This window comes from Heteronotia binoei, chromosome 2 (assembly GCF_032191835.1).
Source record: "Heteronotia binoei isolate CCM8104 ecotype False Entrance Well chromosome 2, APGP_CSIRO_Hbin_v1, whole genome shotgun sequence".
In the NCBI taxonomy this organism is placed as follows: Eukaryota; Metazoa; Chordata; class Lepidosauria; order Squamata; family Gekkonidae; genus Heteronotia; species Heteronotia binoei.
Window position 1 is genome coordinate 88,785,812 of NC_083224.1, and position 67,328 is coordinate 88,853,139.

At 42.4% G+C, this 67,328-nt stretch overlaps 2 protein-coding genes across 2 annotated transcripts; one reads left to right on the forward strand and one right to left on the reverse strand.

Annotated features, from left to right (window-relative positions):
• The first annotated feature begins 212 nt into the window (after positions 1-212).
• On the forward strand, positions 213-8,103 carry CLPS (colipase). The gene is made up of 3 exons (XM_060233289.1): positions 213-350; positions 7,170-7,292; positions 7,852-8,103. Exons 1-3 carry the CDS (start codon positions 267-269, stop codon positions 7,999-8,001), a joined length of 357 nt encoding a protein of 118 aa, XP_060089272.1. The 5' UTR covers positions 213-266; the 3' UTR covers positions 8,002-8,103.
• A 4,935-nt stretch (positions 8,104-13,038) lies between these two features.
• Positions 13,039-38,102, reverse strand: LOC132566471 (armadillo repeat-containing protein 12-like). Its single transcript, XM_060231541.1, has 6 exons — positions 37,932-38,102; positions 23,279-23,436; positions 21,528-21,662; positions 19,350-19,523; positions 16,725-16,796; positions 13,039-14,078 (listed from the first exon to the last, which is right to left on the reverse strand). The coding sequence occupies exons 1-6, from the start codon at positions 38,068-38,070 to the stop codon at positions 13,083-13,085; spliced, it is 1,674 nt and encodes a 557-aa protein (XP_060087524.1). The 5' UTR covers positions 38,071-38,102; the 3' UTR covers positions 13,039-13,082.
• Positions 38,103-67,328: the final 29,226 nt, after the last annotated feature.

A 67,328-nucleotide genomic window follows, 5' to 3' on the forward strand; every position in this document is an offset into this window, starting at 1 on the left:
GAAATGCAAGCACTGTTAGGCCTTTGTAAATCCATTGCACTGGGCTGAGAAGTCTTATCTTTGCTCTTTCCTTTTAAACTCTTGATGGCCATGAGAGAGTTGTTTTGACCCTGAATTTTGAAATCACCGGAATATGTGTTCACAGACTATTGGAAGGTGGAGTTCATGTGATTTTGATGACATACTTTATAAGTCTCCAGCATACCAATAATTCTGGAATCTTCTCATAAGAGCATCATATCCACTGCTTCCACATCTGAGAAAGAATGGAAAGAGTTTTGATTTTATTGCTGCTTCCACTTGTCTTGGCAGAGTCCAGTTATAGTCAAACGGAATTCATCATCAATTTGGTAAGAGAGAACTATTGCAATGCAATCTTTAGAACGTTTTGCTCGGAGTAAGTCCCACGGAACAGATCCAAGTAGGTTTCTGAGTAGTCTGTTATAGTTTGTTTTAATTAATGTTCTACTGGTTTTTAAGGTTAAGTTAATGCTTAATTTAATGTTCTTAATGTAATGGTTTTAATTAATGCACCATTGGTTACTATGTTGTTTATTAATGTTTTATTTATTAATGTACCATTGGTCACTGTGTTGTTAGCCGCCCTGAGCCTGCTTCGGCGGGGGAGGGCGGGGTACAAATAAAATTTATTATTATTATTATTATTATTATTATTATTATTATTATTATTATTATTATTATTATTATTATTATTATTATTATTATTATTATTATTATTATTATATAGAACTGCTTAGGTCTGCTCTCTTAGTGTGCACTTCTCAAGAACAACCTCATGAGGCGGATGCACCCTGCGGCTCATGGTCTTCTCTCTTTAGTGCAGGGATTGTTGCCCAGAGGAAAGGCATGTATAAGTATTTTTTGCATGCCAGTACATAAGCCAATACAGTACCTATTTCAGAGATATTTTGGCACTCCAGCTCACTGCAGGAATAGGAGACTCAAACAAACAGAAGTAGGATTTTGCTTGGAACTCCACAGTGCCCAAGGGTATCACAACAGGGTGCACAAGGTTCAATTCTAGCTATATGGAGGAACAAAATATCTGTAAAGCTGAATTATGTAGATAAATCAATGTATCAAAGTAAATTGGAACTGCAATTACTGCCCTATTCACAAATGTATCCATAAAATCAAGTTCATGATCTTTCAACATTTAGGCAAGAGTTTTAATAAGAGAGACCTTGCAAAGGAAGGGGGTACTTCTAAGCAGCTGAATATGAGACCTATAAGAGTCAGAGTGATCTACTACCTGTTTAGTAGGTAATGTTGGGCCTGGACCCATGATATCCACATTCAGGTTCCAGCTTAGTCATGGATCTATTGCTTGGCTTTGTCTCCTGCTATATGATGGGTTTCCAGATCCCCTTGTCCATTCATGTGTCAATAGGCCAGAAATTCAACTCCAGTTATCTCAGGATGTAAAGGGAACACCTTTTGTTTCTGGTGCTTTTCAGTCCTTTTGCATCTCTACTAAAAGTTTTAAACAGTAGAGCCAGACTCTACTCTTTTCTCATTTTGGAAGGTTTGAGTGGGAGCATGGGATTTTGGGTGTCCCTTTTCTGCCTTGCATTTCTATTTTCAAATTATATTTCAGACCCTAGTACCTCCACACACATCCCATTGTCTTAAAAGTTGGGTATCTTGAGTGGGTGGAGTTCTGGCTGAGGGCTAAAGCACCTGCTTGGCATGCAGAAGGTCTCAGGTTCACTCCTTGGCAAAACCTCTCCTTGAGATCCTAGCATGCTGATCTTGATGGACTGGTGCTTTCAGTGTAAGCTTCACATACTTAGGTAAACTGGTTTGTTAAGGGTTCACATGATATTGGGTGGATTTTCCTTCTACCCATGGAGCATCAAAAGTATTGGAGTTAGTTAAGAGGGGCTGTTCTACCTGAATAAATGAGGTTTATATTGGGGTTTATATTGAGAAGGTTTTTGTCAGCGTTCTAATGCAATTAAGTGGATTTTGGCTCACTACTGGATTTCAGAATGCTCTGCAGTGTCAATCTTACCCCTATTTGCACAGTAAACAATCCATTGGGTTCCAAAATAGTTCTGTTTATTAAAGCATCAGGAAAGATAGTGACTCAACATGTGCCTTGAGTGAAGACTGAAGTCAATGGCTCAAGCATACACTTTATACTTTGCAAAAGCCCGCAAATGTGAATACTCCTTTGCACATACACCCTCCCCCCAGTTCCCACTGCCCTGATTCCCCCAGTCCATAGCATTCTGGTTCTCACAGTGCAGGTTGGTACAAAGACACTGATAACACAAAGCAAAGCACTCCAGTTCCCAAGGTACCTCTCTTACTACTGTTTACCGCATTCCCACAAGCATGCAAGCAAGAAACAATAGACTAGGGCTTTTTTTTGTAGCTGGAATGCCTTTGTATATTAGGCCACACACTCCTGATGTAGCCAGTCCTCTAAGAGCTTACAGGGCTCTTAGTACAGGGCCTACTGTAAGCTCCAAGAGGATTGGCTACATCAGGGGGTATGGCCTAATATGCAAAGCAGTTCCTGCTACAAAAAAAGCCCTGCAATAGATTAAACAACAGGTTGTGAATACTGTCAACACAGTGCATGAATTTACTTTCTGACTTTACAATACTTTTAACCTATGATTGGCAAGGCACTTGACAAGCTGCCCCCTTCAAGGCCCCCTTAGGGACCTGGTTTTGTGAATTTTACAATGGAATTTATTGATTAATCAGGGAGCAGCCACATGTTCTGCTTGTACCCACTCATGCTCCCTAGTGAGTCATTAGATGAACTGATAGAAGACTGGAATTCCCGTCTTTCTGAAGCCATTGATGTAACACCGCCCCCCAAATCCTTTCCACTCCTGCTTGCGATTGTCCCCCTGGTACACTTCAGATCTCTGGGGGATGAAATGGGAACTGAGATCACTAGAACAAGTTTGGTAGTGATCTTGTGATGAAGCTGCAAGATCATCTTATAGGGCCTTTATGAAAACCTATGAGATGGTGGTCAAGGCTGCTAAGAAAGAATTCTATGTGGCCTCCATCACATCTGCTAGCTCTCACCTGGCTCAGTTGTTTAGGGTAATCTGGTCTTTGACATCACTCTCAGAGAGAATCCAAAAATCTAGTAATTCAGCCACTAGTTGTGAGGCTTTTTTAAATTTGTTTTGTGGAAAAAGTCTTGTCTCTCTGCCAGCCAACTTTGATACAGTAAGTGAACTGGAGATCCCTTGGCCACCTTTGGATTCAGTTTTTGATTCCTTCAGCCGACTCTCTCTGGCTTATGCTGATAGTTCAGCCAAGTTTTGAACTTACCATTTTTGGTAAGGTAATTGAGAGAGTGGTTGCTGAACGTCTCCAGAGTTTCCTAGATGACACATTGGCGCTGGATCAATTCCAGTCCAGCTTCTGTTCCAGTCACAGGATGGAAATGGCTTTGGTCGCGCTCACAGACAAACTTAACAGACAACTGGATTGAGGCAGGTGAGTGCTGTTGTTGTTGTCTGACCTCACAGTGGCATTCGTCATGGTCGATCATAATCTCTTGTTCCTCATCAATGTAGAAGTTTTTGAAATTGTCTTGAAATGGCTCTCCTCATTTCTCCAATGTTGGGAACAGAGGATGGCACTGAGGGAGAAAGTGTCCCCTAGGCACCCCCTGATATGTAGTGTGCCTCAGGGAGCCATCCTCTCCCCAATGATCTACATGTGCTTCCTTGCCCACCTGGTATGAAGCTTCAGGCTGGATTACCATCAATATGCTGATGACATCCAGCTTTATTTGTTGTTGGGTGGCCAGCCAGATACCATCCAAGCCAACTTGGCTGAGGGATTGGAGGCTGTGGTAGGATGGCTAAAGCAGAGCCAGCTGAGACTGAACCCTTCTAAGATGGAGGTTCTGTGCCTGGGTCGGGGGGGATGCTGGTGCAGAGCCCCAACTTCCAGCTCTGGACAGTGTGTCATTGAGACTGGCACCTATCATCCAGAATCTGACAACGGAGGACCAAGTTTCCAACTTTGCCAGGTTGGCATTTTATCAACTACACCAAGTCTTCTCACAATACAAGAACTCGTGGGCATTCAATGAAATTGCTGAGCAGTCAGGTTAAAACAGATAAAAGGAAGTACTTCTTCACCCAAAGGGTGATTAACATGTGGAATTCACTGCCACAGGAGGTGGTGGCAGCTACAAGCATAGCCTGCTTCGAGGGGATTGGATAAAAATATGGAGCAGAGGTCTATCAGTGGCTATTAGCCACAGTGTGTGTGTGTGTATTTTGGCCACTGTGTGATTCAGAGTGTTGGACTGGATGGGCCATTGGCCTGATCCAACATGGCTTCTCTTATGTTCTTAAGTCAGGCAGCCGGCTGCTTTCCTGTCTCACCCCAACCGAGCCACTGTAATCCATGTGATGGTCACCTCTAGGATGGATTACTGTAACTCGCTCTATGTGGGCCTACCCTTGAGGCTGACTGGGATACTCCAGCTGGTACAGATTGCAGTGACCTGGGCCCTCGTGGGGACCCTACTCACAGCTCACATCTCTCCCATGCTGTGGGAGCTGCATTTGCTCCCAGTGGAGTACTGGATCAGGTTCAAGGTGTTGGTGTTAACCTTTAAGACCCTTAATGGCAAGGGACCCACATACCTTTGGGACTGCTTCTTCTGGTAAACCCCCAAGAGAGCCTTGCACTCTGGCAACTAACATCTGCTGGTGGTCTCTGGCCCAAGGGGCATCCAGCAGTCCTTGACCATGGCCAGGGCCTTTTGTGCCCTGACCCCAATCTAGTGCAATTCTCTGTCAAATTTCATCTAGGCCCTACAGAATCTACTACCATTCCACAGGGCCTGTAAGGCAAAGATGTTCCACCTGATATTTGACTGAGGATAGCTACAGTTCCATCTTGGCACTCCCACTTCCACTTTCACTCCCCACCCCCTAGTGAGATAGCAGCACCACCAAGATTCTGATGCCATCTTTTCTGGGGACTGTAAAATCTTATGGTTTTAATTATTCTAACGTTATTTCTCACAATTATAATTTTGTTGTTAACCACCTTGAGCCCAGCTATTGGGAAGGACAGTAAAAAATCCAAGTAAATAAAAAGACAAAACACACACACTAGTGGTTCAATTTAGGAATCAAATTAGTTTATTAAGCACAACGGTACACTAGTCTAACAACAGCATAAAAACACATTATGTTACCTTACTCAGGACATCACTAAGTACCAACCAAGTGAGAGTTACACTTCATTGAAAGAGAGCACCACTGAAGATTAGTTCTTCCTAAGTATGGCACAGTTTCTTGGACTGGTGTGCCCATGAGTTTCTTCTTATCTTAGAAGACGTCTTAGCAATACAAATGAAAGTGATTGCTAGAGGCACCTTGGCTGTCAGACCAGACTCTGGTCTGGAGAGCTTTGGGTTCTATGACTGGGGGTTATCCAAAGTTTATTTGGGGAAGCAGCACCCACATTTTTCATTTCTGCTGGGAGCACCCCAATCTGAAGCAGTTAGAGCAAAAACCAGGCTTTGGACTATGGAACAACATAACTATCCTTGTAGGAGAGTGCCCCCTGAGGGTGCATGATTTATGGCGGTCTAAACCAAGCTTGTCAAGCTTTTAAGTATAGTTTGATTAGTCAGGGATACCCCCAAGCCAGGATCCCTTGGAAGTAGGCAAGTCAAGCTAGACAAAACCAAAAAGGCTAAAGTGTGAGTCCTGACACACCAAGGTAGCACCACACAAGCCGCTTTCTATTAGCCAGAGAACCAGAGACCAGGACAAAGTCTCAGGCCCTCCTAGAACTAAAAATCAAGAAAGTAAACTCTTGTAAGGTAAGATGCTTACAAGGCAAGTTTCACAAAACAATTAATCTGGTAGCTGTAGCCAATGAGGGCTAAAGCTACTATATTCAGAGTGAAGCATCCTGAATTCAAGATATAAGTATAGTGATTTGTTTTAAAATTGTGCAGAAATAGTCAACAAAAGAACAGTAGAAAAGAACAAGAGTCCAGGAGTACCTTAAAGACTAATAACATTTGTACCAGGATATGAGCTTTTATGAGTCACTGCTCATGTCTTCAACAGTGAACAATGAGGATAAAAATAAAAAAGCTGAAAAATCTAACTAAGCACATTCACAGGCATTGGTTCAAGATCCAGATGTTGCAAAAAGAAGACTGAGTCCAATAAGGTCCCAAAATCCAAGTCAAGGGTTCTGATCAGTAAAAGGTAAAAGTAATCTCCTGTGCAAGCACCAGTCATTTCCACATCACATTTTCATGACAGACTTTTAATGGGGTGGTTTGCCATTGCCTTCCCCAGTCATCTACACTACCCCCAGCAAGCTGGGTACTCATTTTACCGACCTTGGGAGGATGGAAAGCTGAGTCAGTCTTGAGCTGGCTATCTGAACCCAGCTTCCACTGGGATCAAACTGAGGTCGTGAGCAGAGCTTGGACTTCAGGACTGCAGCTTTACCACTCTGTGCCATGGGGCTTTTTCTGTGACCAGTAAGACCCACCCAAAACAAGAAATGTTCCAAAGTCAGATGTAATCCAGACACAGGGCAAAACTAGAATGAACAGTCCTTCCTTTATGCCCAATGACCTGCATTGGCCTGGTTCTAGTTAGCCAATCAAACATATAGCAAATGATAGCACTTCACAATTATGTTTGTTGCAAACCAGCTTCAGCCTTGTGATTTCCAAGGGTAAGAAGGAGCTCACAATAGCCAGAAGAATAGTTGCTTATATTATATTTCAGAACAATTAGGGTCTGCTTCCTGATGTCCTAAGAAGGGTGAGTGGAAGCTGGTTTGGGGAACAATGAGAGCCACCTGGTTCTAAGGTGCTAAAGGATTATATAACTGGTAGTTTTCCTTTATACAAAATAGCAGTAATAGTAACTGAATTATGACAAGGAATTCACTAACTTCCAAATGCCAACTGTTAAAACCAGAATATCAACAGTTGATGTAATGGTATGCTGCTGGGAAATTGGCCACTACATCTAAAAAATAAAACAGCTTATGGCAGTTTTACTAACTGAAAACAGTCACATAAATCTGGAGGATGAAAGAAGCAAGGTGTACGCACACACACACACACTATCCTATGGTCTGTATCTAATTTGACTGTTTTTTCATTATAGGAGAATGGAGAATTATGTCTTCAGAGTGCCCAGTGCAAAAACGGATGCTGCCACAGGGATAGAGGGATGAGTCTGGCTCGTTGTACAAATAAAGCAGCTGAGAACCAGGAGTGTTCCCGCAAGGTAGGTGGGATTCCCTGTGGTGTAGTGCTTGTTGACTGATGGTTTTGCTGGCCTTTATTTTCAGCAGTGAAGAAAGTTGGTAGAAGGATTTAAGAAGAGCTAGAAAATAAAGTAGGGTTACCAATCGCAAGGTAGAGCCTGGAATTTTCCTGGAACTACAACTGATCTTCAGATCTCCAGGATTTTCCCAAGCCAGAATTGACAAACTTAGAAATGTATAATTAGATCTGGGAAGAATCAGCAGTGAATGCTAGCCAAGAAGCAGAACTGAAGATCTTAGGTTCAATCTCCAATTAAAGCATCTCAGTAAGTGGGCAAGGTCTTTGCCAAAGATCTTGGAGAACCACAGCCAGCTGGAACTAACAGTACCAGCCAAGATGGACCAGTAATCTGCCTCATTCAAAAGCAAATTAATATATATTGGGGAGGGAATAATAAAGTTAATAGGCTGAGAGGGTGCTGTGTGGTGTCTGAGGTTGCAGGATGGAGGAGATGCAGATTTGGTTTTTTACACTGGAAAAGGAGTATATTCTAATCTATATCTTTGTCTCCCCTGCAGCATCTCTACGGGGTTTACTACAGGTGTCCCTGTGAGAATGGCTTATCTTGCAATGCTGACAGAACTATTGTGGGGAGCATCATCAACACAGACTTTGGCATTTGCCAGGACCCAGCTAAACAATACAAAGTCAATGATGAAAGCCATTAAAGATACACAGATGCTCTTTTGTGCCTCCCTATAGTGATGCAGCTATCACCTCTTTCAGGACAAAAATCACTCCTGTCTTTGTGCATATCTTACAAGGTCCCCAACAACTGTTACATCGCTATTGTCTTTTCTATATATGCATTTGTCTTTTTTTGCTTAAATAACCTATTGTCAGAATATATAATTAGCTACATGCCCTAACCTGCTAGATATCTTTCTCTATGAGCACATTTTCAGCATATTGTTGTGCAGCAGCACACCATAGCTATATTTTCAGATTTTGACATCCATTTCCATGATTCAGTTACACTGTATGCGTTATATAGCTTAATAGGCCTTTATTTTGCATCTTTATGTCTAAAATGTTGTTATCTGGCTTTCCTAGAAAATGAGCTCACAAACACAACAGAACCATTGAGTCTGCCTGCTTATGTTTGCTTCCACTTCATTCTGTATGTAATAGATGTTGCACCCCTGGCTTGCACAAGGCACTGAAAAGCACTATATTCATGCCCATTCCCTCTTGGCTTTGGCTCAGATTCCATTCTCTCGCTATGTGATAATCTTGATTTGTCTATCCCTGCTACTTTTGTTGGGCTGGACTATAAATGAATATGTCCTTTCTTGGTCAAGCATGAGTTTTATTTGTCTGTTTGTTTGCTCTAGCCTTTCTCCCCTGCTTTTCTCCCAAGTGGGGACTCAAGACAGTTTTAAAAAGAAATGAACAAACAAACGAGAGAGAGAGCATACAAAACTCCTAGGCGGGTTCTAAAACCACTGGCTCAGCTGACTGAAGGACATAGGCTTCTTGCCAAGGTCTAAGAACCAAGGGCCATACTGTATTTTGGCCAGACTAAAGGCTTGTGCCTCTCTGGTCAAGGCCAGACTTACATTCAGACCAGATCTCACTCAGCTAGCAGAGTGTTGGGGGAGTCCAGGAGCTTTTCCTAGGAATCCCGTCCCCACCCAGCTTGACAAGGGAAGGGGGTAAAACTGGCAGGAACCCCATAGTTTGAGAGAGGGGGATGGAAATACACCCTATTCTGATCTATGATATATTGAAAAAAAACCATGCTGCACAAATTTTCAAGCAAGAAGCAATTTCAGTATTCATTTTACAGAAGGGAAAAGACAAGCCAGTTTTTATAAATGAATAGTGTACTTATTACTCATTTAGGAATTATTATCTATTTAGAAATGCATCCCAGCTGTTCCAGCAAGATTTAACCATGGTGTCAGCAGGGGGTCCTTAGCATCTCAAACTCTTCTGTTAAATACCTTTAGAATCCAGATTAGCTGTCAATCAAGACATTGGATGGTCCTGATGAAACCCAGACTCTTCCCTTTTCTTCCCAGAAGACTCTGATTGGAGTCATTGCATCATTAGGTTATAAACACCTTCCGTGTCAGGGAAGGGGCTTGGAGCTACAGGTCCTCATATCTAGATTTTTTATTTTGAGACTGGAACTCAGAAAAATAAACAGTTCTTGAGCAATGCCTTATGGGCGAGAGCCAGAGAGGCCTAAACCAGTTCAGGCTGCTGTACAGAACTGTCCCGTCTTGCCTATCATTCCACCACACAGAGGGGTTCTCAAACTTCTCAAAGGGATTGTTACGTAGCTGCACCTACTATTCAATGGACAAGGTAGGTGGGGAGGAAGAGGGGAAACCCTAAGAAAGGTTCAGGAGCTGCACTCCTGTGAGTTCCTGCTGAAAATGAGGCCTAAAGACAGCACAACCGAAGTTATAGTGACCGAATAAGAATGTATTGAAACAAAATCATACAAATATGTTCAATAGAAGACTAAATAGCAATAACAATTCCCTAAAAGTTTCACAGTTCCATCAAAGGAGTCCCAATGAATGGGAGGTTGACTTGATTATTCCTGCTTCAAATCCTCTCCTAGCATAGGGTGCTCCAACCACAAATCTCAACCAAAGGCAAAAGCTCAGAAAAAATATCAAAGTGTTTCTGATGCATCAATAAATTGCAGAAAGCTGCAAAACCCACAAGATTATTTTTCAGTGCGTCCAAAGACTGCACATAGAATTCCCAATGGACAAATGGGACAGAAAGTCTTCAGTAAGATTTCAAAATAGCACTAAACTCCAAAAGGCTCAAGGTCTGGCTGGAAATATTATGGTGTGTGATATCACTGCCTCTTGAAATAGTAGGCCAAGACCTGTTAACTAAAATAAGACAGGACCAAAGACGGAAAGGAAGGCAATTGTGAGAGGCAGATGCAACTTCAGATTGGTTCACAAAAGCCACTTGCTTTGGGGAGCAGTCAGGGAATTCCTTTTCTTAGGTGAATGTCAAGAGTTGTGCACAGGCCATCTTAACTGGGGAGATTACTTCCTACTAGAGCAGGGATGGCCAAGGTTGCTTAACATAAGAGCCACATAGAAAAAACATCAGATGTCTGAGAGCCACAAGACATGAACAAATATCACACACATATTTATTAAAACTTAATATTTTATTTGCACAAAAAGATAAAATACATATGTATGCACTTTACAACATGACCATGCTAGAAGGAGACTTTAAAAAAAAAAGCTGGGAATAACAGCTCCCATAAAACCAGCATAGGGAAAAGTTCGGGAATTATTTTTTGGCACCAGTGGAAGAAGGAAACACACATACACCATATAAATCAAACCATCGTTTGCATCATTATGCATTTGTCTTTGCCTTGATACCAAGGTTAGTAAACACAGTTCCTACTAGAGTTACAAAACTAGGGGAACCCTGCACTACCCTCTTTAATTCTGTCCCTCCTTCCAGTAGCTTCCTTGGGTCTGGTGCTCTCTTTCCCTGCTCTAGGTTTCCAGGTGACCTGAGGTGGAGAAGAGCTTGCAAGCCTGCCTATTTCCCCTTCCTTCCCTGTTTCACACATGACCGAAATAGTTGCCTACCTATGGGTCAGCACTCAAAGGTTGACTGAGATACCAATACTAAGCATGCTTTCTTGAGAGTAAGCCTGCATTAAGTTCCTCCTTGACCTCCAGGAGCTGCACAATAGGTGTGAAAGAGCAGCATGTGGCTCCCGAGCTACAGTTTGGCCACCCCTGTACTAAAGCAATGGCGGAGCATTATTAAACTGTGAAGACAGATCCAGCCACCTGCCTTCTATTGTTAAGGGCAACTGAAATACATAATTCCTACTGATTATAGCTAAGGGTGATTTCAAAGAGAAGAGTTTGTGAGGCACACAGAAAGAGTGCAGCTGACAACTACAATCCTCTGAGAAAGGGACTCTGGCAATTAGCACAAATAGCACAATCGTTAGGCTGCAAAACAATTCAAAGCCATGCCAAACCACTAGAGAAGCCAGTACTTTTAATTTAATTCTGGTTCCTATATTGGTACTACCACAACAGAGAAAGCTTAAATACAGGCCGCTGTTTTTACCCTTTTGCAGGATGGCACCTCCAGGAGGCTTTGCTCAGATGTGTGATGCTGACTCAGAGGAACATATTGAGAGAGGCAGTTTGGTAGATACTGTTGCCAGCCTCCAGGTGAAGCCTGGAACTCTCCTGGAATTATGACTGATCTCCAAACTATAGAGATCAGTTCCTCTGGAGAAAATGACTGCTGGACTCTATGGTATTTCACTTAGGGTTGCCAAGTCCCCTCTGAGTCCCTACCATAGAGCTTTCCCTCCCAAATGGCTAGAGCATCTGAGAAAACCATAGAGGTTTCCAGGAAACGCCTAGAGTGGCAACCACACATCGGCAGCGGCACGATGATATCACTTCCGGGTGATGTCATCACATTGACAATGTCAGGGGAGGTTCCCCCTGCCGGCCCAATGTGAGCTGGAGGGTTGGGAAATTCCCGGGTGGGGGAACCCCCACCCAGACCAAGGGCTTGGCAGCCTTAATTACACTCCACTGAAGTTCCTTCCCTCCCCCAAAGCTTGCTGACCTCAGGCTCTACCCCCAGATCTTCAGGAATTATCCACACCAGAGATGGCAATCCTACCCATAAATAAGTGGTTCCTAGGCCACGAAGGGGTTTGTAGGTAGCCCCTTAAACTGAACTTGGGAAACTGATCACTAATTAACCAATGGAGTGGCTGCAGAATATGTGTAACGCAATACTGTCCTGCTTCCATTGCATTCCTCTCTTACACCAAGGATAAATTAGTTCTATCTAATTTGGCACATTACAAATTTGGCCATAGCACCCACTACCAAGATTCTTTTAAATCAGGAGAGTCCAAGCTGCCCTGAGCATCTTATTTTTGCTGGGTCTGAGCAAAGTGAAGAATCTTGGTTCATGGCCAGTTCATCATTTCTTGTTTGGTTCCAGAGCCTATTGGCCTCTGGTGTGCAACCTCTCTCTACAGTTCAAAGGACTAGAAATTTGCAAATAAAAACAAAACGGAAACCATGTTTCTTAGACAAATGTCATAAAGAGAATCATGAATACTAGCAGCTGTCATATAAATCAGGTCTGTGGAGTTCTCATTCCTTCTGCATGTGCTATTGAGGACTAAGATATCTGTAAAAGTCATTGAACTGATGGACTTTGAACCTGTAGATGACTAAATTACATTTGTGTGCAGCTTTGACAGGTCAGATGAGCTATTTTGGATCACACAATCTCCAAATAAGGCACATGTGGAATATGGACTATGTGGTTCAAAAACATTGTGATATCTAAACTGTCTTTTTTGGAACAACACTAGATCTTCCTTTTCAAACAGCTTCTCATGTCTTTCTGTTTTAGTGCTAATGTGTTTAACCTGGTACTGACAAAATCCAGCCTTCAGAGATTATGGTATGTGCAGGTCCACAGACATTCAGGGTGACCTTATTTTCTGAGCGCTCTGAAATGGAGCAGTTAAGCTAAGCTATGAATCGTTTTAAGGAACAAACAAAGAATACACCCCAAGCACTGAGAGATGTTGGGACACTTGCCTCTAAACCCATCAACCAAGGGTTCTCCCTTCTTATGAAGAAGCTAGAATGATGCAGTTAGATTCAAACACATAAAGGTAGTTGCTTGACAAAAAGTCATACAAGTGATTTTGTTGTCTCTTCTCCAATTCATTTATTAGTCTCCTTTTCTTCTATGTATTGTCACTGTCTTCATCTGAGTAAGCAGTTGCAATGGGTTGGAAGGCATCCGTGGGCTCAGCAAGGACAGGGCTACTGTTAATAGTGTTGTCAACAGTGTGGCTGCTGACACTGCTGCTATTAACGGCCTGGACATTGTCTCCAGTGCTCTGAAGGGGCTGGAAAGTTTGGCTAGTGTCATTAGTGACTTGAAGGGGTTGAAAGTTTTGGCTAGCATCATCAGGTGGGAGACCACCACTGGGGGCATCAACAATGACATTGCTAGCGGCAGGAGAGGGTTGAACGTTTTGGCCAGCATCATCAGGTGGGTGGCCACCACTGGGGGCATCAACAATGACATTGCTAGTGGCAGGAGAGGGTTGAACATTTTGGCCAGCATCATCAGGTGGGTGGCCACCACTGGGGGCATCAACAATGGCATTGCTAGTGGCAGGAGAGGGTTGAATGTTTTGGCCAGCATCATCAGGTGGGTGGCCACCACTGGGGGCATCAACAATGACATTGCTAGTGGCAGGAGAGGGTTGAACATTTTGGCCAGCATCATCAGACAGGTGGCCACCACTGGGGACATCAACAATGGGGACATCAAAGATGACATTGTTAATGGTGGGAGAGGAAGTGATGATTGGACTAAATGGTGGGTTGCAGAGTGCAGAGTCAATGGGGTGGATACTGATGTCAGCACCAAGGGAGATGCTGCCGATGACCTTGCTCTCCTCCTTGTTGAGATGGAGGCTGAAAACAACTTTGCAGGCCTGCACCTGCACCTCTTCCTCTGGGTGGATGATGAGAGCAATCAGGCGGTCAGAAAGACGGGAATTCTCACCAAAGATGATGTTGTGAAGGGAGAGATTGTTATACTGCCAGTGAATTGACTGGTACTCTGGGGCCAGACGCCTCTCATTTAGCTGCTCCACAAAGACTAACATCTCATAAAGCAGGTTCTCAGGCAAAGAAGGCTGGAAGAGGCTCAAAAATTCAGGCTTTGCCTTAAATAGAGACATCAAATACTAGTTTTAGTTCAATACCCCTTCTTTCTTCCCCATGCCCCTCTCAATCCTTATGCAAATGGCTAAATGTATCATAACACTGGGGAGCTACTGTGGTATAGTGGGTAAAATATTGGACTAGAAATGGGAAGACCTGGGTTCAAATCCTGACTGCCACATGAAACTCAGTGGGTAACTCTGGGCTGGTCACACTCTCCCAGCTTAACTTACTTCATAGAGATGTTGGGAGGATAAAACTGGTGTAGGTAGAAACATAAACTCCATAAGGACATAAGAAGAGCCCTCCTGGATCAGACCTTTGGTCCATCTAGTTCAGCATCCTGTCTCACACAGTGGCCAACCAGTTCCTTTGGACAGCCAAGAGCAGGACATAAAGGTCAAGAGGCATGATAGATCTCTGCTGCTGCCTCCTGGCTCCAGGTTGCAGAGGTTTAGTGCCTCTGGATATGGAGGTTCCCCTCAGTCACTCTGGCTATTAGCCATTAATAGATTTATCATCCATGAACCTCTTAAATCCCCATTTAAAGCTGTTTATTCCTGTGGCCATCATGACTTCCTCTGGCAATGAATTCCACATTTTAATCACTCTCTGTGTAAAGTAGTACTTCCTCTTGTCCATTCTGAACCTTCTGCCCATCAGTTTCATTGGCTGTCCTCATGTTGTAGTACTTGGGGAGAGGGAGAAATATTTCTTTTTGTCAACTCTCTCCATTCCATGCTTTGGCAGGGAGGGTGGGGGTATAAATTAAATAAATAAATAATTTTATAAACTTCTATCATGTCTTCCCTCAGTCATTTCTTTTCTAAACTGAAAAGTCCCAGACTCTTCAGCTTTTCCTCTCAGGGAAGGTGCTCCAATTCCCTAACCACCTTGGTTGCCCTCTGTACTTTTTCCAGCTCTGCAATGTCCTTTTTTGAGATACAGGGATCAGAACTGTACATAGGATTCAAGATCTATACAGGGGCATTACAATATCTGCCATTTTATTTTCAACCCTTTCTTAATAAGCCCTAACACAGAGTTTGCTTTTTTCACTGCTGCAGCACACTGGGTTGACACTTTCATTAAGTTATCTATTATGACCCCAAGATCTTTTCCCCTCTCAATCTCAACAAGTCCAGACTCCATCAGCCTATTACTTGAAGTCAGGATTTATTTTTGTTCCAATGTATATCATTTTACACATACCAACACTGGATTTCATTGCCACATTGTTCCTCGGAGAAAGTGTGGGATTAATATGCGTTAGAGCTACACAGTTATAACCCTAACCCTTGTCAAAGATGCTACAGGACAACTAGTATGATGAAGGGAACCAAGGGTAGTGCTTGTTGATCAACATGAGGCTCTGTCATTCTAGCCTTGACCAGCCTGCACCAGGTGGTAGAATGGTGGGACTGGGGAGGAGTTGTGGCTCACTGAGTATCTGCTTGCAGAAGGTCCTAGGTCCAATCCCTGGCATCCAGGCCTGGCATGTCCAGTAGGCCAGGTAGGGCATCACCTACCCACAGGGGTGGGCACACGTACCCCCTCCCCTCGAGTGCACACTCCTAGAAGCCTGCTTTCCCTTGCAAGGGAATGCAGGCTCCAAAGAGCACAAGTGCTACCCTGCCAGCCTCGCCTTCCCAGGTCTGCTGGGGGTGTTGGCAGGGCCTAGGGCACCAAAACCCCTGGTGCTGATCCTACTGACATCTACAGTTAAAAAGGATCAGGCAGTAGGTGATATGAAAGACCTCTTTCAGCCTGGGACCCTGGAAAGCTGCTGCCGGTCTGAGTAGACAATACTGACTTTGATGGACCAAAGGCCTGATTCAGTAGAAGGCAACTTCATATGTTCATGTGATGGCACTGAAGGAACAGCTCCCTATCACTGGAGTAGACTTGCAGTAGAAATAGTTCCAACAGTGGTCAGTTGGGCAGATAAACTGCCAGTCCCTAGGGCTGGACTTTGGCTGGGGTTCACTCTTCTCTCGCTTTCTGCTTCACCTCCAGACCCTGTGTAGAACTCAGCTCATTGTGCTGGATTCCTCGTCTGATGAAGTGTGCTTAAGAGCACACGAAAGCTTACATTCTAAATAAAAATTGGTTGTCTTAAAGGTGCAACTTGACTCCTGCTGTGTAGAATTCTGACCTTCATGTTCTTTAGTTAATTTGTCTTTATATTGATCACACAAGAGATTTTTCATGGAATTGCACTTGTAAAGGGGTCTCGTTCTGGGGCTAGGGGCTTATCGAAAGCCTGGTGGCTGAAGAGGAAATCAAAAGTCAATAACTTTGCAATGAAGAAACTGGATACTGGAACGTTATCATAGCTAAGAACTAAAGGGAAAAATGAAGAGCCAAAGTATGGCCTGCCAGAGAAACCAAAATTGCCAATAACTGTGGATGAACAGAAGACAGCAGCTCGGGAGGGTCAGATTTCTATCCACGTTCTGTTTACTCTCAAATGATGAGATTCTGGTTGCTCTGAAGTCAACTGGAATCAGCCAGTGTACCATATAACTGCAGATCCCAGGCAACAGAAAGGAAATATCTGTTTTAGTCAGTTCTCATAGCAACCACACATTCCCTGTTTCTGATTCAAGCACAAAACTTTCTAACAGAGGCACAAGGGCAGCTCTTACCTGGCTGTTCAGGATGTCATACAGCAGATCTTCCTTTTGGGCCATTGTGCTAAGAAGCTTGAGAACCTGCACCTAGAGACACAAATGAGAACACTTCAGACAGAGTTGGAGGAAGGCATTAGATCATTTTACAGGGCAAACAAACCCCAGACTCTTCTAGTAGCAAGTTGCTGCCTCACCCTCCACAACCCTTAGTAAATGAAAGGTGATAGTGCTGGAGGGACAAATTCTTTAATAGCTTGGATGTTCATTACAAGATGAAAAAGTGAGGGCGCAGAGCCTTGATCTTGTCAGATCTTGGAAGCTAAGCAAGGTGGCTCTGTCTAGTATTTGGATGGGGGACCTCCAAGGAATTTCAGGGTTATGACATGGAAGCAGGCAATATAATCAACAAAAAGGGATCACAGTTCATATGGCTAACATTTAATAGAACCATTTAAGGAAAACCTTTTTAGAATCACGTAATCTTTTTATGCTGAACTAGAAATTTTAAAGATATTGTTAATCTTAGTGTTCCAGTCTTTTGCACAGAGCATAGAGCATTTGCCAGCAGATTCTAAAAGGTTTTTGCATTTAGTTATATAAGAGGTACAGGACTGGCCTTTTAAAAATTATACACTTGTGGCATTGAGCATCTTGCTTTCACTTAGGAATGGCTTGTTTGAAATAACAAATAAATAAATAATTGTAGAGGGCAGAAGAGCATTTTGCCATCGAAAGGAATGGCTTGCTTAAAATATTGTAGAAAGTTATTGGCCAGCAAACTCCAGAAGGCTTTTGCATCTGATTAAAAGAAGTTTGGACTGGCTTAAGCTCCTAATATAAACATATACTTAAGTGTCACTGAGTGGTAAGTTTTTAACAATGATAAACAATATCTTAAAAATTAAGAATTATCTATTAAGTCTTAAATTAAAAAAAATAATAATTATCTATTTCCATTCAGCTTTGTGGTATGTCTTGTTATTACCTTGGTTTATTCCAGGATGAGAGAACCTGAAGTAAGAAAAACTCCACAGGGTTGCCATAAGGCAGCTGTAACTTGATGGCATTTCTCACCACAGATTCTAACCTGATGGGGATCTTCTCTCAACTCTAGGGCTGCCAATTCTTAAACTGATCCTTCTTAGCCATCCCTTTAAAATCAGTTTTATCTGCAGCAACTTTTAGGTGCTGTTATTTAACTCTATGCCATGGATATCTTCAACAGCAGACTTCTGCATATTAAAGTTATTAAAAGGACAGGACATTATTTTTCTTGGTCAGCTGACACCCTCTAATTATGGAGAGGCTGGTATTGGTGGAAGGTTTAGGTTACTCAAAACCAAAAGAGTGTATTGAGGCAGAGATCTTTCTCTCATTATTACCTGCCATTCATTCTACCTAGGAGAAGTGCTTGCAGACTTATGACCATTGAGCTATGGACCAACCTGAAGAGGGATTTAAGCCTTTTTAGGTTACCCTTCCTGGATCATTTCATACTACAGGTGAACAGTATATCATTCAAAACTTGCTCCTGATATTTTAAAATAAACAGTTGCTTTATGTTTTTAGTTCTTTTGTTTTTTCAAGTGTTTTCAGGTTTTAATGTGGTCTACCAGAGCAGCCCTTACTTGTCAGCACTTGGAAGCTAAGTAGGATCAACCATGAATAGTACTTGCATGGGAGACCTCCAAAGAAGACCTGGGTTGCTTCTTAGAGCCAGGCAATGGCAAGCCACCTCTGTATGTCTCTTGCCTTGAAAACCCTATGGGATCTCCATAAGACAGCTGTTACTTGATGACCAACCCCCCCTCCCCAAAAGTAACCCATTAAGGAGCCAGACTCATAATTATGCCATTCCTAATTTCACCCAGTAGATGGTGCACCCAGTAGCTAGTAGAAATATGATGATATTGGATTTGGATTGAATGAAAAAAATGCTATACTGAAATCCTGTTGCTGAAAAGTATGTGTTGTTATTTTAGGATGTAAATGCCATCTTTGCATAGAGTGCATACAATCTGTCATTACTGCTAAATATTTTATTCAGCACAGCTTTTAAATAGTTAAAGTATATGCTCCAGTTTGAACATTATGTGCTTACAAAATGTGTTTGGGGCCACCTTGGCAAGAATACACTGGTTGTTATTTATCACTATTTTCCCATTGGGTATAACTGAGGAACTCTATTAAAATTTCTATTGTTAAAAAAATATAGCAGATCAGATGACACCAGCTGGAAAAGGCACTTCACTCAGCATCTGAACACATGTTTTGCATGCAGGTAGTTTCAGGTGCAGTCCTTGGCATTTCTAGTTAACAGAATCTCAGGAACCTCAGAAGGACCTTCCCAAGAGCCAGTGCCCACTGAAAAAGACATTGTGTACTGGGTTTGACAAACCACTGGGCTGACTTAATAAAAACCAATGTCACAAGTTCATACAGAGAGCTGAAGGTAATATTCCAATCTGTGACTAAAGTAGCAGCTCTCCCTTTGCAGGATTAGTTTAGGGGAGAAATCTGTTCATTTTTATCAGTATCTTTTGGAGAGAATGGTGTCAGGAACCTGCATCTCTGCCCAACTCAGGTTTTGTCTGTATCTAAGGTGGTGGTAGAGGAAAAGGAGCCCAGTCATATTTGTACCTTAGCTGAAGTGTCTGCCATTAGCAGGATATCCATGAAGTCTGGTAGCAGCCTCTTCAGGATTATGTAAGCGCGATTTGATATGTCCAATCCATTCATCAGCCGCAGTCCAGCAGCCTGCAGGTTGCCATCCCTGTTCCTGACTACTAGCTCAGTGATCTTGGGGATATATTCCTATATTAAAAAACAGAGCAACTTATTGTGATTATGAAAGTAGCAGTGGGGCATACACAAAACCAGATCTCAGCTGCAAAATCTGTTCTCAAGGCCAGCACTGTCATATAAATCCTATGAAGCAATCAGAGAGTACATCAGAGCATATGTAGGAAGCAGAATTAATTTTCCTTCAGCTCTGAGTAAACACAGTCTGTCCTTTACATTTAAATTTAGGGGGCAGGAATCCCAGATCAGGGGTGTGGCTGAGCCCAGAACCTCTCCTGTAAAATGAGATATTTCCTAGTAATAATCTTGATGCATATTTCATTTATATATGGAAGCTGCAGAACCAGTTTCTGGCAATGAGAACTTCAGCAAGTTTGCAGCCTTTATACTTTCAGAAAGCTGTTGTATGCAGTTAAAGGGAGAGTTGACACCCATGTTTTTTGTTTCTTCCCATATTAGTCAGTGCCAATGTCCTACTAGTATTAACCTCCCAGCCACCTATAACCCTCTTCCTTCCTCACTTTCTGCTACCTTTGCCTTTGGCAACATTTTCCAAACTCTTCCAGAAACCATACATTGTATTCACAACAAATTATGCAAAACACACCAAAACAGTCATACTTTCCTTCCAAATACTCTTAGCAAGGTCTTCAGATCTCCTTAGCACCATCTATATAACAGTTTGGTGTGGCGGTTAAGTGAGCAGACTCTTATCTGGGAGAACCAGGTTTGATTCCCCACTCCTTCATCTGCACCTGCTGGTATGACCTTGGGTCAGCCATAGCTCTTGTAGGAGTTGTCCTTGAAAGGGCAGCTGCTATAAGAGCTCTTTCAGCCCCACCTACCTCACAGGGTGTCCGTTGTGGGGGTGGAAGGTAAGGGAGATTGTGAGCCACTCTGAGATTCAGAGTGAAGGGTGAGGTTCTAAATATCCGATATCATCTTCTTCTAACTCTCAGAGCTGTTCCTCTCAAGAGCAGCCTTGGAGAGCTCTCTCATCCCCACCTATCTCACAGGGTGTTTGTTGTGGGGAGGGGAAGGAAAAGGAGATTGTAAGCCACCCTGAAACTCCAAGTGAAGCGTAGGGTATAAAGCCAATCTTCTCTTTCTCTCCTCCTCCTCCTTCACTGTCAAGTTTCTTCCCATTATCTGTATTTCTTTGATGTAGGCTGTGGAATGTGTGAAGTAGAATGCTTCGTCTGCTGCATAATCGAAACTTAACCTGCTTGCCTCCTAGGAGCTGGGAAACCACTTAGTACCAAGGTCGTTTCTCCCTCTCTGGGATGTTTTGTAGAAAGCTTTGTAGTGAATGTGTGTCTGTGACCTACAGCCACTAAATCTGAACTGTATTCATGTCCAAAGTTTAGGCATACATCTAACGTCCACTGCAAGGGTATATAATCTGAACCTGTGCTGTTGTGTATCATTTTCAATACTGCCTGTGAGTCAATGTCAATGTATCCTGCCTTACAATAAATACTTATCCAAACACATGGAGAGTCTATGGAAGGAAAAGTGGGAACCTGACATCTACAAGATCACTGTCAACTGTATTTTAGTCATTTGACATAGTGATAAATTATTTTATATTTAACAAAGTTGTATTTTACCCCTTGGTGGGGGAGAAGTCTACCAGGGAGGATTCCAGAAAAACAGCTATTTATATAAAAAAGAAAAACTCTCCCCACACCAGAACCCTAAAGCTAATAATGTCAGGAGATAAAATGAAGAGACAGGTAAAGCTGTTGATGAAATAATAATAAATAAAAGAGTTGTAGTTCAAACAACATCAGCCAGAACTTCCATAAATCTGCCTTTAATCTCTGTCTGTAGATTTTATCCCTTTTTTAGATTTCAGGGTTTTTTTTACTAACCTGAGGCTTTTTCAGGTTTGTAGAAAGATCTGATATTTGTTCATGGCTTCAGTGTTTGGATTTAAGTTTCTAAATATTTGACTATGTTGAAAATTAAATATATTGATGATGAAAGCAACACACAATTTCTGTAAATAGTTACCTGGATTTTGATTTTAAACTTCCAAATACTTGTAAAAGCTTTGAGAGCATTTAAAGCCTCAGTTTTGACGGCATTATCTGGGTCATCCAGGAATGATGCCACTAATTTTATATCATCATAGCTACAAGAACTTGCCTGGAAAGCAAGAAACAGATCATCAAATGGGAATCTGGCAATAATATAAACTATTACAACACTTCAAATACTTATTGCACATCCAAATAATACTTTGTGATGTGACCCTGTGTGTGTGTATAGCCACTGAGAGAGCAGTCATTTGGAGGAGGGAAATGGCAGTGAGGGAAATGGTTAAGTGCCCCTCACTTACCACTAATCCACTCTCAATTGCCCATTTGCAAAATGGCCTCTTTTTTTGTAAAAGAAAAGCCAGCAGGGTTTTAGTACGCATATTTGAGTTTAGCATACAAGGCCAAATCACATTATACTTTTTTACTGGTCAGATCTGGGTTCCATGCATCTGCAACTCCAAAATGGGGCAATTAACTCCCCTGGGGCCATTCCTCTTAGGAAAAGGTGGAGGGGAAGCAGGAGCCCCTCATCGCCCTGCATTGTGGTCCTGAGCTAAATTTTGTGCCCACAGACTTTTAGAACACTTCCCTGCAGAGAAAGCAAGTCAGGTCTGGATTAAAAAACAAACAAATATATGTAGTTTGGCTCTGTTAGTCCCTACATTGTATGTGAGTCTGAAATACCCCTTTATGCTAAGGAGAATTAAAGTAAGAAGAGCATAGCTTTTTGCTTGGCACTCCAGCCCCTTGATGCAATCCAAAGTTCCTGAATCCATGTGTATGACAAAATCCCACAGGTACATGGAAATCTTTGACTATTCATTAATCGGAAAAAGGAAAGCTTCACTTGCACCTATAAGGCTACACCAAAAGATATATGTACTGACCTAAAGTTAAGAGATGGGATCTCCCCAAATGGCATGCCTAGGCAACCTAGACACAGCTTTCTGTACTGACAAAACATACTGCAGAGATGGTTCTCCAGCCAAGTCATTCAAACAACCTCTTAGGCTGGCACAATTAAGCAGGCGCTGATGCCCAGTAGTGATTTGGTTCACTTCTGGCCATCAGCAGTGAAGGAGGTGTTAGGCATTGCTCCTGGCCTTGTGCCACTACTGGCTAGCATTAAGCCAAGCCCCTGCAAATCAGTCCAGGGTAACCCCACAGGTAGAGGTAGTGAGGAAAATTTCCTTGGAATGAAAAAATACCTTGCCTCACTGGACCAAATATACCTGGCACAATGATGCAGCAAAGCAAGGTTGGCAAATCACTCTCACTGCTGCTCCAAGCATCCTTTGATTCTTTCTGAAGAGACAATCCAGCTGTAGATCCCCAGTCCTGCAACCTATACATTGTATGTACTTTTTCACTCCTGTGGAAATGGCTACCTTGTCTTCTCAATTCACCTTATAGACATTCCAGTAAAAACATTTGCTTTCTTTTGATGAAACAGTCCCATCCCTTTGTCCAGAACAAGTGGAAGATCTCAGAGATTTACAGTGCCATCCTAAACAGAATTTACACCTTTCTAGGCTCAAAGACTTCAACTGATCTAAATTGTTTATGATGGTACTATGAGTTTCAGAGATCTCTAGTGGAACATGGTCAAAATGAAGAAAAGCCTAAGACTTAAACCAAAATTTGAGGTGGGGGTCTGTCCTCATGTGCTTCTGGCTTGCTGTTCCATTCTGCATTTTAGAACCAGTAACTCTGGATTTTCACCTCTGATTCCTTTAGAAAGATGCACTGGATGATGGTGTGAAGTGCCGCCTTTTTGGAGGAGCCATCGAGGTTTGGTGTGAGAGACTGTAGGGTCCTTCTGAGTTCTCCAGGAACACTTGCTCTTGCAAATGGATCCGAGCGATACTTAACAGAAAATCCTGAAAACCATAATCCATCAGTGAAAAACTTGCCCATTGAGAAGAAATCCCCCATCACTTATGGACAATGTTGCATTAGATTCGGTTGAATATTACATTTTTTAATAATGCTGGGAAGGAATAAATCTATAGACATTTATAGAAATTTATAGACATTTTGAAACCAATTGATTGAAGTAGATAGGGAAGGGTAACTAAATTAATTAATTTAAGACATAGGTAGTGGGTCTAGCGGTTGGAAACCGGAGGGGTTGGTGAGGAAGGGTAAGTTAGAACGGCAGGTGTAGATAAATCGGGGAGCGATACCGAAGAACCTTATCTTAGGCAGGTGCAAATGCTCGGTCAAGGGATTCCAGTGCTCCTGGGGAGGGGAAGATATGACGGTGGGAGTAGACAGAAATACAAAGGAAGGAGACAGAGACAAAATGGGGCTCGGCCACCTTCCAGTCTACTTCCCATTCCAACGGTGGCAGGTAGTGGGACCAAGAGGAATTGCTCGCCTCTGTCATTGGTGTTATGCAATGCCAGGTCCATAAACAACAAGACCGCGACCCTGAGGGAGTTTTTGCTTCAGCAGGATGCGGACCTGGCTTGTGTGACCAAGACCTGGGTGAGGGACGGGGAGACAGTAGCTCTCTCCCAAATGGCCCCCCCGTGATACTCGGTCTTTCACCAATCACGGATTAGCGGGCGGGGGGGAGGGGTGACGCTACTCATACAGGAGGGTTACTCCTTTCGGGCCCTCCCGGACCCAAAGATTGATGGTATCGAATGCACCGGTCTGGCGTGGGATGTTGGAGAGGGGTTGGCAGTTTGGCTGGTGTACCGTCCGCCTAACGCACCAGCCAACGCCTTACCATCACTATTGGAGGCAGTGGCGGGCTGGGCGTTGAGGTTTCTGGGGCTTATGGTCCTGGGTGACTTCAACGTCCATGCTGATGACACGGCCTCCACTCAGGCGATGGACCTAGTGTCTTCCATGGCGACACTGGGGCTCTCTCAATTTGTCACGACTCCCACGCATCAGGCCGGGCACACACTAGACCTGATCTTTGCGTCCTGGTGAATGATATCACTGTAAAAGTGGTACCATGGTCGGATCACCTAGCCCTTAAGGCCCGTGTGCGGATGCCACCCCAACCCTGTATGGGCGGAGAGCCTATTTTGGCTCGCCCCCGGGGCCTGATGGACCCGGAACGGTTCCAAATGGCCCTGAGGGATCCCTGGCCCACTAGCAATTCCCTTGATGGCCTTGTGGAGACCTGGCAAGACCGGTTATCCAGGGCCATCGACGAAATAGCACCTCGGCGCCCTCTGCACCCTCGTGTGAGGCTGGCCCCATGGTACACCTTGGAATTGCGCCAGCTGAAACAAGGGTTCAGATGACTAGAGAGGCAGTGGAGACATACTCGGGACAAAGCAATGAGAACATCCTATAGAACGTTTATGAAGTCTTATGAGACGGCAGTCAAGGCTGCAAAGAAGAATTACTTTGCAACCAAGATTGCATCTGCAAACTCGCGCCCGGCACAACTGTTTAGAATAATTGAGGCTCCGTGCCTGTCTTTGGGTTTGGTACTGGATCACTTCGACCCACTCAACCTGGAGGAAGTCGATGGGATCCTCTCCGCTGCTCGCCCAACAACATGCGATTTAGACCCTTGCCCCTCTTGGCTGATTAAATCTTGCCAGAGGGAGCTTAGATGTCCTTTACGGGACATCATAAATAGATCCCTCGCAGAGGGGCCCTTCCCAACGCCTCTGAAAGAGGCGTTGGTTCGCCCTCTCTTAAAAAAATGTACAGCAGACCCGGCTGAATTGGCGAATTATCGACTGGTGTCTAATTTACCAATTTTAGGTAAAATTATTGAGTGGGCAGTGGCGTTGCAGCTACAGAAGTTCCTAGATGACGCTTCCGTCCTTGACCCATGCCAGTCTGGTTTCCGACCGCGTCATGGGACAGAGACGGTGCTGGTCGCCTTGGTGGATGACCTCCAGCGGCAACTGGATCGTGGCGGCGTTGCGGTACTGATGCTATTAGACCTGTCGGCGGCATTTGACACAGTCGACCATCAGTTGCTAAGGCGCTGCCTCGCCGACATTGGGGTTAGGGGGTTGGCCTTGCAATGGCTCTCCTCCTTCCTCTCAGGTCGGGGACAAAGGGTGGATATTGGGGGGGAGCGATCCCAGAGACACACACTAGATTGTGGCGTGCCTCAGGGAGCAGTTCTCTCCCCAATGTTGTTCAACATTTATATGCGCCCCCTTGCCCAGATTGCCTGGAGGTTTGGGCTGGGCTGCCATCAATATGCAGATGACACCCAGCTCTATCTACTAATGGACAGCCGACCTGGCTCCGCCCCAGGGAACCTGGATCGAGCTTTACAGGCTGTTGCGACATGGCTCAGATTGAGTGGGCTGAAGCTGAACCCAGCGAAGACAGAGGTCCTTTGTGTGGGTCGTGGCGCTCTAGGAGGGGAAATAGCTCTCCCAGCCTTCGACGGCACGCCATTGAAACCAGCGCACCAGCTAAAGAATCTGGGTGTTTTACTGGAGCCTTCATTATCAATGGAGGCCCAGATAGCAGCCACTGCCAAGTCAGCATTCTTCCATTTGAAGCGGGCAAGGCAGTTGGCCCCTTTCCTGGAACGTCGCGACCTCGCAACAGTGATCCATGCAACAGTCACCTCAAGATTGGACTACTGTAATGCCCTCTACTTGGGGCTACCTTTGTGCCAGACCCGGAAGCTGCAGCTAGTGCAGAACGCGGCGGCCAGGCTATTGTTAGGGCTCCCGAAATGGGAGCACATACGACCGGGGCTGCGCGAACTGCACTGGCTGCCAATTATATACCGAGTCCAGTACAAAGTGTTGGTTATTACCTTTAAAGCCTTGTATGGCCGAGGACCAGCCTACCTGAGGGACTGTCTCTCCCCATATGAACCCCAGAGGGCACTGAGGTCAGTCGGAAAAAATAAAATGAGTATCCCTGGGCCAAGAGAGGTCAAGCTCCAGAACACCAGAGCACGGGCCTTCTCAGCTGCGGCCCCTGCCTTATGGAATCAGCTTCCGGAGGAGGTGCAGGCCCTGTGGAACCTTGATCAGAACCTTGATCAGGGCCTGCAAAACTGTCCTCTTCAAACGAGCATACACCAGCTGCTGAATTACTATGAATTAAGGACCCGCCAGCATGGTCCTGTTCCAAGGACCTACATTATCATGGAATTATTAAACTGGCAGACCAGCGTCAGAATGCCACCACTGCTGCCAGATTAACTTAAATTAACTTAAATTAACTTAAATTATGTATTCTTAATTATTAACTGGTTTTTATAATGTTTAAATGCTTTTATTGTTGAATTTAAAGTTTTTATCTATTATTGTACATGTATAAAAGGTTGTTAGCCGCCCTGAGCCGCCTAGGCGGGGAGGGCGGGATACAAATAAAAATTTATTTTTATTATTATTATATTTCTGATTCAGTGCAATGGAAACAATAGGAAGTTTCTACACAGAAATTATTTATTGTATCATATTTTATGCATAAATCAATGACATAATATAAATTTATATAATATAAATTTATATATTCATTATTAATATGGTGGAATCGGTTCTCGCTATTGAGAAAGAATTAGCATGGATTCTGTAAGGGAAGACCGTGTCTCACTAAACTTTTAGAGTTCTTTGAAGGGGTGAAAAAACATGTGGATAAAGGTGGCCCAGTAAATGTTTGCCTAGATTTCCAGAAGGCTTTTGATACAGTTCCTCATCAAAGGCTTCTAGGCAAACACAGCAATCACAGGATAAGAGGACAAGTCCTCTTGTGGATTTAAAAACTGGTTAATTAACAAGAAACAGAAAGTGTGTATAAATGGGCAGTTTTCACAGTGGAAGGTGGTAAGCAGTGGGATGCCACAGGGCTTGGTGCTAGGTCCAGTGCTTTTTAACTTGTTCATTAATGCTTTGGTGTTGGAGCAGTGAAGTGCCTAAGATTGCAGATGATACTAAGTTGTTCAGGGTAGTGAGAACCAGGGAGGACTGTGTGTGACTAAGAGACACCCAATTTCAGTTATATACGGACATCGTAATCACCCATTTGGTTTCCAGGGTGCCTGGAGATCCAACTTACACACATCTGCTGTAAGACGTAGATTTTATCTACCATTTTATAAGAGACTTATGTGAGTACAACAGCCTCAGCATTACAACAGCACTCTATGTCTCCAGAAGAGTACTAGCCAGAAGTACAGATGGGTTTCCAGCCACTCCGTGCATGCACCATCTCGGCCGTTGCAGTGTAAGAAGTTGCGCAGCCAGGAACTGTCCGGGCAAGCGGTTTTCAGCATCAATCACGAAAACCATGTTGGTAGGCTAACATCATCAGTAACCATCTTCCTGCAATGCAAGACTCCATGATAGCGAAGTGAGAGGCTCACGTACTCAACAGCTGTTACGTTTGCATAAGGCAATCAAGCTTATCTTAAGCATGGATCCTGCCAGACTGCCTAAGCTTTTATCCAGCGGAACCCAAGACAAAAGATGGTGCCAGTAAAGAAGAGGAAGAACATCTTCACCTAGAGCCAGATTTCTTTGATTAGATCGGGTGTCACCTTAGATAACAATTTGGCCCTCTATTGTCACCTTTAGATAAGTTTTGATAGCTTGTTAATCACTTCCACCCCAATACCCTCACCCATTCCTTGCCCTAATTGTCACCCTGGAGCCTCCCCTTTGCCCACTGTTACCGGGAAACCCAATTCAGCCCTACCTTATAAAGTAAAAAAAACCCCCTAACTTAAAACTTTTAAAAGGGATGAGATATCATAAAAAAAATCATGTGGAAGGAATGTACAGGTTAATTTTTTTCAGGTTATTACTTTTGCTCCTGCACAGGGCAGTACTTCAACATTAACTGGAAGGTTTCAATTTTCCTGATATGTTTTCTCATCCAACATTCGAGACCTATTAAGGTTGTGCAAAATATACTCTGGAATATCAAAATTATGACGATTGGGTGTAATAATACATTCAATACTGCACTCGAAGTGGGACTCAATCCTAAAATTGAGTCAAGAATTGAGTGCTTCCCTGTGTCTTTAATTTTTGCAAAAATATTGGAGATCTCTTTTCCATTGTGCTGCACTACCACGGAAGCCGTATCTCCGGCTCTCTTTATCTCCTGCAAGGTTTATCTCAGGCGAGGATGGGTAAATAGGGATCGAATTGCTTCTAAGCCCATCCCTAGAAAAAGCGGTTTGGGGTCTGATATAGGGAGGGGGCTATTAAAATTTCCTCTCGAGTCCATATGGGAACTTTGAACTTAAAGTCACATCCTACAATGGAGGACAGGTTGTAAAAACATTGAAACCTCCAGTTAATGTTGAAGCACTGCCCTGTGCAGGAGAAAAGTAATAACCCTGAAAAAAAATTAACCTGTACATTCCTTCCACGTGATTTTTTTTTATGATATCTCATCCCTTTTAAAAGTTTTAAGTTATTATTTTTTTTACTTTATAAGGTAGGGCTGAAAAGCTCCGGGCGTGGGGTAAAGATCTGAACCAGAGAGCATCAGAGGCTGGGGATACCCAAACTCCGAATGCTTTTAGAAGTCATGTAACCAACACACAACAAGTGGCCAGACCTGTGGTTTCCCCAGAGCCCTATGAGCCTTAAATACCATAGTGGCAAAAATACAATGGGCACCTGAGCAGAACCTGTTCTGACCCACATAGCCATCTGGAAATGTAGCCCTTGATCACAGCAGAGTGAAAAGAAACCAGACTGGTGTGAAGCTGAACCAGAAAGCTAAGGTCAGGAACATTCTGGGACCACCTCATCTTCATTAACTGGAAGGTTTCAATTTTTCTGATATATTTTCTCATCCAACACCCTGGAGCCTCCCCCTTGCCCATTGTTACCGGGAAACCCAATCAGATATCTAGAGCCAGGTCCACTCATTGGTCGGATATGGGTATCCAATCATGTGCCCTGAATAAACTGTCCACTGCCCATCGCACAAGTCCAGCCCTTATGGTCACTTCAGAGCCTCCCCTTTTTCTGAGGTCATGTACCAGTTGACTACCTGTCATCCACCCCTGCACCTCCCATCCCCTACGGGCTCAAGGTAGTCCTTATAACCTCTGACCCAACTCCCCACACGTGTGCACCTGACAGTACCCCATACCTCACTGTTAGATACGCCCCTGATACCTGATCAGTAGAGGGTCCATCCCCCATCTTATTTTTCATCACCATTGGAGCCTTCCTTGAAGACTACAATAGGTAATTATTATCCTGTTTGTTAATCCTTGTTTACCCCTGTCTATTTCTATCTTATTTTTATTAGGACTGTATCTCGTAGACTGTATCCCATTTTTTTCTGTACTAAGATCTTGATTGGACTTTCTATTCCTATTCTGTTTATCTATAACTTAGATAATGGACTTTGTTATCATTGTCAATGCAGAATTTTTATTAATCAGAGTTTTAAAAATATATATATTTCTTTGAGCAGGGTTTTTTTTAGCAGGAAAGCACAAGAATGCAGTTCCAGCTGGCTTGGTGTCAGGGGGTGTGGCCTAATACACAAATGAGTTCCTGCTGGGCTTTTTCTACCAAAAAAGCCCCGCCTTTACAAACCATATAGTTGAAAAGCTATCATATGTACTTAAGAACTTAAGAGAAGCCATGTTGGATCAGCCAGCGACCCATCTAGTCCAACACTCTGTGTCACACAGTGGCCAAAACCCAAGTGCCATCAGGAGGTCTACCAGTCTAGCACTGGCCAATCCGGGGGGCCTGGGCTGGCCCTCCCCTCCTGCTGAGTTTGCCTCACCCGCACGTCAGGGGTCCGCACTCCAGCGAAGTTACCATGGTGATGACCTGATATGTGGTGACCTACACTTCTTCTCTCCCCCCACCCCTATGCCTGAGCATGCCAAAATCCTTAGGGTGTTGATGAGTGGCGCCTTAGTTACGTCATGTCAGGATTGGGCTGTAAATCTCCCAAGTATACAGAAACCCTGGCTTTGTACATCAGTGGCCCCCCATGTCACTGCCCTACATATTGTAAAGCCTAAACTTTGTATCAACTCAAGGTCTGGTTGATTTGAAGTTCCACTATCTGACACCTATGGGCATTCAACTATGAAGTTTGCTATTAAAAGATAAATAAATTTGGGGTATGCAATTCATAAGTTATATGAGGAACTGTAGAGGATATACCATTTGGAAGTCCCCCTGTATCAACATTTCCCCCTCCAGGACTCTATAAACTCTCAAGTACTGCCAATTTCTCTGTCTCTTCCTGCTTCCCTTTCTTAAGTTACTCTAATTACATGCCTCCTGGAACATGCATAATCATCATCAGGGCATTTTTCACATTTTCTTTTGGTCAATTTTAAAATATCACATTTTCTGCATACCTGGGAAGTCTCCCAAATAAGTTTGTGGGTTTCATATTTTCATAATCCATAACCCATCTATACTGTAACTGGGTACAGGGGCTTCCAGTCTGGGAATCAAGCTGGGCTGACGTCTCCTGAATAAGGGGAACTTAGTTTTCTGTTCAGGGTAGTAAAAAACCTTTCTTTTGGCTTTCTGCCTACATTTCTCAGAGATTTGTCCAGGATACGGACAGCAACTCTAAGGCGGTTAACGTCGACTGATAAAAGATCTTGGAGGAGATGTTTTTGAGGCTTTGAGGACCACTGAAGAAGAGTGGCATTTTCATCATCTACAGAGGATTATAGAGCCATTTAATTGGCATAAGCCTGTCAAGATCCCATTCTCTTTTGGAACTGATAAATATCTGAAACTTGAGAAGATCAAAGTTTAAGCTGCGTAGCTGTAAAGAGGTACTTGATTATAATTTCTCGCTCCAGGACTTTTTAAAGCTAATCTAAATAACTTTGGAAGGTGGGAAGGATTGAATTACAAAGACAGGGAAGTGAAGAAAAGAAAGCTTAAAGTTTGGACTCTGTTAAATTAAGGACTTTGTTAGAAATTGTGAAATAAAAGAATTGTTTTGAATACCTGTGGTGACTGACGAATGCATCAGCGTCACAGCTCTGCACTCTCTACAATCAACATAACAAGCACTTCAAAGATCGCGATAATTGGAGAACATTGAGAACGTGAAATGGGGCCTAGAGAAGTAGGAAGTAAAGACTGAAATGAGACTAACGAAGACTGTGAGTTTTGGATACCATTGAGAACAAGATTTGGGGCCTAGCACAACAGGAAGTAGTAAGATAAAGGTGAGAAGGCCTACGCTAGGAATTTTAACCATAGAGAAATTGCAATCACCATTTTGAAGAAAGGAAAATTGTCAAAAACTGTCAAAAATCAATATTTAAGCTCAGGAAGGTCGGAGAATGGCGAAATTAGTCTCATTTTAAAGGGCAAGCTCTAAGCTATTAGATTTGGTGTTGGATTTTAGATTTGGAGACTTTAAAATGTTTGAAGGGTTTTTTTATGTCAGAAGAAAGACAAACTCATGCAAGAGCCCACTCTCTGGAAAAAAATGTAAGGTCAGTTAGATGCTATGGAAGCTAGGATTATGAAGGGTGTGGAGATGTTAACATCTTGTAAAAAAGAACTTAAGAAGGACATTGGAGATCTTAAAAAAGAAATGGAAGACTTCAAAAATGAAGTGGTTGTAGTGACAAACAGAGTCAAGGATGTTGAAGAGAAAGTCAATGTACATGCTTCCACCTTATTAAAGCTGCAAGAGAAGGTAACAGTACATGACTGCAGACTAATGGAAACTCAAGTGCGTCTGAGAGGAGTACCTGAAGGGGAGGGAACTGATTTAATGGAATATATGGTGAAAATAATTGCTGACTTTTTGGAGGAAGATCCTGAAAGGTCTAAAAACATGTTTGACAGTATGTACAGAGTTAATTCATTATATGCAAAAGATAAAGGCCTACCAAGAGATATAGTCATAACATTAAGGACAAAAGACATGGCAGGGAAAATTCTGAATAAAAATTTCCAAAAGACTTTGATAGTGGAAGGGAGCAGAGTTAGAATAATGAAAGAGCTGCCAAGACAAGTGATAAATGACAGGAAGAAATACAAGAAACTGACAGAGAAGCTATGTGCTGAGGGAACGAGATACAGATGGATAATACCTGAAGGTTTGAGCTTTGAGCTACGTGGAAGAAGGATTACAATGAGGAATGAGCAGGAAATGTGTAGCTTTTTTGAAGAAAATAAAGACTTTGCACCATAATGGATTACAAATTACTATCTTGGGATGTAAATGGACTAAATTCACCACAAAAAAGAAAAGCAACATTTCATTGGATTAAAAAAAAGTGTAATATAATTTGTCTACAGGAAGTTCATATACAACAAAAGGATTATAAATTTTTATGGAATAAACAATTGGGGTTGGAATTTTTTTCATTGGCCGAACAAAAGAAAAGGGGTGTGGTTTTTTTATATTAAGGAACAATTAGAGCCAAAATTGATATTTAAAGATAAAGATGGAAGATATGTGGCAGTGGAAGTAATGATTAATGCAAAGAAAACATTGTTATTAGGACTATATGCACCAAATGGCACAAAAGATGTTTTTTTAAAAGACATTAATCGACAGTTGGATGAAGTGTCCTATGACCAGATTTTGATGATGGGTGATTTTAATGGAACAATACAAAACAATATAGATAGGTCTGGCCAAAAGGGCAACAACAAAGAAGGGAAACTACCAAAATCTTTTTTTGAGTTGGTTAAACAAGAAAGTTTGGAAGATATTTGGCGAAAATGTAACCCTGAAGTAAGAGATTATACCTTTTTTTCAGCAAGACATAATACTTTTTCTAGAATTGATATGTTATGGGGTTCTAAAGATTTGGGCCTCATAACTAGAAAAGTAGAGATTCTACCAAAGATATGTGCAGATCATAATCCAATATTTTGGGCCACAAAATTGCAAACAAGAAGATCGAGAATAAATGAGGATTTCTTACAAGATAAAGAAACTGTGACATTTCTAGAAAAGGAAACCATAGCTTTTTTCCAAATAAATGATACTGATGACATAGAATTTCAGACGGTTTGGGATACTTACAAAGCGGTAATGAGAGGAATATTGATTACATTGAATAATAAAGATAAGAGGGCAAAAGAAAAACAGATGTTGGACATTCAAAATGAAATAAAGAAAAAAGAAGGGGAACTGAGAAAAAGAAAACAATAAGGGAAATTACTATATTACAAACTCAAATAAGACATTTGTTGAATAAAGAATTGGAATGGAATTTGAAAAATTTGCAACAGAAATCATTTGAAGGTGCAAACAAACCTGGAAAGTATTTAGCCTGACAACTGAAGAAAAAGAAAGAAAATAAAATTATTAATAAAATTGTGGCTAATGGAAAAAAGATAGTAGACCAAGAAGGAATAAAAAAGGAATTTTTCAAATATTATGCAAATTTATTCAAAGGTGTGAAAATAAAAAAAGAAAAAATGGAGTATTTACGAAATGTTAAAATAGCACCCTTGACTGAATATATGAAAAAGATTTTGAATGATCCAATAGAAAAAATTGAAATTGAAGCAGCAATCAATGTAATGAAAGTGGGTAAGGCTCCTGGGCCAGATGGATATACAGCTAAATTTTATAAAAACTTTAAAGAAGAGATAGTACCAAAATTGCAAAAATTGATGAATACGGTAAGAACAAAAGGAAAAATTCCAAATACTTGGAAAAAAGCTGTAATCTCATTGATTCCTAAGGAAGATAGAGATGTCACAAATGTAAAGAATTATAGACCAATTTCACTATTAAACAATGACTATAAGATATATACAAGAATCTTGGCAGAATGACTTAAACAATATTTGATTAATTTTACAAAGGAAGATCAAGCTGGATTTCTCCCTAAAAGGCAAATAAGAGACAATATAAGAACAGCTGTAAATATTGTAGAATACTATGAGAAACATCCAGAAAAAGGGGTGGCATTATTTTTTATGGATGCAGAGAAAGCGTTTGATAATTTGAACTGGGATTTTATGTTTGCAGTAATGGAAAAGATAAATCTTGGAGAACATTTTATAAGAATGACAAAAGCAATATATATGGAACAACATGCAAAGTTGTGTATAAATGCAGATTTTACAAATGATATGAAGGTGAGCAAAGGTACAAGACAAGGATGTCCGCTTTCACCATTGTTGTTTATAATGACTCTTGAAATTTTGCTAAGGCAAATACAAGATGATAAAGAAATAGAAGGACTGAAAATCAGAGGATTCGCTTATAAATATAGAGCATTTGCGGATGACATGTTTATAACTGAAAATCCGATACAAGTGATACCTTTGTTGTTAGCTAAAATAAAAGAATATGGAGAAATGGCAGGACTTTACATAAATAAAAATATGCAACTAAATAAACAGAAAGAATTGCAGAGACTGACGGGGTGTGAAGTTACCTCTAAAGTTAAATATTTGGGTTTAGAGATAACAATGAAGAATATTGATTTGTACAAAAACAATTCTGAAAAGTTATGGCGTAAAATGGATGAAGATATGGTGAAATGGAATAAACTTCATTTGTCTTTGTTGGGTAGGATTGCTACAATTAAGATGAACATTTTGCCAAGAATAATGTATTTGTTTCAAACTATTCTGATTGTGAAAGACAGTAAACAATTTAATAAATGGCAAAGGAAGATTTCAGAATTTGTATGGGCTGGGAAAAAATCAAGGATCAAGATGAAAATTTTAACAGATGCTAAAGAGAGAGGAGGATTTCTGCTTCCAGATTTAAGATTATATCATGATGCAGTTTGTTTGGCATGGATAAAGGATTGGGTGATGTTGTTAAATAAAAAACTTTTAATGCTGGAAGCTCATGGAAATAAATTCAGCTGGCATGGTTATATGTATTATGGGGGGGAAAAGATGGATAGTTTTTTCCCTCACCATTATATCAGAAATAATTTGTTAAATACATGGATAAAGTACAAGAAATATGGTGATGAAAGAAAGCCATTATGGATAGTACCAGCAGAAGTATTAAAAATAACGGTTGAATCTGACGAAGAGAGAGGGTTGTCATATAATCAATTATTAAAGATGCAAGATGGCAAAATTGAACTGAAATCTGCTGAAGAGCTGAACAATAAGTATGATTGGTTTCAAATGCAACAAATAAAAAGCTTGATGGAAAACGATATTAAATCTGAAGGAATTAGACAGAAACAAACAGAAATGGAAAAGGTTCTGCTTGGAGGTAATGAAAAATTAATATTGAAAATATATAAGTTATTGTTGAAATGGTCTACAGAAGAAGTAGTAAAATCTCAAATGATTAAATGGGCAATTAATGTAAATAAGGAAATACAGATGGATACATGGGAATATCTTTGGAAGAACTCTATGAAAATATCAACATGTCAGAGTATTAAAGAGAATTGTTTCAAGAGGATGTATAGGTGGTATATGACTCCTAAAAAATTGGCAAAGATGAGTAAAAAGATGTCGGATAGAGGTTGGAAATGTAAAAAACATGAAGGTTCTTTTTATCATATGTGGTGGACATGCGGAAGAGCGAAAAAGTTCTGGCAGATGATACAACAAGAAATATCTAAGATTCTGGGATATGACTTTAAGAAAGTAGCAGAGACTTTTCTGTTGGGATTACAAATGGAAAAATTTCCAAAAGAAGACATAACTTTAATTTGGTACTTGCTCTCAGCTGCTAGGACATTGTATGCGCAGTTGTGGAAGCAAGAAAAAATACCAGAGAAATCGGATTGGATTGTGAAAGTTTTATCTTGGAGTGAGATGGATAAACTAACAAGAATCCTAAGAGACTATGATTTAGAAGTGTTTAAAAGGGAGTGGAAGAAATTTAGATGTTATGTAGAGAAAGAATGGAATGTAAAAAGACATTGGACAATTTTTTAATAATGATTAAGTATTAGAAAAAGGTAGAATATGAATTTAGATTTTTATAGTTAAGGGTACCTTTATAAGTTAACTTTAAGTATATAACTTCGGCGGGAGTCTAGTAATGGAGGGAGGGGGGAATCTGAAAATATCATGTGGGTTAGAGATAGAGACAATATAAATGGATATTGTTACCATATGTTGTCAATAAAATTGTTTAAAACTATACTGTAACTGGGGACAAAAGTATCACAACACTGCATGCCTGCTTAATAATACCCAAAACACCTTCCCCAAATCCCTTGATCCCAAGAGTCACTGTCAAAATATGTTAGAACTTCCCTGTGCATTCAAGAGCCAGTTTGGTGTAGTGGTTAAGTGTGTGGACACTTATCTGGGAGAACTGGGCTTGATTCCCCACTCCTCCACTTGCCGCTGCTGGAATGGCCTTGGGCTAGCCATAGCTATCGCAGGAGTTGTCCTTGAATGGGTAGTTGCTGTAAGAGCCCTATCAGCCGCACCCACCTCACAGGGTGTCTGTTGTGGGGAGAAAAGATATAGGAGGCTGTAAGCTGCTCTTTGTCTCTCATTCAGAGAGAAGGGCGGGGTATAAATCTGCAATTCCTCTTCTTCTTTTATTAAGTCTCATCTCCAATATTTACTGTTCTATTCAGGATATATCTTGCACTCCCCAGGGATACTTTACTACTAAAATTAACATTTTATGATGATCTTCAGCAGCTCAGGCTCATGGTAAGATTTAATACCCATTCTCCAGAAATATCTTTAGTCTACCTGTCTTAAACAAGTATCTTAACCCTTAGCCCATTACTTCATATAATTAATTTGAAGAACCAAGGCTTTTTTGTAGGAATTCACTTGTATATTAGGCCACACCCCCTGATGCCAAGTCAGCCAGAACTGTGTTCCTGTGCGTTCATGCTCAAAAAAAGCACTGTGGCGAACTGAGATGGTGTAACAGCAGCTAGTTTCCACCAAAAATAATCTAAGCAGAATGGCTTCAGCAATTGTTGAGATGAAACTTACAAATTCTGGAGTTAACACTATTGCCTCCACTGGGGAAATCTGTTGAAGGATGAAGCACTCATGGGGTAAAATAAACTTGCTTTAATAGCAAGATTAGCCTTAGACATTTTAATACACACACACTTGGTGTTCTAGATATGCAGACCATCTTCCTATATTCCACAGACTCTCTGCTATAAGTTCTTTCACCCAGTGACCCCCCCCCCTCCCCAATTCCAACAAATGGATCAATTATTCTTCCTTTGCTGGGCTCCTAACAATGGAAAGAAAAGATTATTATAACAGAGGAGAGCTCAACAAGAGAGCATTTTTAGAAGTCTAGACAAAAGATGGATAAGATTACCGAAAGGGAAAAACTGTGTCATTAATTACACAATAACTAGAATGAGTAACCCTGGATGAGTCAAATATATGAGTGGTTGCCAGACATTTACATCAAATAACATACTGCATGGTCATGACCCCTTTGGGAACAAAACCCACTAATTATGGTGAGAATTCCTCGTAATTTCCATGTATCCCATATGACTCACTGGACAAATGTCTTGGCTCTGACTTGAATGAAGGACTTCTGAATGCTTCTAAGAGAGTCTTGCCCAAAAGATAGATGGCTCCAGCCCCTGTAGCTGCAGTTACCACATTTTTTACAGTTATCAGCTCACAGTAGTTCATCTCCTCACTTGAACTTCCAGGGACTCTGACTGAGTTCTAATCTCCTCCACCCATCCTCCACCAGAAGCTACTCACTACGCAGTTTGTGATGTCACCAGAGTCCATCATGACAACTGTGCCACATCATCACCAGAATACATGTTACATTTCTGAGGCTCCTCCTCCATGTCTGGTATCAACACCCTGAGATCTTGACACACTCTCGTGGCCTTTTCTTAACTCTGTAAGGCAATGGAGGGCCTGAGAACACATTTGTGTGCATAGGTGCTTCTTGGGTTCATCGGTTGCTGACTTGCCGCCTCGCCGACGCGGGGATTCAGGGGCTGGCCTTGCAGTGGCTTTCCTCTTTCCTTGAAGGTCGGGGACAAAGGGTCGCGATTGGGGGGGAACTATCCCAGAGGTGCTCACTTAATTTTCCTGAAACAGCTCAGGATCATTTGGCTGGTCATCCAGTAGAGTTGTACTGGAGAGGGAATGTGAGCATTGTAGAGGATTTGTTCCTCCATAGCACTTATTTTCTATTTAAGGGAGACTGCAAAGGGGTTGCTGTGTTAATCTACCATAGCAAAATACAGTGGCACCTTAAAGACTAACAACATTCCCTGCATTATGAGCCTTTATGAGTAACAGCCCACATCTTCAGATAAAAATATGAAGGGAAAATTGTGTTGGGGAATCTTATGGGTGGGGGGAAGTTGAGGCTTAGTGTAAATTACAACATGAATCTTTCAAGTGTAAAGCTCAAGGTAAAGAGTAAAAGGGAGGAGTTGCTGTAGAAAAGTTAGTTGTGAGAGCCATCATAAATCAGCTGAGAATTTACATATCCTGGATTGTGATGGAAGACAGAGGTTTAAACAGATAAGTGAATAGTTAAAGTGAATATTAAGAGATATTGGTATAGGGTTATTATCTATAAAGTATCCTGAGACCACCTCACACCTAACCAGGGGACTCACACCTAACCAGATGTAGACAGGCCATTAAAAACCACCAAGAAGAGTCCAATTCAACTGATCGCCTGGGAGCTGTCCTTTCCCTGCTGATGCTACCCCAGCATAGGAGCCAACCCCCTATTAGGGCCACACCAGCTAGAAGAGAGGGACAGGTATAAAACAGATACACAAGGAAGTTAGGCCACAACATGGTGAGGGATGCAACTGCTCAGTCCACCCCATCATGTTGAATAGGACACATCTGAGAGTGAGGCCTAACATCACTTGGCAAGGGAAGGCCCTGCCCAGCCTCACCCCACTTCCCAGCTTGGAGTGGCACCTCCTGCTTAGGGCTGGCTGGGCAGATTCTCCCTCCCTCCTTCGGGGAGTGGGGATGAGGTGGGCTCAGGGCAGGGGCAAGGCAGGCAGGAGGTGATACCCTTGTGAGGGGAAAGGTGCTCAATGTGGCAAAAACAGAACACACTATGAGGGAAGGGAGAGTTGCAGCCTAGGATCAGCATAGCCATAGTACACAAACACCTAGTTTCTTCAGTTTGGTGTAGTGGTTAAGTGTGTGGACTCTTATCTGGGAGAACCGGATTTGATTCCCCACTCCTGCACTTGCAGCTGGTGGGATGGCCTTGGGTTAGCCAAAGCTATCGCAGGAGTTGTCCTTGAATGGGCAGCTGCTGTGAGAGCTCACAGGGTGTCTGTTGTGGGGAGAGAAGATATAGGAGGTTGTAAGCTGCTCTGAGTCTCTGATTCAGAGAGAAGGGCGGAATGCTTTCTGGAACAAGTGGGAGCGGAATGCTTTCTGGAACAAGTGGGAGCTGTACAAAAGAGACGGTCTCCACTTGTCCCCGGATGGAACCAGGCTGCTGGCGCTTAAAATCAAAAAGGTGGAAGAGCAGTTTTTAAACTAAATCTTGGGGGAAAGCCGGCAGGAGATGAAATGTCTCTGGTTCGGGAGGACTCGTCTCAAAGAGATGAAGGGTTGGCTGCTATTTTTCTACCGGGTAATGGATCAGAGTTGTCCACTGTGATGGTGACAAGGAGTATGGACTGTCTGCCAGAGTATCGAGGCAGCAGGAGGAAGGTGGCGGGCCTAGCTTGCCAGGGAAATCATAGATGTTTGAATGCAAATGCTAGAAGTGTTCGAAGTAAAATTGGTGAATTGGAATGCTTAGTGTTGGGAGAAAACATAGACATTGTGGGAATTTCAGAAACTTGGTGGAATGAGGAGAATCAGTGGGATACGGTGATTCCTGGATATAAGTTATATCGGAAGGATAGGGAGGGAAGAGTTGGAGGTGGGGTGGCTCTGTATGTCAGAGAGGATATACAATCCAGTAAGACTGAGGTCAAAGAATTAGATTCCCTTTTAGAAATGCTTTGGGTTGAAATAGAGGGCCCAAAAGGAAATTTAACTATGGGAGTTTGTTATCGCCCACCAAATCAAAAGAGAGAGGACGATTATAATATGATGGAAGGCTTAAAGATAGCGGCTAAACGTAAAAACTGTGTCGTAATAGGAGATTTTAACTACCCGCAGTTTGATTGGGTCAATATGTGTTCTGGTAGAGAGAAAGAGATTGAGTTTCTTGATGCTCTCAATGACTGTGCTATGGAGCAGATGGTCTCAGAACCTACCAGGGGTGGGGTGATCCTGGATTTGGTCCTAAGTAATGCCCAAGACTTGGTGAGAGATGTAAAAGTGATTGCGCCGCTTGGGAGCAGTGACCATAATGTTATTGATTTCACCATTTGTATAAATAGGGAGTTGCCCAAAAAGACTGCCACAACCACGTTTAACTTTAAAAGGGGTAAATTCTCTGAGATGAGGAGGCAAGTGAGGAGGAAACTGAAAGGAAAGGTAAATACGGTCAAAACCCTTGGGGAAGCTTGGAGACTATTTAAAACTATAATCCTAGAAGCTCAGATAAAATACATACCACAAGTTAGGAAAGGCACAAACAGGCATAAGAAAAGACCTGCATGGTTAACAAACAAAGTAATGGAAGCTGTAAAAGGTAAGAAGAACTCCTTTAAGTGGTGGAAAACCAGTCCAAGTGAGATTAGTAAAAGGGAACACAGGCTGTGGCAAATCAAATGCAGGACTGTGATCAGGCAGGCAAAAAGGGATTATGAGGAGCATATTGCAAAAAACATAAAGACCAACAATAAAAATTTCTTCAAATATATTAGAAGTAGGAAACCAGCCAGGGAGGCAGTGGGGCCCTTGGATGACCATAGGGTAAAAGGATTACTGAAGGATGATAGGGAAATGGCTGAGAAGCTGAATCCATTTTTTTGCCTCTGTCTTCACTGTGGAAGATGAGAACTTTTTGCCCACCCCAGAACCACTAATTTTGGAAGGGGTGTTGAAAGACCTGAGTCAGATTGAGGTGACAAAAGAGGAGGTCCTACAACTGATAGACAAATTAAAAACTAATAAGTCACCGGGTCCGGATGGCATACATCCGAGAGTTCTGAAAGAACTCAAAGTTGAACTTGTGGATCTTCTGACAAAAATATGTAATCTTTCATTGAAATCTGCCTCCGTTCCTGAGGACTGGAAGGTAGCAAATGTCACCCCCATCTTTAAAAAGGGTTCCAGAGGAGATCTGGGAAATTACAGGCCAGTCAGTCTGACTTCAATACCGGGAAAGTTGGTAGAAACCATTATCAAGGACAGAAGGAGTAGGCACATTGATGAACACGGGTTATTGAGGAAGACTCAGCATGGGTTCTGCAAGGGAAGATCTTGCCTCACTAACCTGTTACATTTCTTTGAGGGGGTGAACAAACATGTGGACAAAGGAGACCCGATAGATGTTGTTTACCTTGACTTCCAGAAAGCTTTTGATAAAGTTCCTCATCAAAGGCTCCTTAGAAAGCTTAAGAGTCATGGAGTAAAAGGACAGGTCCTCTTGTGGATCAAAAACTGGCTGAGTAATAGGAAGCAGAGAGTGAGTATAAATGGGCAGTCTTCGCAATGGAGGACGGTAAGCAGTGGGGTGCCGCAGGGCTCGGTACTGGGTCCCATGCTCCTTAACTTGTTCATAAATGATTTAGAGTTGGGAGTGAGCAGTGAAGTGGCCAAGTTTGCGGATGACACTAAATTGTTCAGGGTGGTGAGAACCAGAGAGGATTGTGAGGAACTCCAAAGGGACCTGTTGAGGCTGGGTGAGTGGGCGTCAACGTGGCAGATGCAGTTCAGTATGGCCAAGTGCAAAGTAATGCACATTGGGGCCAAGAATCCTAGCTACGAATACAAGTTAATGGGGTGTGAACGGGCAGAGACTGACCAAGAGAAAGATCTTGGGGTCGTGGTAGATAACTCACTAAAAATGTCAAGACAGTGTGCGTTTGCAATAAAAAAGGCCAACGTCATGCTGGGAATTATTAGGAAGGGAATTGAAAACAAATCAGCCAGTATCATAATGCCCCTGTATAAATCGATGGTGTGGTCTCATTTGGAGTACTGTGTGCAGTTCTGGTCGCCGCACCTCAAAAAGGATATTATAGCATTGGAGAAAGTCCAGAAAAGCGCAACTAGAATGATTAAAGGGCTGGAGCACTTTCCCTATGAAGAAAGGTTGAAACGCTTGGGACTCTTTAGCTTGGAGAAACGTCGACTGCAGGGTAACATGATAGAGGTTTACAAGATAATGCATGGGATGGAGAAAGTAGAGAAAGAGGTACTTTTCTCCCTTTCTCACAATACAAGAACTCGTGGGCATTCGATGAAATTGCTGAGCAGACAGGTTAAAACGGATAAAAGGAAGTACTTCTTCACCCAAAGGGTGATTAACATGTGGAATTCACTGCCACAGGAGGTGGTGGCGGCCACAAGCATGGCCACCTTCAAGAGGGGTTTAGATAAAAATATGGACCAGAGGTCCATCAGTGGCTATTACCCACAGTGTGTGTGTTTGTGTGTGTCTGTATGTGTATGTATATATATATATATATATATATATATATATATATATATATATATATATATATATATATATATATATATATATATATATATATATACACACACACACACACACACATACACAAATTTTTTGGCCACTGTGTGACACAGAGTGTTGGACTGGATGGGCCATTGGCCTGATCCAACATGGCTTCTCTTATGTTCTTATGCAGTCTTCTTCAAATGAAATTAAGTCTTTGGGCCCAGATGAATGGCATGCAAGGCAAATAAAAGAACGTGTTGGTGCAATTTCTGAGCCTCTGGCCATTATTTTTGAGAATTCTTGGAGAACAGGTGAGGTGCTGGAAGATTGGAGGCAGCAAATGTTGTCCCCATCTTCAAGAAGAGGGAAAAGGAGGATCTGGGTAGCTAGCTTGATGTCTGTCTCTGAAACGTTTTAGAACAAATCATCAGTCCTGGAACATTTAGAAAAGATGACTGTGATCAGTAAGAGCCAGCATGGGTTTCTCAAGAACAAGTCATGGACTAACCTTATCTCTTTTTAAAAATAAAAAGTTACTACCTGGCTGGATCAGGGGGATGCTGTAGATATAGTTTATCTTGATTTCCGTGAGGCTTTTGATAAGGTTCCATGTAATACTAGTGTTGACAAGTTGGTAAAATGTGGTGTGGATCCTGTTACTGTTAGGTGGATCTGTAACTCATTGACAGATTGCTTGTTAATGGTTCCTCATCCTCTTGGAGAACAGCAGCAAGTGGAGCACCTCAAGGATCTGTCCTGAGACCTGTTTTGTTCAACATCTTTATATATAATTTGGATGAAGGCATAGAGGGAATGCTTATTAAATTTGCAGATATTAAATTGGGAGAGATAGCAAATACAGAAGAAGACAGAGTCAGGAAACTGGATAATCTTGACAGGTTGGAAAACAGAGATAAATGTAAAGTTCTGCATTTAGGTAGGAAAAAATCAAATACATAATTATAGGATGGGGGAGACAGGTCTTGGCAGCAGTATGTGTGAAAAGGATCTAGAGGTCTTAATGGACCGTACACTGAACATGAGTCAGCAGTGTGATGCAGTAGAGCTAAAAAGGCAAATGCAATTTTGGGCTTTATCAACACAAGTATAATGTCCTGATCACGCAAAGTGATGGTATCACTTTACTCTGCTCTAGGTAGACCTCACCTAGAGTATTGTGTTCAGCTTTGGGCACCATAATTTAAGAAGGATATAGACAAGATGGAATGTGTCCAGAGGAAGGTAACAAAGATGGTGAGGGGTCTGGAGACCAAGACCTATGAGGAAGGGCTGAAGGAGCTGGGTATGTTTGGCCTGAAGAGGAGATGACTGAGAGGCAGTATAATCACCATCTACAAGTACTTGAAGGACTGTCATATAGAGCAGGCTTCAAGAGATGGTGGGCTCTCCTTCTTTGGAGGTTTTTGATCAGAGGCTAGATAGCTATCTTACAGCAATGTTGGTTCTGTGAACTTAATCAGATCATGAGAAGGAGTGTAGGAAGGGTTGCATCAATGTTTAGTTCTGGTGGCCCTTTCTTATACACACAGGGAAATGCTATTTGCCACTTTGGGGTCAGGCAGCAATTTTTCTCCAGGCCAGTTTGGAGAAGGGATGTAAACCTGTAAACCTAATTGACATTCTTTCACATTTTGCCCTTAATGGATTTGACAGATTTAATCATAATAAATATTTATCTCCCACACAGCACAAATGTTATCTCATTAGCATGATGGGATAAACTTTCCAAATTTCTTACTGCTATCCTCACACCAAAAAAACCTCTACAGGCTTTTTTATATTATTGGGAGACTTTAATGCCCAAATAGGCCTGGACACTTATACACTGAGTTTACAAACAAACTTTGAGGAATTTCTTCCCCCCATTCTCTCCCTTCCTCGAAAATTGAAAGGCCCTTTGATTAATAAAGCAGGAATAGGATTCGGAAATTTCTGTAGCACTCATAATATGATTATGCTGAATGGAACTTTGTTTCCAGCCTCTAATGAGTTCACATATATCTCTCCCCAGGGTTGCAGTGTAGTAGATTATTGCATTTGCTCTCCTTCTTTCCTTTATAAATAGCTTCTCAATTGTTTTTAAAACTGAAAGTGACCACCTTCTTCTAAAACTCTCCTTAATTTGTAAAAATTACTCAAATGATTACTTTAACTTGCAGTTTAATTCTGAATATTTATTCAAAATGGACCTCTACAGTTGAAAAAAAATTAGCCCTCTTACTTGACTCTGATACTGCAAATAACCTGAAAGCTTCTTTAATTTCTGCAAAGTTTCCTGAAGATTCTGTTTATTTTTATAACCAATTAATTGAACTAATCCATTCTTTAACTAAACCAATTTTGCTCCATTCACATAGACCCCCATCATGGTTTGATACAAACTGCTTCTTGACAAAAAGATCTGTAAAATCAGCATAAATTTCAATCATCAAATAATTTGGAGAATTTAAATAACTATTACAATCAAAATAAACTTTACCAAGATCTCATATCTAACAAAAAGAAATTATTTTATCAAAGGAATTGGGCCAATTTACATTAAAATCCAACAATAACAAAACCTTCTGGCAAGCGGTAATTTCTCATATGAGCAGTAGAGCAGATTACATTAATCCAAATATTTTCCTCCAAACTTGGTCCAACTATTATAGCTTGACCTTTCTGTGCCTGCTAATTCCCTTCCAGATTCTGATGATACCAACCTAGATAAAGTTCCCAGCTGGCTGGATGCCTGTAAACCCAGAAGAATTGCTTGAATTAATTGCTGAATTTAAGCCAATTAAATCACCAGGCCCAGATGGAATCCCAGCTGAAATCCTTATCAAACATCCCCAGTGGTGGTCGATTCCGTTAGTCAATCTATTTACCTTAATTAACCAATATGGGCCATTGCCACAAGCTTTGCTGAATTCCATCATCATTCCTATCTTCAAAAAAGGTAATCCCAACTGTCCAAAAAACTGCAGACTTCTGTCAATAATTGACAATTGACAATAAGGCTTCTGTCAATAATTGACAAACTTTATCCAAATTCTTAGAACAATGCCTAAAAGACTGTGTCTCTTCTTGCCAGATTATCCATCCTGAGCAAATAGGGTTTTCTAAAGTCAACTCCACACTTGATCAATGTACTCTTTTAGCCCTTTTAGCAGATAAATATACAAAATCAGGCACAAAAAAACTATATGCTGCCTTCATTGATTTGAAAAGCGCATTTGATTTGACTTCTAGACAATTACTATGGGATAAATTAGAACTAATGAAGATTGACTGTCTATTACTTTTCTTGATTTTTAAAAACTCCATCTATCTACCTCTTGCCAAGTCAAATATTCAGAACATGGACATTTAACGATCAACCCAGAAGGGAGTAAAGCAAGGCTGTATCCTTGCTCCCCATCTCTTTTATCTATTTTTGAAAATTAATCCATATCAAGCCTTGGCTCCTCACTACCTTCCCCTTAAGTTTTCCCAGTCTGACTCCCCCTTTAAATATCTGTCTGAAGAAGTGGACTGTGACTCACAAAAGTTCAAAATAAATGTTTTTAGCCTTTAAGATGCCACTGGACTTCTGTTATATTAAGAAGAAACACAGAGTGGATATTCTTTCATTTGTAATTTTTTTTTCAAGGACACATACCAAATTGCGTGAAATATTTAACTTGCAGGCTGTGGGAGTGCTCAGGACAGGTCTCTCTGAGCAAGTAGCCTGTTATTGAATGCCTTGAAAAACATCTGGCATTAGAGGGCAGCAAACCCTTAGAGATTGTGTAATTATGACAGTGATTGTGAATACACAGAGAATGGAGCACTTCTGAAAAGTGCAACTTCATGAGCCAGAAAGAAGAGGTTGTAGATAGGGGTGGTAAAGTTAATTCATGTCGCACTCCTGCCATGCTTGCTTTACTGCACTGTTGGCACAGCAAGAACATCCTGCTCTTAGCTGGATGCTTATGATCATATAGCCAGAAAAGCTGGATGTGTGTGCTTACTATTCCAACTCTCTTGTGTTATCCAGATTGAAATTATTCCAATTTTTGGAATCCCATCCCAGGGAAAAATCCAACCCTCCAATTTTAAAGCAACAGTTTCTAGTATTTTTTATTGTACCCTATAAAATATCTGCGGCAGCAAAAGCTAAGTATAAACACTGCAAAGAAACTTTTCCAAGTGGTATATGCCCCTGGAATTTCATTCCAATCAGACTGTAGTGATACGTAAAGCTAAAGGGCTTTTCCACATTCTCATTTTACTTGCTGTTCAGCATAAGTTTCTTCAGGTTTCCGCACACCCCCACCCCCGCCCCTTCTGCATGTGTTTTGCTCCATCTAGTGGCCAATTTGATATCAAACAGCTTTATTTCCAGTTTTATCTCCCAGCAGATTTAAACAACAAACGACTACTGTTGGCCACATTTATTAATTACACCCAACTTTTCTCCCCTGTGGACACCAAGCATCTTACAACACCATAATCTCCATTTTATCCTCACAACAACAACTCTGTAAAGGTAGGTAAGGCTGAGTGAGAGAGACTGGTCCTATTTGCAAGTGTACTCTATCAAGACTTGTGGAGCCCTCCCTGGGGAAACAGCATTCTTGGGGATGTTTTAGGTTGGAAAAATGGCTAGAGGAGCATAGGCTTCTCTCCCTATCTGCTGTATGTGGAAAGCAGAAGACTAGTTACTCAGTGGTGTGGGAAGAGTTCTCTGTGCATGCTCAGAAAACTCCTTCCTGGACTCAGCCCTAATACCGAAAGTGTGGAGTAAGCCCTGCTGAGTTCTTGACACAAACTAAACAACTAAGTTAGAAGAAGTCAAAGAAAACAGAAGAGCTTGCCTATAGTAAGAAAGGGGAAGATACTTTTTGTTTTAATGGAAGAGCCTATTTTTGTGAAATGTTATTGGATATGGATAGAAAACAAGGAATGAATTCTTGCCAGCAGGAAACATAATATATTTGTTGTCTGGTTCTAGTTTACTGGAAGGAGTCATGCTTGGGAGACTGTGATGGGCTTTCCCGCCAGAAAGGACATTCAAACCTGGTCCTCCCAGGTCCTAAACCAACTCTATAACCATAGTGCTACACTGGCTCTTGCTTACTGCTGAGCCTCCATGTTCCTCAATTGTAAAATGGGACCCATGTCTTCCAAAACATTTTAAATATAACATTTTACACATATTATATGTATGTGTATTATATGTACATACATGTGTCTTTATATGGATTTGACCTGTTCGCTACTTTGTCATCTGGAACTTCATCTTGCATTAGTTTTTGTTCTTACTTCATTGTTTGGAAGAACATGGGGCTATGCTGCCAGACTCCACCCATAGCCCACCCACTTATGCACAAAAAGTGTCCCTATTAAATTTATCCCACCCTATTCCAAAATAATAGGAGCCCCATAGCGCAGAGTGGAAAAGCTGCAGTACTGCAGTTCAAACTCTCTGCTCACGACCTGAGTTCAATCCCGGCGGAAGCTGGGTTCAGGTAGCCGGCTCAAGATTGACTCAGCCTTCCATCCTTCCGAGGCCGGAAAAATGAGTACCCAGCTTGTTGGGGGGAAAGTGTAGATGACTGGGGAAGGCAATAGCAAACCACCCCGTAAAAAAGTCTGCCGTGAAAACGTGATACGACGTCACCCCAGAGTTGGAAATTACTGGGAACTACCTTTACCTTTTTATTCCAAAAATGGGCTCAGGGTGGCTCACAACAAATATAAATAAAGTAGCAAAAACATAATAAGAACCAGATTTTAAAAAATCAGAACAATGAAGACCAGATGGCAGCAAACAAAAACAATTCTGAAGCAGTCCATAATGCCTCCTGCAGGATGTTGGTCAGATAATGTATTTCTATAAGCAAGGGAGGCTGAGATGGAATGAACATCCACCACCTCAAGCCAAAGACCTGGCAAAACAGCTCCATTTTACAGGTCCTGTGGAACTGTAACAAGTTCCACAGGTCCCTGATCTCACACGGGAGCATGTCCCACCAGACTGGGGCCGGGGCAGAGAAAACCCTGGTCCTAGTTGAGGCTAAGTGGATGTCTTTCAGGCCAGGAACTACCAGTAGGTGTTGATCAGCAGAGTGCAAAGCTCTCCGGGGCATATATGGGGAGAGATGGTCCCATAGGTATGCTGGTCCCAGGCCACATAGGGCTTTAAAGGTCAATGCCAAAACCTTGAACCACATCTGGTACTCAATTGGCATTCCCTGAAAAGGTAGGCATACTTTCCCCTGAAGGCATCCCATCTCTATCCTTATCTAAGGCTTTTCATTTTGTCTGCGTCTGACTTCATTAAAGCATGAAGTAACAGTCCATCTAATTCCATGTCTGGCATTAACAATTAGCCAGAAAAACACAAGAACTGTATAAAGAAATACAAATATTTCTTAAAACTGGATGGTGTATTGGAGGAAAAGCACATCCCCTTTTATCTTAAATTCTCTGATTTATTTCACAATATCCAGGGGCAACTATTGATTCTCCAAAGGAAGTATGTGTGTGTGTGGGGGGGCAAGCTTAAGGTGATAGGTGGGGTGAAAGTATCTGTCCTAGAGGGCACAGCTGAGTCACAAAATAGATCAGAATAAATAGAATAGTTGATTTTGTTACCATGGTCTGTACATTTATCTTTCAGCTTCCAAAAATGTTTCTCAGCAATGAAATAGACACATATCTATACACAATCATGTGACATCTGCAGAGATCTTAAGATGTGTGCTTTCTAACTCAACTGAAAGTCTGGGAACCACAGCTTGCAAGAAAGACCAGACTATCGCCAGGCTTTCTCAGAGGCACCCATTTGTACATTTTTCTTGTGTTTGATATCTTTTGCATGCAAAAAGGACTTGCCAAAACACTTCTATGGCTAAAATATTTACAAAGAAAATAATCCTCATCGCTGTAGGAAATGTGACTATCCAGAGATGGGTTTCATACTGAAGTGCTTTGTGTATAGAAAAAGCTTCACATGGAAGCAACCCTCAGGAAGTTACTATGCATATTCAGAGTCAGAGTGCTCAAGTATTGATGAAAATTGTGTGCTAGTATAGCTCAGAAGTGGAGGGATTCAATGCTTGCATACACAGCTCTATGATCTCTGCAATTTGACCCTTCCTGACCCAAAGTATCTTCATGGGGATAAAAATAACCTCTGTCCATAAATTTATGCTGGCATGTACTTTTGGCAACCCAAATCCATGCATAGCTGATATCCATTTTTCTATGTCTACCATCATACTACCTCTCCAGACCTCCAAAGACATTATCTTTATCACTACCATCTCTAAATTTGTACTGTGTCCTTTTATACAGGGGCAACAAAAATGCTTATAATGCTCTACTGATGGGGTTATTCTATTCACTTCCATTTCTGTCTCTTCTTTCTTAGTAGTGCAAGTCTGTAAATGTTTTATCATGTTCATTTCCTGTTCTTCCTCCAAGGAGATCAGGGCAGTGTACATGGGTCCCAGCATTTTTTCCACACAACAGCCTTGTAAGGTTGATCAGGCTGAGGCAGAGACAGACCATCCCAAAGTAATCAAGTAAGCTTCATGGCAGATGGTGGATTTGAACCCAGGACTCCCCAGCACTAGCCCAGGATGCTAAGCAGTATAGCAGATGAGTTTTCATTGCACTGTGTACATATAGTTTGCTTAACAAGCATTTTGAGTAGAATGATTCACCCTGCCCTCTGCTGCATCCTGAAAGAATTTCCATACAAAATTTCACAGAACCTGTAGAGCAGGGGTGGCCAATGGTAGCTCTCCAAATGTTTTTTGCCCACAACTCCCATCAACCCCAGCCATTGGCCATGCTGACTGGGGCTGATGGGAGTTGTAGGCAAAAAACATCTGGAGAGCTACCGTTGGCCACCCCTGCTGTAGAGTAAATGCTACAGGGGTTCTTCTTTACTTAGTGATACCTAGAACTGTAATATCTGAAGCTGTTTCCCTGCAGGTGATTTGTCTCTGGTTCATTGCTTTTGAGAAGTGAGTTCTTCCCTGCATCCACAAAGCATCGTGGTGCTTCCATGCACCACTCAGGTTTTCCTCAAGTTTTTTAAATTGGCAATTGTAATATTCATATAATCATATGTTGGTATATCCCAGGGGTGGCCGCACTGCGGCTCAGGAGCCACATGTGGCTCTTTCACACATATTGGCCCTGTCCACACAGCGTATTGAGTCCATGTTAAACTGACCTGGTTCTGTTCTGAATATTTATGTTCCAGATATTATCCATCAGACTGCTGTACTGCAATTTGAATCACTCCACGGTGAAACCGTCTTCTGCCGTCCACACGACAGCACCATGCAGTTCTTTCCCCCCTCCACTATTATGCGCATGTGCGCATATGCACATTATGCACATATGCACGCATGTACATGCACATAGGTCAAAACATTATGTGGTTATGCAGTTATGCACACATCACTAAGTAGTAAAAAAAAATGGCAACCATAAACCGGATGTCTGAGGCTCCTTTTGCTCTGGGACAGCCTTCAGGCATCCGGAAGTTGATTAATATCACAGCAGAACTATCCAGACGGAGAAAACTATGAAGTGAAATCAGAGAACTCAAAAAACACCGCAAAGGAGCAGGTAACAAAATACTCTGATTCCAAGAAGGATTGGGGGGGGGGGGGCTACCACGAGTTGATACTGGGAGGCAGATGTTGCTGTCTGATCATCCACTTTAAATCTAGAAGGAAACAGTAGCAACATCTGATTATACTGTGCGTCTGAACAGGGCCATCATATGACTCTCAAATCCCTCACCACCTCATTGGCCAGCTTGGAAAAGGCATTTCTCTCTTTAAATCACTCCCCCAAGCCAAGCTAGCCAGCTGCTTGGAGAATGCATTTAAAGTTGCTTTTTCTACCTCTCTCCTTCCTTCCCAGCTCTCAAACATCTGACATTCATGTCTTGTGTCTCTCAAACATCTGATGTCTATTCTCTGTGGCTCTTATGTTAAGCAAGTTTGGCCACTCCCGGTATATCCCTTATCAGTAAAATAACACCTACAAAAGAGGCCTGTAAAAAGCACAGGTGAGGGGAATGGCCACCATGGAGACTGAGGCAGGGAAAATTCAGGGAAAGCTGCCACCTGGAAGCCCCATTACAACTGCCTTGTGCTGGCATTGGCAGCAAAACCAGGGCTTCCATAGGAAAGTGCTGCTGTGTGGGAAAGGTCTAAGTGACTAGGTGTGTGACCACAGAGAGCTATAGACTATGGAGCTGGCTGTAGTATTTTTTGCTGCACTAATCATCCTTAATAGTCCTTTGTCCCAGACTTTCATGGGATTGCTTCTCAAACTGTCCTCCACAGGGATATATATGTACCTGCTCTTCCCTCATACGCAGACACGGAGGCCCACACAAACTCACAGGCATCAGGTTCCATGCAAAAAGCTTCCATTTGCTGAATGACCTCTGCCCACTCTGGCTGCAGCTTGCCCTGAGGGGAATGAGGTCTAGGAGCTATCATTGTGTGGGTTGTTTAGCTGCTCTTATTCCCGGTTTGCCTGCTCTTGGAGAGCAGGAGGCAGCCCTACAGCAATCTTGCTCTGAGAAAACACACATCAAGACCTCCAGCTCCTTCTGTGGAGTTACTCCCCTAAGACTTCTCCCGCCTTCCTTCCCCTACTCCCTCCCTCCGCCCTTACAGGGCTGTTTTTAATGCTTGAGGGTACAGGATGTTCTGTTCTCTCTTTCTCTAACACACACACACACACACACACACTCCACCCCTCCCCCTTTCTGTTCCTCACTCTTGGGCTTGTGGCGGCCTTCACCTTTTTAACCCCTGCTCTGCAGTTCCTGCACAGCTCTGTACACAGTCAACAATGCCCAAGTTGCTGCTGTTCCACTTCCCCCCACTCCCTCCTGCCTGATGATAGCTCATCCCAGAAATGAAAAGCAAACTCTCTAGCTTCTCTTCATAAACTCTGCCTGCTTTTGTTAAGGGGGTTTCCTGAGGAGAGTTGGCTGGGGGCAGAGGTACCTGGGCAGTAACCAGACTGTGGTTTAGTAGGTGGCTTAGAGGCAGAGTGTTACTTTTTTCCCTTTGACATTCAATGTAAAGAAAGCCCTCCTCTTGTCTGGATCGCATTGTTTCTTCTCCCTTTGCCCCTCCTTTTGACCCTGGCTTTGCTACACAGGTTGGCTGTTCCTGAGTAACAAGGCTGGGGAGAGGATGACGTGGATGCACTGATAGTACTGAGGGATAAATGGCGCCATCTGGCAAGAACTGGCTTCACTTCAGGAGAAAGACTGGCAAGTTTAACCTCAGAGAAGTCTTTACCAGCCACTGCACTCATGGGAGCAGACTCCAGTAATTCTGCAAACCAGGACTCTTCAATATGTCTCATCCTGAGCATTGAAAGCCAGAAAACAGTCTTTGTAGCATTTTACTTGCATGATCTCCTGCAAAGTGAGCAAAAGGCAGAGGGAGAACACACACATATTGTAACACTGCTGGGAATTGTCTCTCCCTGATCTATTTAAAACAAACCATTAGAAAACAGAAGGGATGTTATCATTTACACTTGTTCACTCCTGGGTCTGCTTTCTCATGCACAACCCTGCCATGCCATCAATACTAATAATAATTATAATAATCATAAATTTATTTTTATATCCCGCCCTCCCCCGCCGAAGGCAGGCTCAGGGCGGCTCAATGCTGCTAGGACTGAGCTATAATGACTCTGAGAGATCCCGCCCCCCCTCCAAAAAAAAAATTCTGTTTGTAGTAGAAAGGGGTGGAATTGCTACTAAGTGACCGAATTCTATTTCTGTCAACCATATTGTAATTTCTATACTTCTGCCTTTGGAGGATGGATAATGCTAATAACTAAGGGTGGGGGGGCTACATGCTGCAGAATGTGGGCTTTGTGAACACCCTAGAAATGGAGGGGGAAGAGTGAGAATATTTTGGAAGGAGTAAAAAGTGCTCAGCTCAGGCTGGTACAGCATCAGTTGGGGAAAGGATGCAAGAATGTGCCAACTGTTCATACCTTCTGTATATATTTCTCATCCTTCACAGCAGCCAGGAAGCTAACTGTTAGTAAAGTGAGTGGCACTGTTAGGAATAATTAGAGGGTTCTGTAGAGCAGGAGGCTTATGTAACTTAGAGTAAGCTATAAACAAACAAAGCCCAATTCCTTGCGAGGTCCCGATCCTGTTGGCCAAAGTAAATGAGAACCTTACCATTCTCAGAAACAAGAACAAATTTCTATTCTTGTCAAAGGATTTCATGCTGAAATTTTACACAGGTCCTATGAACATCATCTCAGGAAGAGTTAGCTGAGGCTTTTGTGGACAGCTGTTTCCCCACCTTGAATCCTGGAGCTCTCAAGAGAGTGGATTATGCCAGCCATTCCTGCAGCTCTGCAGGGGAAAATCATTCCCCATCTTGGGCACATTCCTGTGGACCAAGAGTGCTGGCTGAAACCATCAGAGAGAACATGAAGCACCACAGCTAGCCTTGTGGGGAAGAAAGACAGCATGTTGGGTATGTGTGTGAAATCCATCCCCCTATAAATGGGGTCTGACTGCTTTTGGATGAATCATTCTTTAACAGCAATCTCTGCTGTATGCACCAGGCCCCACATGGTATGAAAGCAAAACCACAGGCTTAGTCTCTAAACCCATAAGGCTCAGGCTTTAGGGACACTTCTCATGGTAGCTCTGTGAAAGACATTACTGTCTGATGTTAGCATGTGTGTAATGGATAATGATCTGACTTATCTGAGGAGTGGGGCTACGTAGGCTTAATTTCCACTCCCTCCCCATCTAGTTTCCCTAGCTATATGATGGGTACAATTGCATCAAGTTTCCCTGTAAAGTGAAAGATATTGCTCTTGACAATTTCACAGAATGTGGAGCTCGAACTCTCACTCCAGGACACTCTACTATACATTGGTCTCCCTCAGACCTTGTAAGTGACTCATACCTCAACACATGTTCTTAAACACAGAGGAAATGTGGGTGCAGAGTCTTACAAATAAATCCTCCTGTTGTGTCTGCATATAGCCAGGAAAACCTGCACTCAGAAGGTCTGTACAGAGTGTCTGCTTGCTGTCTGAGGCTCTTTCTTACTGGGCCTCTTAAGATCATTGGTGTTTAAGTTACCTTTTTTTTCCTGATAGCAAGACTCCTATGTCTTGAACACTGAACAACAGACAGAAATCCAGCATCACCATGCTGAAGAAAGGCTTTACATGTTGAATTTCTGCTTTGCAACAACTCTTGACAACTCCTTGGAGAGGATTGTTCCTCACTTTCACTCTCCTTTCTCTTCTCAACCTTGAATGCACATCCCCCCTTTCTTCCTTCCCCACCATACCTTGCTATTTCTTTTTCTTACCTCAACTGTAAAGGTAAATGTAGTCCCCTGCGAAAGCACCAGTCATTTCCGACTCTGGGGTGACGTCGCATCACAACGTTTTCGTGGCAGACTTTGTACAGGGTGGTTTGCCATTGCCTTCCTCAGTCATCTACACTTCCGCCCCCCCCCCCAGCAAGCTGGGTGCTCATTTTACCAACCTTGGAAGGATGCAAGGCTGAGCCAACCTCAAGCCAGCTACCTGAACCCAGCTTCCGCTGGGATCAAACTCAGGTTGTGAGCAGAGAGTTTGACTGCAGTACTGCAGCTTTACCATTCTGTGCCGCGGGACTCTTCTGTGCATCTTCCCAAATGGCACCTCTTGCTATACTTCCTTCCCTTTTCTTCTCTTCCTGTATATCATTCCTAATGCTCATTCAGTGCATCCTTCTCCTTCTTTGGTTTCTACCTCACTCACTCCACCCAAAATCCTTTCCTTTCTTCTTAATGGACCGACAGCCGGACTCATGAACATTATGTTTCTGGTAGTTCATGGGCAAAAGGCATGGTTTTAAGTCCTTGTAGACCTGTGGGGTGTTCATGGTTGAACTCATGCATTGGAAAAAAACCAGTAAGTTTTCTAAGTGGTGACTAGCTGGTAAACGGTATACGATTGCATGATGCATATTAAGGGTTTCCAGCTACAAACTAAATTCAACATTATTGTTACAGCTCTGGCTGAGGAACAGAGCAGGGAAAGAAATGGGAAATAATAGGCCAGTTCTAACTCGATGGGAAGCCATTTTGGCCCCATGCAGTTTTGATAAAAATCATTGTGCCTCTTGCAAAATGGGGCTTTCTTTATTAAAGAGGTGCATTAGTTGGAAAACAAAATTTAGCCATTTTATATACTCTAAAGTTTTTGAACCCCCACAACCAAAATGACAGAAGAGGAAGCAGCTGAGAGGTGATATGATCACCATCTTCAAGTACTTGAAGGGCTGTCATATAGAGGATGGTGTGGAATTGTTTTCTGTGGCCCCAGAAGGTAGAACCAGAACCAACGAGTTGAAATTAAATCAAAAGAGATTCCAGCTCAACATTAGGAAGAACTTCCTGACAATTAGAGCGATTCCTCAGTGGAACAGGCTTTCTCAGGAGGTGGTGGGCTCTCCTTCCTTGGAAGTTTTTAAACAGAGGCTAGATGGCCATCTGACAGCAATGAAGATCCTATGAATTTAGGGGGAGGGTGGTTTGTGAGTTTTCTGCATTGTGCAGGGGGTTGGACTAGATGACCCTGGAGGTCCCTTCCAACTCTATGATTCTGTGATTCTATGACACATGTGCTGTAGTGAAGTACAGGAAGGCTGAAATGCAATTATAACTCTACCATCCTGCAAAGCTGCTGGTTGATTCAAAGACCCCCATACAAATGTGTTTGCAAGCATTACAAGCAATTACAGAAATCTGTTATAAATTTCATGTGTGTGCACCAACTGTGGGAGAAGAGCTGAAAACACTTGAAATTGCCCCCATGAATTTGGCCTGAGCCAAGCAGTCTTCTCAGATAGTTGCAAGACAGAGAATTCCACTAGGGGGCTGAGGCAAATCCACAGCACTCCTATACACAGGACGTCTTACATCCATTGCCCCTGACTTTGTTTCCGTGGCCTAAGCCTTAAAGGATGCCTGAGAACCCAAACTATGCTGCCATTTGAACTCTCAGTTGCTCCTGTGTACATGGCTTGTCTTCCAGGAGGCATGCCAAGGACACTGATAAGCTCTGTCTGCTGCAGAGAGTCTCATCTATGGGCCTTGAAACACTTACTTGTTCCAGAATATGAGAGGAACTGCTGGATTGTGTGTGCACAGATGCAATTTGCCTCAAGTCTTTCATTTGCCTCATAAATATCTGCAGGGAATGTTCAAGTGATCAAGACTTTATGATCCTGCAAATGTGTTGAGAGGTTACATTTACCAAGGACCAAACTACATGTAATGTTAGAGATCTGTGACTAATATTTAGCCTTAAAATTCACTGGTAGGAGGTAAAGATTGAGGTTGTTACACTGGAGAAGGGTATCCCAATGTTGCCTGTCTTTTTTTATTCTCTATAAAGCTAAAAGCCGCTGGAGAGGGAATGATCTGGGAAATGCCATGGGAGAAAGAGGTGACCACCCCTTTAGAAAGCAACCTTTCCCAATGCTGTGGCCCTGATCCACATTAACCCCAGCTGCTGCTTTTTAAATCTACACCGTGAATTCTATCACAGCTCCCTAACGTAATGTATCACTTACCCTTAAGCCAGGGTCATGTATTGGTTAGAGTGCTGGACTAGCATCTGTGAGAACCAGGTTCACTGTCCCATGGAAGTTTGCCGGGTGACCTTGGGCCAGTCACTTTCTCTCAGGTTAGCCTACTTGACAGCTCTGCTATTGTGAGGATAAAACTGAGGTGCAGGAAATTATGTTGTAAGCCACTTTGGATCCCCACTGGAGAGGAAAAGTGGGGTATAAACATTTAAATAAATAAGTGGGCCCATGCTTAGGAAGTTGGGACATAGGCAATACTCCACAAGTTGTAGCTGAGCAGTCAGTTTTGTTTGCCAAGCTGAAAGTGAGACTGCCCAGGCCTTTGTTCCAATGATTTCAGCCTGACTGCAACACACATATGCACACCTACCTGAGCCCCTGTGTGTCTCAGGCCAGATCCTTGAATCTCTTGCCCAGCCCATTCCCCTGAACTTTAACTGCACCATGTATGCACAGTGCCAAACACTTTGCATGCTCTGGAAATTCCAAGGGGTCAATGCCCAGGGCAGGAATTTGACCTCCAAGGGCTCTAGGCTGTATTGGAAAAGCAGGTCTACATTCAAGGATCAAATGTCATGGGAATTCAGACCATCCTTAATTGTGACAGTGAACTGTTAGTCAGCATAGTGTACCTGAATGAACAATAATCTCTTTAGTTCTCAGTGCCCAAGAAGGGAGAAATAAAGAGATGTGATACTATGGCTAAGTATTGCTGTTGTAGCATCTGCACCATTCATGCATTTAAAGAGCCCTGCAGCATTTTCAGACATAGAACTAAGCATGGCCCCCATTTTAAAGATGGGTAAAGTGAGGTGTTTGGTGGACTCACTGGTCTAACGCAGAAACCAGGGTCACAGAATTGGAAAGTTTGGGACAGCTCAGGCTGTCTTGTGTACTGTGCACTGGGTGTGCCCTCTTGGAAATAGCTGCATAAGACAGCAGAAATGGACAGACAGCCGGACTCATGAATGTCTCCCTTTATGCTCTGCAGTCTCCAGAGCCTGATGCTGTGTGTCAGGAGGACTGATGCTGCTGACCACAAGCCCACAGGAGTGGTTTATCTAGCGACACAGCACACCCACTTCCCTGGCTGCTGAGTCAGGCTGTTCCCTTTGCTGCCTCGCGCTCTGTACATTGTGTTCCAGCTCTGCCTCGTTGGCACGTAGCCCAGCTCACATCAGCTTCTCACTCTTGTTTGTGTTCTCAGCTTGCACTGAGGGCTGGTTTGCAGCTCAGCAATCCTCCCCTCCCCACCCCGTTCCTCAGCTTTACGGGTGGGGGGGCTCTTCGGCCAGAAGGAAGCTCTCTTGCTGTGAAGGGGTAGTGCAGGAGCATGGTGGGGTGGGGGAACAAACCATCACTTTCCTAAGAGATTAACTCAGGTCATCCCCTTGCCTGTATGATATTTTTGCATGCAAATTGCTACCCCCACTCCAGCAGATCTAATGAGGCAAACAAATACAAAATAAGACCCTGGATGTAAGTGACATGCATGACTACATCACAGTCTCCTGGGAAACACATGTTTGTTGCACACTCATAATGCCACTCAGAAGCAGGCTGGTTTCCAAGAGCCCCAAATGAAGCCTTTTCTCTTCTCATTCCATCTTGCTTTAGCCACACACTCACATGTTTCTTGTGAAAAAGGAACACAGCCCTTGGCCCTATTATTGCTTTACCTGGGATAATATGCCATAATCATCCCATCTGTCAAACTGCACAGACTAAATGTAAGGACCTGCAGAGGGATGTGGGGGTGAAAATCCCATCTGCCCACTGCCCAAGATAGTGGAATAAGCCCAGTGTCTTGAATAGAATTGCTGTATAGAGCAATTAGATAGACCACATGAGGGAACTGATTGAGTACATGTGGAGATGTTCAGTGTGTTCAGAAGAAGTCAGAGCATGACTCTTTTGGGTGCTGTATACATCATTGTTGCCTGACCTGGATAGCCTAGGCTAGCCCAATTTTGTCAGATCTTGGAAGCTAAGCAGGTTCCATTCTGGTTAGGACTTCCACCATGGAAGTCCAGGGTTGCTATGCAGAGGCATGTAATGGCAAATCACCTCTGAATGTCTCTTGCCTTGAAAACCCTGCTGGGTCATCATAAGCCAGCCACAACTTGATGACAGAAAAACATTGTCAGGCAGCCTTTCATCTCAGAGGGTTTTCTTTTGACAAACAGTTATGGATTACAATTAATTGGAAGTAGAAAAGAGCAAGAGTTAAAGACTAACAAAATATGTGGCAAGGTAAGAGCTTTCATGAGTTACTGCTCACTTCCTCAGAAAGCACTAGGGTGTGTCGTTTTATTTATTATATTGTTTGTAAGCCAGTCTGGGCCTCATTTAAGGGAGAAAGATGAGGTATGAAAATTTCAAATAAATGTTACATAAATTAAACACTGCAATCATACACACTAAATAATGCACTTTCAATCCACTTTCCAACTGGATTTTGCTGTGTGAACTGGCAAAATCCAGTTGGAAAGTGGATTGAAAGTGCATTATTTAATGTGGGTGATCGCAGCCTGAATCAATGTGAACCAGCAATTGTGCAACATTTTTTGGTGAAACCTCATTTGAAAGTTTCTGGCTTTTTTTACATTTTTGCTATGCTTTGTAGGGGATCCAGACTCTTCATCATGCTTGACACTCACAAACTTCTATTTAGTCACAATAATCACTTGGCCTCATCTGTCTGGTATTGCTAACAATTCCATCCATTTATTTTCAGGCTGATTTGTGGTTCTACAGAAAGATCAGGCAACTGCCACATCTTCCACATTTCCTGAGTTTCCTGTGCTCCCTCATCAAGATCAGACAGCAGATCCTGAGAAAATAGACGAGGAGCTGTTATTCAGGAAAGAAAAATATGTTACCAAGGTTCATTTGTATCTGCACGGAGATCCTTATGAGCGAGATACATTGGGAGCCAAATCAGTGCATCTTCCAGATTTTGAGACAGAGAACACTTGTAAGACCAGTTCTTATTGGATCTTTGTCTGTAGGTAACATTACAAACAGATTCAAGCACCCTTCAGTATTCTTCTGGAAGTGTAGGAGCCAATTTCAATAGGAACTTGTGCACAGCTGGAAGAATGTTTAGATGCCCTACCTAGCTGGATGTGCAGATAATTATATAAAATCTATGTGGAATATAGGAGGGGGAGAAAATTCCATGAGATAGACCCATGTGACTGAGCTCTGTCCACATAGTAGGGGCATTAAAATGCTCATGTAGGGGACTCTTGACTGCCATCAGTTCCCTCATGTTCATACAATGAGAGTTTAATCACAAAAGGAAAAAGGAAGGTCTAACTTTGCTGTCTGTTTGTACCCTCAAAGGAAATTTCATATTGCATCAACATGACAGCAATGAAAACTGTGACATAGATACAAATAATGACATCGTACAGAGAAAATCTACCAGCAGCATCAGGTTATTGAACACCTCAACAATGGGTCATCAACAATAACTGAGTCTAAAGTGCCAAATTTCCAGCTGATGTTTTGGAAACCCCCACTGAGTCCATGAGACTTATAGACAGGTCAGACCAAGTCATTTTGTAGACTTCTGGGGAACATACACCTGTGTGTTTCATAACAGCACTAGAGGCTTAGGCAAGAAAGCAACAAGCCCTAGGTCAAGAGGAAAAACCAAGGAGAGAAGCAAAGGAAGAAATGTTTATTGCTGGCCTCCTCCTTTATCAAATATTCAGGATCCATTGAACAAAGCATGGGAAGAAGAAAGGCACAGTTAAAAGAGGGGTGACAATCAATGCTTTGAATTACAAGAGTCTCGGAGGCTTAACCCTTGCCCCTTTTGTGACAGCCCCCTAGCTTCAGTTTTCAGAGTACCATGGTGGTGAGGATTAGCCTCCCCAGTTCCTAGTCACAGACAAGGGAAGGGCTTAGGAAGTAGATCACATGCATTCTATTAAGGGCTCCTAATCTCTCCCCACCACCACCACCACCACCATCCAATGTAAGCAATCTTTGCAGTAGCAAACCAGCTTGCTGTGCTACATCGCTCCCATCCCACTGTACAGTGCTGGATACCATCATTGCTCTGTGTCCTGTAACTTCATCAGCAGGAAGCTTTTTCCACGATCTCCATTCAGGCCCCAAGTCACAGTCCAGAAGGAGGTTGGTACGGTTTGTTACACTCAGGCCGGAATGTACTTTGTGTTACAAGTGGCTGGAGTCCAGGCTCAGAAGCTGGACTTTATTTATACTTCCATGCTCTAGGCTCAGTTACATCCTGCTGTCAGTAATGTAGGTCTGCCTGCCTGCTTCTATCTACAAGAAGGATGACCAGATCTTTTAAAAGCAATTCATTCTGGGTGAGGCATATTAGAAACTCAACTGAATCTTGTCTGCCTGCTTTCTCTCTCCAGAGCACAAACCTTCAAATAATTTAGATTCAAAGAAGGACCATGACATCTAAGAAAAAGTTTCCATTTGCTTGGTGTCTGTGTCTGGGCTGGGAATGCACACTGGCTAGAGGGCAGCAAGCGTGGGGAAGAGTGGGCCCCAGACTACTGCTGGCTCAGAATGACCTTGGCAAGCCACAAAGGCTTTGTGCCTCATTTCCTCATTAAGAGCAGAGAATCTTACCTCACAGGGGGGAACCGTTGCCTGGAAAGCACCTGGAATGTCTTTGATGGAAGGCTGGAGAGAAGCAGGCAAATTACCTTAGAGGAGCTTAAAAATAAAGGGGATTTTTATAAAACAGATATGCTGGACAACATGGTCTAGTGGCTTGAAGATTTAGAGGTAGATTCAAGTACTCTCTCTACCACAAATGCATACTGTGACCTTGAGCAAACAACTTTCACGTTCAGTTCCCCATAGATATACTAGAAATAATAAAGTTCCCCATAGATACACTCGAAATAATAAATTACCTACTCTGCAGGGTTGTTGTGAGGGTAAACATGCAACCAAAAATGCTTTCCTAGGAGTAGGCATCATTGAATAGACCTAAATAGAATTCTAAGGTGACCTGCTCCAGAGTGCTCTCTAAATCAGTTGTTAAATTAAAAGTTCCCTTTCAAATGACAAAAAATCTTAAAATATACTTCGGGAAGGCATTGCCTGTGCTGCTTTCTGGACATGTATATTGGCTGTGAAACAAATGGTTTCATAACTGTTCACAGGTTACGCTTTATACTCTCTAATATCAGCGTTAACAAACATCCGCATTAGCTCCTTTTATATTCAGCTCTCCTGGCTTTCCCCTAGGGTTGCCAATCCCCAGGTGGGGGCAAGGGATCCTCTGGTTTGGAGGCCCTCCCCTCACTTCAGGATCATCAGAAAGCAGGGGGGGAATGTCTCCTGGGCACATTTTTCCCTATGGAGACTGATTCCCATAGGGTATAATGGGGAATTGATCCCTGGGTATCTGAGGCTCTGGGGGGGGCTGGGTTTTTTTTAGGTAGAGGCACCACACTTGCTGCATAGCATCCGGTGCCTCTCCCCAAAATATTCTTCAAGCTTCAAAAGGATTGGACCAGGGGGTCCAATTCTATGAGCCCCCAAAGAAGGTGCCCCTATCCTTCATTATTTCCAATGGAAGGAAAGTATTTAAAAGGTCTGCAAATCCCTTTAAATGTGATAGCCAAAACTCCCTTTGGAGTTCAATTATGCTTGTCACAACCTTGCTCCAAGCTCCACCCCCAAAGTCCCCAGATATTTCTTGAATTGGAGTTGGCAACCCAATTTCCCCCAGCGAATTCTGGGAACTGTGGTTTGGTGAGAGTATTGAGAATTCTGTTAGATATCCCTAATCTCTCATACAGAATGATGCTTCCAAAGGTCCCTAGGGGAGAGGAAATTACCAGTTTAAATATCTAGCTAGATATGCCCTTTGACCTGGAAAAAACTGTGCTAATCCACTTACACAAGTATCCTCTCATCTATAAGCAGTTATCAAAATATTGTGTTTTCTACATGCTGGGCTGTTTTGCTATAAATGCTTTCCCTTTCTATACACAAGGCAAAAGCAATGGTCATTCAGTAAGGGAGTTTAACTTCAGTGGCTCCTCAATTCATGGCTTTGCTGTTCCCATTACAAAATTATAAGGGTGTGCAGACATCCTAGAGCTATGAAGAGAGTGGAAAATTAGCTGGCAGCACAAGTGCTTTGGGAATCTCTGTACCTGTGCAAAAGTAGAAAAGACTACATAAATTATAAGGGAGAATAGTAGTCATGGGACTGTTTGCGATTTTAAAGCCTTTATCTCCCACAATTACTAGCCTTCTCTTAGAACTCACGTGCACTATTAGTTTACCCTGAATGATGCTGAGATTAATGTGATGGAGCCAACAGATGACCTTCTGTGAATATAATTAAAACATCCAGCTTTCAGGGTTTACAATGCCAGAGGCTGTATTTGCATGGGGCGAGCTTCAGTTCTTTAATGAGGGGCATAGGACCCTGTGAAAACCTGATCAGACAAATAAGTTAAACATTTGCTCAGCTTTTGCACTGTTAGCCAGATAGGTTTGCTCTTGCGCAATCCTTTGGTTTTGTACTGATTTGATTTATTTACTTCATTCATACCCAATTATACCTAATGGGGATCCAAAGTGTTTTTCATCATTCTCCTCCCCTCCACTGTTGTGTTTGTCCATTCTACCTTCTATCAGGTATGTCCCAGGATCTTCTCAGGCCATGGTCTCAAAGATGGCATAAATCACTTGCTCTAATCCAACACCAAGAGCATGATATTTCACCCCCTCTTAACAAATAGTGGGTAGCCCAGCTACTTTGTGCAGGGTAACTGTTCTACATGTCCCAGACTTTCTAAATTCCAAGATATACCCTGGAATACTAGAGGAGGGGAAGGAAGGAAGGACCAGCTGAGTTTTTCTCATCCAGGGAACAGCTTGAATAGGGATTTGTAAGGGAAGTGCACAATTTTTTTGTGGGGTGGGGGGTTATTTTCAGCTCATACTGATCTGAACTTTTTAATTCTTTATTTTATTACCATTGTTATCCTTGATTAGGTTCTTTATAGTACTCTTTTTTTTCCAACTGAGTTCATTTTTGCCTGTAACTTGTTCCTGTCACGCAATTAGGATGACAACCCTTACCCCAGGGATCCTACCTACCATAGGAGAAAGATTCCTCATTTTAAAGACATTTAAAATGCTGACTTGCAGAGCTTTGGCAGATGCAATTTTGCTTCTTTCCTGGAACCTTTGAACGGTGTGTGTGACTCTAACAAAAAGGGAATACATACATTTTCTTCTTCCCTTCTTATGTCATTGGGGTTTTTTGTGCTTTTGGTACTGGATTACCTTAAGTGATAAGACCCTCTTTGAGGGTTCTTTTGTATGTAGCCTGAGAAGATTCTGGGGCTTACCTGGTAGCAGGTAGAATGGACAAATATGTCTTTATTAATTTCAGCAATTTCTGATTGCCAGTTTGACTTCTGAAACAGGAGCCAGACTAGGAGAAAAATCCTTTCAGAAAGAGGTAAAATTCATATCCCCTTGCAAATGTGGTCCGGTTCTGTTTAAAAATAGATTCCCACTCATCAGCCATTTTTTTTTTAACATGAGAAGAGGAGGTTCTTGCTTTTTATGTCTTACAGATGTTAATAGCAGCTAGAACATAAGAACATAAGAGAAGCCATGTTGGATCAGGCCAATGGCCCATCCAGTCCAACATTCTGTGTCACACGGTGGCAAAAAAACCCAAGTGCCATCAGGAGGTCTACCAGTGGGGCTAGAAGCCCTCTCACTGTGCCCTCCCAAGCACCAAGAATACAGAGCATCACTGCCCCAGACAGAGAGTTCCAACAATATGCTGTGGCTAATAGCCACTGATGGACCTCTGCTCCATATGCTTATCCAATCCGCTCTTGAAGCTGTCTATGCTTGTAGCTGCCACCACCTCCAGTGGCAGTGAATTCCATGTGCTAATCACCCTTTGGGTGAAGAAGTACTTCCTTTTATCAGTTCTATCCTGACTGCTCAGCAATTTCATTGAATGTCCATGAGTTCTTGCATTGTGAGAAAGGAAGAAAAGTACTTCTTTCTCTGCCTTCTCTGTCCCATGCATAAACTTGTAAACCTCTATTATGTCACTCCTCAGTCGACGTTTCTCCAAGCTAAAGAGCCACAAGCATTTTAACCTTTCTTCATAGGGAAAGTGTTTCAACCCTTTGATCATTCTAGTGGCCCCTTTCTGCACTTTTTCCAATGCTATAATATATTTTTTGAGGTGTGGTGACCAGAATTGTACACAGTATTCCAAATGAGGCTGCACCATCGATTTATACAGAAGGTTTGTTTTGAGCAAATCATGCAACTTTATTTACAGGGAATTGAAGATACTGAGAGAAATTTGATCTTCACTGGTCTCTCACATAGAGTGAAGTTTTCTCACAACTCATGTTTCATCTGGTCTGGACCTGCATTGCATTGGGGCATTTACTCATGTTTACTTCCATTCCCTCCCGGTTCTCTTTTTCAAGAGCATAAGCAAACATTTGCCTCTCCCTCTTGCAGATGCACTACCTATTTTGCAAAGGGTGGGTGGGATATTGTATTGCCTTCCTCCCCCCCCCAGATTTCCCTCAAAGATAACAATCAAAATGTTGCCTATCTCTCCTGGAAGTCCACTGTCAGTCATGGGGAGGAGTAGGCAGCTTCCGTCACTGTTCACCACCACCATCTTCAGTGCTTGCCTTTGCAGAACACAAGGAGAATGTTTGCCTCAGGCAGACAGGCAGAGACAGCATCAGAGCAAAAATAGAAAATGGCATAACAAGCAAACAAGACCTGCTTCTTCTATATAACTAAGAAATGCATCAGAGACTGCAGTGATTGGTGGAAAGGGAAAACAGTGTCACAGAAATGCCTTTCAAAACAATCCCTTCAGTGTCAACATCTGCTAACTCTTCTGGTTGAGAGATGCCCCTGTCAGTTACATTATCTGTGAATTACCTTCTACCTTTATTGTCCCCTCCTTGTACAACTGAGTCAACAAGTCACTAGAATAATAAAAAACTGCAAAGATTGATGGTGATTTCTATGTCAATATATTAAGCAACCAGAATGGTTGTATTAAAGATACTAAAGAATAGAGGGAATTCAGGTTGGACCTTAATTTCTAAATGCACTCTAATTCCATTACTGATACACCCATTTCCTTGCAATGAGAAACTTGAAAGGATGATGTGATTTGGGTGAATAAGTGATGGCTTTGTAATCCCCGCCCCTCCAGCATGTAAATCCAAGGAACTGGCAAAGGTGAAGTCATAAGAGATTCCAAATCAAAAAAATGGTAAGAGGTTTTGCAAGTATCATCCACATATGTCATTAATCTTGAATGCAAAATCTGGATTTCCTGTGTGTGTGTGCATGTGTGTATGCACTTACATCTGTGTGGGAGGAATGGCTTGGAGCACAGTATGTACAGCTCTAAACAAAGGCTGTGGGATTTGTCAGAGATATTCAAGGCTGTGATAAGGTGTCCCTGCAACATTTGGATAACAGAATTTAATTGCATTTTTCCTGTATTTGTTATCCTTTTGATATTTGAAATGTTGCCACTAAAATTGACAAGATCAATAACAGAGGAACAAGAATAATTTATCAACCCTGCTTCCCCCCAGTGGCTATTAGTCCACCACTTCAAAAGGCTGTCTCCATTTACAGGCATGTAAAAGT

What these genes read in the sequence shown, in the direction of transcription:
- CLPS (XM_060233289.1), top strand. Translation starts at nt 267, where the DNA reads ATGGAAAGAGTTTTGATTTTATTGCTGCTTCCACTTGTCTTGGCAGAG. An exon ending in CGGAATTCATCATCAATTTG is followed by an intron (nt 351 to 7,169) that starts GTAAGAGAGAAC and finishes TTTTCATTATAG; the next exon opens with GAGAATGGAGAATTATGTCT. An exon ending in ACCAGGAGTGTTCCCGCAAG is followed by an intron (nt 7,293 to 7,851) that starts GTAGGTGGGATT and finishes TCTCCCCTGCAG; the next exon opens with CATCTCTACGGGGTTTACTA.
- LOC132566471 (XM_060231541.1), bottom strand. Translation starts at nt 38,070, where the DNA reads ATGAACTACTGTGAGCTGATAACTGTAAAAAATGTGGTAACTGCAGCT. An exon ending in TCTTTCTAAAGGAATCAGAG is followed by an intron (nt 21,663 to 23,278) that starts GTGAAAATCCAG and finishes CTTGCTTTCCAG; the next exon opens with GCAAGTTCTTGTAGCTATGA. An exon ending in ATGACATCCTGAACAGCCAG is followed by an intron (nt 14,079 to 16,724) that starts GTAAGAGCTGCC and finishes TCTCTATTTAAG; the next exon opens with GCAAAGCCTGAATTTTTGAG.